The sequence below is a fragment of the Triticum urartu genome, chromosome 1A, assembly GCF_056163025.1.
Source record: "Triticum urartu cultivar PI428250 chromosome 1A, HENAU_Tu73, whole genome shotgun sequence".
Lineage (NCBI taxonomy): Eukaryota > Viridiplantae > Streptophyta > Magnoliopsida > Poales > Poaceae > Triticum > Triticum urartu.
Window position 1 is genome coordinate 490,396,243 of NC_141873.1, and position 72,089 is coordinate 490,468,331.

Sequence of the window (72,089 nt, forward strand, 5' to 3'; positions counted from 1 at the left end):
TTCTTCATAATGATAAGCAGATATATATCCCAAGTGACTCAAAGAATAGAGCTATGCTCCCCGGCAACGGCGCCAGAAAATAGTCTTGATAACCCACAAGTATAGGGGATCACAATAGTTTTTGAGGGTAAAGTATTCAACCCAAATTTATTGATTCGACACAAGGGGAGCCAAAGAATACTCTCAAGTATTAGCAGCTTAGTTGTCAATTCAACCACACCTGGAAACTTAATATCTGCAGCAAAGTGTTTAGTAGCAAAGTAATATGATAGTAGTGATAATGGTAGCAAAAGGTAACAACAGTAAAAGTAATGTCTTTGGTATATTGTAGTGATGATAGCAATAGCAACAGAAAAGTAAATAAGCGAAGAACAATATATGGAAAACTCGTAGGCAATGGATCAGTGATGGAGAATTATGCCGGATGCGGTTCATCATGTAACAGTCATAACCTAGGGTGACACAGAACTAGCTCCAGTTCATTGATATAATGTAGGCATGTATTAAGAATATAGTCATACGTGCTTATGGAAAAGAACTTGCATGACATCTTTTGTCCTACCCTCCCGTGGCAGCGGGGTCCTTACGGAAACTAAGGGATATTAAGGCCTCCTTTTAATAGAGTACCGGAACAAAGCATTAACACATAGTGAATACATGAACTCCTCAAACTACGGTCATCACCGGTAATGTCGGCGTTCTGGGAACAGGGGTCCCCAGACTTGCCTGCCTGCGGCCTGCGGCGTGGCTCAAATGGGGGCCCAGCGCGGCCCATCTTCATCAACACAAGGCTCAAGACCCTCGCGAGGGGCCAAGCCTCGCGGGGCGGACGACACGGCGCATCCTCAGGCGCAGCCTCCTCAGGCTGGCTCGCGAGGAGGCGGAGAGATCAAGGCGGGGTACCTCGCGAGGTGCCCATGACGCAAGCCATTACGACTCAGGGTGCCAGGCGGGCGCCAGCGCGCGCAGCGTCCTCCTTTCCTCTTTGGTGCAAAGGGGGCAAGCGCAGCCGCGGAGTACCGAGGCATCAGGCAAAGGTTGCCATTTCGGTGCAACGAGACCAAGACCAGGAGGACTACGAGGCGGAGGTCACCATGGAGCCCAGCACGGCGTCACCACCGAGCCTTTGGCAGGCGAAGACCAACTTTAGTAGGATAAGTGTACTAGATGTTCCCCTTCGAATTGGCCAATTGTTGGCGCCCTTCCCGCTCAATATTTGGGGAGAGGCCCAGGGCCTTTGCCTATAAATAGGACCAGCCACCCGCATAGCAAAGGGGGTCGGTTCGTTCGGTTCGCAAGCAGAGAGAGTGAGTGAAAGAGAGAGAAGGGTGATTGAACTCCTCCCAGTAGTTCATCGCCCCAGCCAAGAATAGACCCTCGCGAGGCTGTTCTTCCTTGTATTGTTCATCATCACCAGCCCTAGGAGGCAATCCACCAACCACACACTGGAGTAGGGTATTACACCACAATGGTGGCCCGAACCAGTATAAATCTTGTGTCCCTTGTGCAGTTCTTTTAGTAGTTTAGATCCTTTGTGAGACGGGGAGGTAGAAGGCGTGATCTCCGCGCGCACCCCAGTGTTCAAACCTTAAGGGTCTGCCGGAACCCGTGATCTGACATTTGGCGCGCCAGGTAGGGGTGCGCCGGAATCTGTCTTCCACCACTCCGCTCTCCTCCGACCGTCGCATCCGTGTCTGACGCTCGTCGGGCCCGCGCCGAGCGCCGGGCCGCCATCGCTTCTCGCGTCGCCCAGACGGCCCCCGTCGGTGGGCGTCCTCGTCGTTCCCCGTCGCCCGCCGTCAACGCCGCCACCGGCCCGGCGGGGGGCGAGCAGCAAGCGTCGTCTCAGCATCCATCCGTGCGGCAAGACGGCCGCACCGCTACTCCATCGCTCACCCCAGCTGGCTCTTCGTCCCGCGCGCTCCGCGCACCCTTGGAGGCTCGAGCTGCGCTCATCGTGGCAAACGAACTCCTGCGCTACCGCCCCATCAACGACATCTACGAGGAGTGGCTCGACCGCGTCGCCGAGCTCGTCCGCGCCGCAGGGGGCTCTCCTGCGCCGTCTGCTCCGCTGCGCCGCACCCCGCCCCGCGCGGGCAATGAAGCTCCGGGGGCGTACCAACCGCCTCCTCTCCAAGAAGACGCCATGGCTCCAAGGCACGTGGCCCCTGGGCAGAACCCGCTCCACCAGGTGCCAGCACAGCAAGAACGGAGCTGCCAAGAAGTCCCACGACCACAAGGGGCTGCCCGGGCGCTTCAGCTCCGGCACGCCGCGACCCTGCTCCAGCTCCGGCACGCCAAGACCCCGCTCTGCTCCTAGCTGCAGCGCGTGGGGACCCTCAAGGCCAAGCTCTCCCTCAACCGAAGCCTCCCGTGGCCACCGCAGGCTGCCGCGCCTACACCACCGAGCTGCGCAGCGTCGCGTGGCCCGGCAAGTTCAAGCCAGACCTGCCTCCTCGCTACGACGGCACAACTGATCCCGCAGAGTTCCTCCAGCTCTATGAGCTGGGCATCGAGGCTACCAGCGGGGATGAAAAGGTCATGGCGAACTGGTTCCCCATGGCGCTGAAGGAAGGAGCTCGCACCTGGCTCCTGAATCTGGCTCCGGGCACGATCTCCTCCTGGGACCAGATGCGCACCCGCTTCATCGCCAACTTCCAAGGTATCCGCGACCGGCCGCCCGCCGTGAGCGACATGCGCCGCATCAAGCAACAACCTGGGGAGACCCTGCAAAAGTACATCCAGCGCTTCAACAGTGCGCGCCTCAAGATCCCCAAGGTGTCCGAGGAAGCCATCATCTCGGCCTTCTCCGATGGCGTGCGCGATGTCAAGATGAAGGAGGAGCTGGCGATGCATGAAGACCTCTGCACCTCCCTGGAGCTGTTCAACTTGGCGACCAAGTGCGCCAGGGCTGAGGAGGGACGTCTCTCGCTCCTCGAGCTGCCTGCCGCGGACCCAGAAGAGAAGAAGCCGAAGGCCAAGGACGTGAAGCGCAAGGGGGCTGCCGTACTCGCAGCAGAACCAGACACCAAGCGGGGCAAGGATCTGCTCGAAACCTCCAGGGGCAGACGGTACTGTGTGTACCACGACCTCCACACCCACAACACCAACGAATGTCAAGAACTCCGCGCCGTGCGAGAAGGAAGGATCGGCCGTCACCCTGACCGTGCTGACCGGGGCTATGGCCGAGGAGGAGGAAGAAACCCAGGACGCTGGGAAGATCGTGGCCCGCGCCAAGCGTGGGGCGACCAACCTCGCGAGGACCGCTGGCGGGACCTGCCTCGCGAGGGGGACTGGAGGGATCAGCCTCGTGAGGATCGCCCTCATGGCAACGCAGGCCTACCCCCGCTGCCGCCTCAGCCAAGGAGGAACAAAGACCGCCATCAAGACGAGGGGGCTGGGGGCTTCCAAGAGCCGTGCGCAATCGCCTGCATCCTGGGCGGAGCTCAAGCCCCAGCCTCTCAACGTATCTTCAAGCAGTTTGCCCGCGAAGTGAATGCAGTTCTCCCCAAGCTCGAAGCAACGCGCCCCCTCAGGTGGTCGGCGTGCGCCATCACGTTCAGCTCAGCAGACCAGCTCAAGTGCGCGGCCACAGCCGGAGTCCTCCCGATGCTTTCCTCCCCAGTCATCAGCAACGTGCTGGTCAGCAGGACCCTCATCGACGGAGGGGCAGGGCTCAACGTCCTGTCCGTGGAAACATTCAACAACCTCCAAGTGCCCTATGACCAGCTTCAGCCAACCAAGCCTTTCTCCGGAGTCACCGACGGTTCCACAGTCCCGATCGGGCAGGTCCGCCTCCCTGTCACCTTCGGGGCCCGCAACAACTACCGCACCGAGCTCATCGACTTCGACGTTGCCCACATCCGCCTGCCGTACAACGCCATCCTCGGGTACCCAGCACTGGCCAAGTTCATGGCCGTGACTCACCACGGCTACAACGTCCTCATGATGCCAGGGAGTGGCGGCGTCATCACGGTGCCCTGTGAAGAGAAGGATGCAGTGTGTTCCCTGGAGCGAGCCTTTCAGGCTGCGTCGCTAGAAGACCCAGATCGCGGAAGCAGGAGGCTTCCTGAGACCACCCCCAAGAAGAAGAAGACGTCGTCAGGCTCAGCCCCTCAGGAGGCAGGCCCCTCAGGGCCCGCATCTGCCCAGAGGGAACCTCCTTCCATCGCATAGGAAAGCGCGCCCGGCGCCCTCCTCAGGCAGGGCTCGGGGGCTCTCACCTGGAGGGCCACCGACCTAGCCAGGGTCACGAGGGAGGCGCTTGGGCACCATGTGGAGACGTGCTTCGAAGCACGTTTCCCTCGAGAAGGAGCCAGGCAAGGAGGGTCAGACCAGCAGGAGTTCGTTAACAAGGCCATTCAAGAACTACAGGAGTCAAGGATCATGAAAGGTTGCCGTCGACCACCGGCTGTGGCTCCACATCCAGGCGAGGATGGTGGGCTGCGCGTCTGCGTCAACGTACCAGGGCTCAATCAGATCGCCATGACGGAGCGCCTCTGGCCCTCGCAAGTGGGGCACTGCGGGGGTCCACCCCACAGCTATGTTCGCATGCCTTGCGGCCTGCCGAGCATGGCTGCGGCGTACCAGCGCCTCATGAGGGGCATCATGGAGGCTCAGGAAGACAGGCATTCCGCGGCCCTGGCGGTGATGAAGACAGCTCACGAGGAGCCACCAGTGCCTCCGAAGCCTCCCGAGGCCCCGGGGCCTGGGGGCTCGTGAGGATCGGCTTCCGCAGCCCATCGAGTCTGCTGCACCAACGCCACTTCGCCGACGACATCCTCAGGTGACATCTTTCAAGCTTCATTCCCAGCTGGGAGCGCCCCCCCAGGGTTGCATCACTCCCAGGCCGCGTCCGTCCGTTCCTGCGGCATGTATCCCCTTTTATTTTTCGGTCGTTAGCTTGCCTTGTTGGGGGCGCCCCTCGGGCTGCATCATCCCCAAGCCGCTCGGGTTAGGCCCAGCGGCGTGTATCTCCCTCGCGCTTATTTCCAACTATGCATTCGCCTATCACGCTTGATTACTTGATGCCTGTCCACGGCATCCCTTCTTCTCCATGTCGACCACTTGCACGTTAAAGGGGGGGGTGCCTGAGCATCGCGACTCAAGGCTCTTACTGGCTCTCCAGCCCTCACCCTCTGGCCTTGTCCACGGCATCGCGACCTGGCATACCAGCGACGGCTGAGACAAGCTCGAGGGCCGGGACCTGAGGACGTAGAGTGCCGGCATCTAACCAAATTTTGCAGGGACACATCTCAAGATACGGCCCAGTGCCAGGCGCAACCCGCCTAGAGGTAGGGCCTCGTGAGTTCCGCGCTGGCTCACGGGTGCCCAGATACACCTCACCTAGCCCTACCGTGCCGGCCACGTGTCAGGGCGGGGCTGTACACGCCCCGGGGGCTCCTCCCGGAGGGGAGCCCCCTCCCACGTACCAGTGGAAGCACCATGCTCCGCGCTGGCTGACGACACTGCCGAGGAGCGGCTATGCCCGTACACATACGGAAGCGCTATGCTCCGCGCTGGTGATAAACAACTGAGGGTGGCCTCCGGGCCGCGTTAACCTCTGGGAGCCCAGAGCTCAGTGGCTGGCCTCATCGCAACGCCTCCCCTCAGGAGCGCCGCACGAGGGGGCTAGGCACGGGGGCTATGACTGGGTCACGCCCAGCCGTATGCCGCCCAGCCAGGCCCCTCGGGCCTGGTTCGTCGCGCGTCTCTCCCCGAGTGGAGCCAAGGTATGAAGGCCATTTGAGCGTCAAGGGGGACCCCTGAGCATCGCGACTCAGGGGCCTAACTGGTCCCGTAGCCCCTCACTCCTTAGTTCCGAAAGGCTATGCTGGGTGAGGTACGCGCGGGGCCGGGCTCTGCAGACGTAGAATGGTAGCCCCGCTTACATCTCGCCTCAGCACCCGCTGTTTGCGCGTCAAGGGGGACTCCTGAGCATCGCGACTCAGGAGCCTAACTGGCTCCGTAGTCCCTCACTCCTTAGTTCCGAAAGGCTGTGCTGGGTGAGGTACGCGCGGAGTCGGGCTCTGCAGACGTAGAACGGAAGATACACCTACATCACGCCTCCCTACTTGTTGTTCGCGTGCCAAGGGGGACTCCTCAGCATCGCGACTCAGGAGCCTAACTTGTCACGTAGCCCCTCACTCCTTTGGTCCCATCCTGGTTTCCGGTCGGGGCTAATGCTGGGTTAGGCACGCGCGGGGCCGGGCTCTGCCGGCGTAGAACACAAGCAAGTAGGGAAGAAAAGCATAAAATTCAAGGAATTTAAAAGCAAATATTACAACCCATACTGTCGTCTTAGTACCAAACGCAAGTTTAAATGCCTCCCCGAGGCATGATGCATGTGCAGGAATTGAAAGAAGAACAGGGATGGAACAGAGTCACTTGTCGGCGGTGAAGCTGTGTGGAGTGGCTTCGCCTCGTGGAGCAGCAGGGCTGGCAGCGCCTTGCTTTGGCCTGGTGCTGAAGGCCCGGAACTTCCCCAGCAGCGCCTCCGCGCGCCCCTTCACGGCTTCGACAGCGGCGGCAGCACCCTCGCCGCTCACCGGTTCCAGCAGGCCGTCGAGGTCGGCACTGGGATCGCGAAGGTAGATGTGGGCGAAGACCCGCGTCAGCGCAGCAGAAGACAGGACGCGCGCCTCGGCCTCGGCCATGGGGCCGATGCCAAGGGCGACATCCCCAAGGGCCTTAACCAGGAAGGGAAGCAGCTTGGCGGGGCCGTCCCCGTCACTGGCTAGCGGGCTGTCCAGGCAGCTCTCGTAAAGCGTCTTCAGCAAAGCGCGGGCATCTTTCTCCATGTCCGCGAAGGCCACGTGATCCTCGGCGAGGACCCGAGCCTTGGCGTCCAGCTCGGCCTTCGTCACCTCCAGCTCCTTCTTCAACGCGCCTAAGCGGTCGCGGCGCTTCTGGAGCTTGGCCTCCTGGTCCTCGAGCGCCACCTCGCGCGCCTTCGCCCCCTTCTCCTGCTCTTGGCGAAGGCGGACCTCCTCTGCAAGTTGGCCTCGCAGGCCTTGCGGCTCGTCCTCCAGCGCCTTGCAACGACCGCGGACTTCAACCACCTCTCCCAGGGCCGCGTCTCGGGCAGCCTTCGCCTCGAGGGTGGCCTCCCTCTCTCCGTCACAGGCCGTTAGGCCTGAACCAACGCCGCCCGAATCGAAGCATCAGAGAGAATCCACCCCGAAGCCAGTTCCAGGCGCCCGGCCACCAGGCGAGGGTCGGCGCCGAGAAGATCCTGCCGCAGCCGGTCCAGTTCAGCAACGGCACGCTCCAGGATGGAAGAAGAAGGCGGAGAAACATCGGTGCGCTCCAAGACAACAAGAGGAGTTGGGGAAGCAACGGTCGGTGGAACGGGAGGAGAAAGTAGCGGCGGTGAGGCCGCAGTGTCCCAAGGCGGAGTCCGCTGCGCCTCCACAGCCGTAGCAGCGGCGCCAGACGAGGGCACCTCGGGAGTCACTCGAGCCATGGGGGCTGGGCTCGCCCCAGCCAGCTCAGCCAAGCCTCACAAGGACGAGCGGGCAGGAGAAGCCCGCGTGTCACGATCTCCCTCCCCTGCAGGCGGATGGGGCCTCGAGGGCTCCCTTTGGCTTCTTCGCCATGGGCGCCAGCCTATTCAAGAGAAGCAATCATCAAGCCTCATTGGCGGAACGAGAAACAAAAGATCGAGGATCAAGCACTTACGGGTCGTCGCCAGAAAGCTCTAGCTGCCTCCGGCCATACTTGAAGCCTGAGAGCCGGCTGGAGAGGTCGACCTCAGAAGCAGAAGGCGCGTCCACGGTTCGCCCCGGAGTCAGGATGGACCCGCGGGGGATCGACCCGGTCCTGCCCCTCTTCGGGATCGAGGGCGAGCTCCCGCTACCCAGCACGTCATCGTCGTCATCATCATCATCGCTCAGCGAAAGGCGAAGAGTACGGGATTTGCGCTGGGGAGGGAGAGCCCTGGACTCTCCGTCAGTTGCCTCGGAGTCCGGGCCTCCCTCCCGCTCCTCTTCGCCCTCCTCTCCGCTGGAGTCGCCGGAAGACACATCCATCGGTCCCTCGGGAGCCACCACGGGCACGAGCCCATCCCCGTTAAAAACGGGCATGAACTTCACCACCTGCTCCCAGTCGTCGCGAAGGAACAAGGGCTTGGGAGCGCCCTCCAACCTTGCCACCTCGCCCCCGACCAGAGATTGGAGGACCGCGGCCAAATCTTCGCCGCTCAAGGCCGCGGGGCTCGGATGAGGCCTCCACATCGGAGGTGAGTACCGCCGGAGTGGGGCCAGCTGGTGCTCCAGGAACTCCTTCAGCAGCGACGCACCGGTCAACTTCGCCGCCGCCATGCTGGCCGGCCTCAAGTCCGCGTCCATCTTCTCCAGCACCAGTTTTGCGCGAGGGTCCGTGAGCTCCGCTCAGCACCAGTCGCTGGAGCTCGCGGGCTGCTCCGCGGGCAAGATCAGCCGAGGGTGGATGCACTCGGCATCTACCAAGACCCACTTGCTCCTGAAACCCTCAATCCTCTTCCCGGGATTCGAGATGGCAATGGTGCCGCCATACGCGACGAAGCCCGCACACGCGGAAGGAGAGCCGCGAGTGACCCGGAGGGAGAAGTAGTGGCGCAGCAAGGCCACCGAAGGCTGCACCCCTACGTGGGCCTCGCAGTAGTAAGCGAAGATCGCCAGAAGAAGAACGGAGTTGGGGTGGAGATGCAGAGCCTGCAAGTTGTAATGGCGGAGGACAGACAAGAAGAACTCGGAGAAGGGAGGCACTAGGCCCGCAGCATTGGAGCTTACAAAGAGAGGATAAAAGGTGCTCCCTCGGCCCTCAGGGGTGGCGGAGCCGGCCTTGAACACCTTCGCCCCGTTGATGCCCTGCGCCGCCGCCATCTGGCGCAGCCGGGCAAGGCCAGCCTTGGACACATTCGGCAAGTCCAGAGCAGGAGAATACCAAGCTTCGGCCGGAGGCTGGCGAGGCGCCATGGCTTCCTAGGGCGCGCAGCCGGAGTAGATCTGGAAGTTTGGAGGAAGAAAGGGGAGGCGCAAGAAAGGGGATCTAAGCAGCAACCAGAGAAAACAAAAGGCAAAGTCTGGGCAGATGCCGCTCCTTTATCAACCTGCGCGGTTGCTGAAGCACCTGCGTCCAATCAACCGCCACGCGGCGCCCAAGGCCGCAGGCTGTTAGGGCCCGCGACGCTTCGCCCTTGCCCTTTCGCCTCTCGGCACGGCCAAGTCCATGCGCGCCTTGGGCCCGGGGGCTACTGTCGGCGTTCTGGGAACGGGGGTCCCCAGACTTGCCTGCCTGCGGCCTGCGGCGTGGCTCAAATGGGGGCCCAGCGCGGCCCATCTTCATCAACACAAGGCTCAAGACCCTCGCGAGGGGCCAAGCCTCGCGGGGCGGACGACACGGCGCATCCTCAAGCGCAGCCTCCTCAGGCTGGCTCGCGAGGAGGCAGAGAGATCAAGGCGGGGTACCTCGCGAGGTGCCCATGACGCAAGCCATGACGACTCAGGGTGCCAGGCGGGCGCCAGCATGTGCAGCGTCCTTCTTTCCTCTTTGGTGCAAAGGGGGCAAGCGCAGCCACGGAGTACCGAGGCATCAGGCAAAGGTTGCCATTTCGGTGCAACGAGACCAAGACCAGGAGGACTACAAGACGGAGGTCACCATGGAGCCCAGCACGGCGTCACCACCGAGCCTTTGGCAGGCAAAGACCAACTTTAGTCAGGATAAGTGTACTAGATGTTCCCCTTTGAATTGGCCAATTGTTGGCGCCCTTCCCGCTCAATATTTGGGGAGAGGCCCAGGGCCTTTGCCTATAAATAGGACCAGCCACCCGCATAGCAAAGGGGGTCGATTCGTTCGGTTCGCAAGCAGAGAGAGTGAGTGAAAGAGAGAGAAGGGTGATTGAACTCCTCCCAGCAGTTCATCGCCCCAGCCAAGAACAGACCCTCGCGAGGCTGTTCTTCCTTGTATTGTTCATCATCACCAGCCCCAGGAGGCAATCCACCAACCACACACTGGAGTAGGGTATTACACCACAATGGTGGCCCGAACCAGTATAAATCTTGTGTCCCTTGTGCAGTTCTTTTAGTAGTTTAGATCCTTTGTGAGACAGGGAGGTAGAAGGCGTGATCTCCGCGCGCACCCCAGTGTTCGAACCTTAAGGGTCTCCCGGAACCCGTGATCCGACAGGTAAGTATCCCGATTATTGTCACTTCAGGGTTACCGGATCATAACACATAATAGGTGACTATAGACTTGCAAGATAGGATCAAGAACACTCATATATTGATGAAAACATAATAGGTTCAGATCTGAAATCATGGCACTCAGGCCCTAGTGACAAGCATTAAGCATAGCAAAGTCATAGCAACATCAATCTCAGACACATAGTGGACACTAGGGATCAAACCCTAACAAAACTAACTCGATTACATGATAGATCCCATCCAACCCATCACCGTCCAGCAAGCCTACGATGGAATTACTCACGCACGGCGGTGAGCATCATGAAATTGGTGATGGAGGATGGTTGATGATGATGATGGCGACGGATTCCCCTCTCCGGAGCCCCGAACGGACTCCAGATCAGCCCCCCGAGAGGTTTTAGGGCTTGGCGGTGGCTCCGTATCTTAAAACGCGATGATTTCTTCTCTCTGATTTTTTTCTCATCGAAACTCTATATATGGAGTTGGAGTTGGAGTCGGAGAGGCAACAGGGGGCCCATGAGGTAGGGGGCGCGCCCTAGGTGGGTAGGAGCGCCCCCCACCCTCATGGCAAGGTGGTGGGCCCCTTGGCCTTCATCTTTGGCAGGTATTTTCTTATTTTCTAAAAAGTGGCTCCGTGAAGTTTCAGGTCATTCTGAGAACGTTTGCTCCTGCACATAAATAACACCATGGTAATTCTACTGAAAACAGCGTCAATCCAGGTTAGTTCCATTCAAATCATGCAAGTTAGAGTCCAAAACAGGGGCAAAAGTGTTTGGAAAAGTAGATACATTGGAGACGTATCACCTCGCACGGCTATAAAATCTAAGGCGTTGGTGGATTTCATCAATGATTGGACAGAGCTGCAGATGCCTGAGGAAAAGCTGGATAACACATATTGGACGATTCACTTTGATGGGTCCAGGCAATTGGAGGGCTCGGGGGCTGGATTTATTCTTGCTTCCCCTCGAAGTGATAAATTTTATTATGTTCTCCATTTGATGTTTCCTTGTACTAACAATGCAGCTGAGTATGAAGCTTTGCTCCATGGCCTTCGGATGGCTCAGGAGATGAATTTAAGCCGGGTTAAATGCTTCGGTGATTCAGACTTGGTGGCTCAGCAAGTCTTTGGTACTTGGGATTCTAAGGATCCACTCATGGCGGCTTATCGACGAGAGGTGGATATCATCGCTGGTCACTTTAAGGGTTATCAAGTGGATCACATTGATCGAAGGAAAAATGAAGCGGCGGATGCTTTAAGCCGGTTAGGTTCTCAACGTAAACCGGTGCCGCCTAATGTATTTCTTGACGTCTTGCATAACCCGTCGGTCAAGTTACCTACGGAGGAGGATTTAGCTATTCCTGACCCTGAAGCTCAGTTGGTGGCGGCTCTGCACGTGATCCCGGATTGGACAATTCCTTATTTGGCTTACATGAACCGATGCGAGTTACCCGAGGATGAAACTTTAGCCAGGCAGATAGCTCGGCGGTCTAAGTTAATGATAATTGTTAATGGAGAATTACATCACCGGAGTGTTACAAAGGCGTTTCAATGTTGTGTTTCTCCAGAAGAGGGTTGTGAGATCTTACGAGAGATCCATGAAGGAGATTTTGGTCATCATGCCGGTTCAAAATCCCTTGTGGCTAAAGCTTTCCGTCATGGGTTCTATTGGTTAACAACTCATGCTGATGCGGAGGACCTTGTTAGTAGGTGTGATGGATGTCAGAAATTTGCAAGACAAGCTCATGTGCCGGCTCAAGAATTGAGGATGGTTCCAATTACTTGGCCGTTTGCAGTCTAGGGGCTTGATATGGTTGGAACTTTCAAAAGATCCAAGGATAAGAAGACCCACCTATTGGTGGCGGTTGGCAAGTTCACTAAATGGGTAGAGGCAGAGCCGGTTAGTAAGTGTGATGCATCAACGACGATTCAATTCATGAAGAAGGTGATCTTCCATTTTGGCTTTCCACACAACATTATAACAGATAATGGCACTAATCTTTCTAAAGGTGCTATGGAGGAATTTTGTCAGCGAGAGCATATCCGGCTCGATGTATCATCAGTGGCTCACCCTCAATCCAATGGTCAAGCTGAGAGAGCAAATCAGGAGATCTTGAAGGGTATCAAGCCCCGGCTTATGGTCCCCTTGCAGAGGACGCCGGGTTGTTGGGTAGAGGAGTTACCTTTCGTGTTATGGAGCATCAACACCATCCCAAACAGATCTACAGGCTACACACCTTTTTTCATGGTTTATGGAGCAGAGGCAATTCTTCCTAGTGACATCTGTCATGACTCGCCTCGTGTGGCGGCTTTATGTTGAAACTGACAATGAAAAAGCACTTCAAAATGCGCTGGATTTGTTGGATGAGGAGCGTGATATAGCAGCAGCTCGTTCGACGATTTATCATCAAGACTTGCGCCGTTATCACAGCTGCCCATTGTGACTAGTCTTATACCGTCGCGCTGAAGTTTCTCGGCACTGTTTGGTTTGGTTGACACATCTCTTTTTTTCTCGAAAGTACGCTTAGGTGTACCATATTTTCATAAAAAGAAGAATTTTAATTACAAAAGAGCTACAACTTGCTATGAACAACAAGTGTAACACAACTTCACACCCAAGCTAATCCGAAGATAGCCATCACAGACAACACAAAATACAAAGTAGAAGTGTCTATCCAAAGCTAAGCAACAACACCGTGTCTCGACCGACGTCGGTCACCTTCGAAGACAACTCCAACTGAACATCCCTCGTCAACGCATCATCCATCCTTGATGCCTAAAAGAAGGTGGTGGGGAGATGGAGGAACTTGTTCCGTCCAAGGAAAGCACGGTCTTGGGCTCACCGACAACGACGTACATTGCTCTCCTTAAGCTCATCCTTGGACAACGACGAGCACCGGAGGAGCGCCTCATAGAACCTCGGGTAGTGTCTCCTAACATGATGCTCCCAACGGAGGAACGACGTCGAAGATGCCACCATCACGCCGATCCGACTCCGGACCAAGTCTTTCGCCCAGAGACAACTGCCAACCCCAAGGGAAAGCGAGGAAGATGCCGACACACTCCGTGACGCCTCCAAGGAGGAAAACAACACCCATGGGCAACATCGCCACCTGCACCCACAAGAGGACTTTCGTCCGCATAGTCGCACAACTCCATCCCTGCCATAGGATTGGCACAACCTTGTCCAAATTGGCTCACACCACCGCCATCGCATCACCTCATTGTTGTAGCCATGAAGTCGTGGTCCACCAACACCCGCATGGCCGAGAGCACACCGTCTTCCACCTCCTGCACGTAGCAAGACCACCGCCTCGGCCCACCATCCACCTCCTGCATAGCAGAGGGTCCTCCACCCTCGCCCGTAGCTGCTGACGCAAGCACTCCAGCTTCGAGCGGCCAGTCATGGCACTTCTGCACGACCGGCCCGCAAAGCCCAGATCGGGCCCGGATCAGCACGTGCCGCCGCCACCAGATCTCCTCGAGGGCCCTCTACTGTGCAGCGCCGACCTACTCCAGGACCTCCACAGCCCCGCCGGGGCCTCCGTTGTGCACCACAACTCCTCCCCCACGCCTTGGTACCTCTTGAGCACCGCGTTGGATTTCCTTGAAGAGGAAAGGATGATGCAGCAAAGTAGCGTAAGTATTTCCCTCAGTTTTTGAGAACCAAGGTATCAATCCAGTAGGAGGCTGCACGCAAGTCCCTAGTACCTGCACAAAACAAATAACTCCTCGCAACCAACGCGATAAGGGGTTGTCAATCCCTTCACGGTCACTTACGAGAGTGAGATCTGATAGATATGATAGGATAATATTTTTGGTATTTTTATGATAAAGATGCAAAGTAAAATAAAAGCAAAGTAAAAAAGCAAAGGAAATAACTAAGTATTGGAAGATTAATATGATGAAGATAGACCCCGGGGCCATAGGTTTCACTAGTGGCTTCTCTCAAGAGCATAAGTATTATACGGTGGGTGAACGAATTACTGTTGATCAATTGACAGAATTGAGCATAGTTATGAGAATATCTAGGTATGATCATGTATATAGGCATCACGTCCAAGACAAGTAGACCGACTCCTGCCTGCATCTACTACTATTACTCCACTCATCGACCGCTATCCAACATGCATCTAGAGTATTAAGTTCATGAAAACAGAGTAACGCCTTAAGCAAGATGACATGATGTAGAGGGATAAATTCATGCAATATGATAAAAAAACCATCTTGTTATCCTCGATGGCAACAATACAATACGTGCCTTGCTGCCCCTACTGTCACTGGGAAAGGACACCACAAGATGAACCCAAAGCTAAGCACTTCTTCCATTGCAAGAAAGATCAATCTAGTAGGCCAAACCAAACTGATAATTCGAAGAGACTTGCAAAGATAACCAATCATACATAAAAGAATTCAGAAGATTCAAATATTGTTCATTGATAATCTTGATCATAAACCCACAATTTATTGGTCTCAACAAACACACCGCAAAAAGAAGATTACATCGAATAGATGTCCACAAGAGAGGGGGAGAACATTGTATTGAGATCCAAAAAGAGAGAAGAAGCCATCTAGCTAATAACTATGGACCCGAAGATCTGAGGTAAACTACTCACACTTCATCGGAGAGGCTATAGTGTTGATGTAGAAGCCCTCCGTGATGGATGCCCCCTCCGGCGGAGCTCCGGAACAGGCCCCAAGATGGGATCTCGTGGATATAGAAAGTTACGACGGTGGAATTAGGGTTTTGGCTCCGTATCTGATCGTTTGGGGGTACGTAGGTATATATAGGAGGAAGGAGTACGTCGGTGGAGCAACAGGGGGCCCACGAGGGTGGAGGGCACGCCTGGGGGGGTAGGCGCGCCCCCTACCTCGTGGCTTCCTCCTTTATTTCTTGACGTAGGGTCCAAGTCTCCTGGATCATGTTCGGTGAGAAAATCATGTTCCCGAAGGTTTTATTCCGTTTGGACTCCGTTTGATATTCCTTTTCTTCGAAACCCTAAAATAGGCAAAAAAAACATCAATTCTGGGCTGGGCCTCCGGTTAATAAGTTAGTCCCAAAAATAATATAAAAGTGGATGATAAAGCCCAATAATGTCCAAAATAGTATATAATATAGCATGGAGCAATCAAAAATTATAGATACGTTGGAGACGTATCAAGCATCCCCAAGATTAATTCCTGCTCGTCCTCGAGTAGGTAAATGATAAAAACTGAATTTTTGATGTGGAATGCTACTCGGCATAATTTCAATGTAATTATTCTTAATTGTGGCATGAATATTCAGATCCGAAAGATTCAAGATAAAAGTTCATATTGACATAAAAATAATAATACTTCAAGCATACTAACTAAGCAATCATGTCTTCTCAAAATAACATGGCCAAAGAAAGTTCATCCCTACAAAATCGTATAGTTTAGCCATGCTCCATTTTCGTCACACAAAAATTCTCTCATGATGCACAACCCCGATGACAAGCCAAGGAATTGTTTCATACTTTAGTAATCTCAAACCTACAAACTTTCACGCAATATATGAGCGCGAGCCATGGAGATAGCACTATGGGTGGAATAGAATATGATGATGGGGGTTATGTGGAGAAGACAAAAAAGGAGAAAGTCTCACATCAATGAGGCTAATCAATGGGCTATGGAGATGCCCATCGATTGATGTTAATGCAAGGAGTAGGGATTGCCATGCAACGGATGCACTAGAGATATAAATGTAAAGCTCAACAAAAGAAACTAAGTGGTTGTGCATCCAACTTGCTTGCTCATGAAGACCTAGGGCACTTGAGGAGGCCCATTGTTGGAATATACAAGCCAAGTTCTATAATGAAAATTCCCACTAATATATGAAAGTGACAAAACAAAAGACTATCTATCATGAAGATTATGGTGCTACTTTGAAGCACAAGTGTGGCAAAGGATAGTAGCATTGTCCCTTCTCTCTTTTTCTCTCATCATTTTTTTGGGCCTTCTCTTCTTTTTTTATGGCCTTTCTTTTTTTTTAATTCCTCACTTGGGACAATGCTCTAGAAAATGATGATCATCACACTTCTATTTATTTACAACTCAATGATTACAACTCGATACTAGAACAAAGTATGACTCTATATGAATGCCTCCGGCGGTGTACCGGGATTGCGATGAATCAAGAGTGACATGTATGAAAAATTATGAATGGTGGCTTTGCCACAAATACTATGTCAACTGATCATGCTAAGCAATATGACAATGATGAATGTGTCATGATAAACGGAATGGTGGAAAGTTGCATGGCAATATATCTCAGAATGGCTATGGAAATGCCATAATAGGTAGGTATGGTGGCTGTTTTGAGGAAGATATAAGGAGGTTTATGTGTGAAAAAGTGTATCATATAACGGGGTTTGGATGCACCGGCGAAGTTTGCACCAACTCTCAATGTGAGAAACAACTCTCAATGTGAGAAAGGGCAATGCACGGTACCGAAGAGGCTAGCAATGATGGAAGGGTGAGAGTGCGTATAATCCATGGACTCAACATTAGTCATAAAGAACTCACATACTTATTGCAAAAATCTACAAGTCATCAAAAACCAAGCACTACGCGCATGCTCCTAGGGGGATAGATTGGTAGGAAAAGACCATCGCTCGTCCCCGACCGCCACTCATAAGGAGGACAATCAAAGAACACCTCATGTTTCAAATTTGTTACATAAAGTTTACCATACGTGCATGCTACGGGACTTGCAAACTTCAACACAAGCATTTCTCAAATTCACAACTACTCAACTAGCACGACTTTGATATTATTACCTCCATATCTCAAAACAATCATCAAGCATCAAACTTCTCTTAGTATTCAAAACACTCATAGGAAGATTTTTACTAATCTTGAATACCTAGCATATTAGGATTATTTAGGAAAATTACCATGCTATTTAATACTTAAAAATAATCTAAGTGAAGCATGAGAGATCAATAGTTTCTATAAAACAAACCCACCACCGTGCTCTAAAAGATATAAGTGAAGTACTAGAGCAAAACTAACAAATTCCAAATCATGTATGGCTCTCTCAAAAGGTGTGTACAGCCAGGATGATTGTGGTAAACTAACAAGCAAAGACTCAAATCATACAAGACACTCCAAGCAAAACACATATCATGTGGTGAATAAAAATATAGCTCCAAGTAAAGTTACCGATAGAAGTAGACGAAAGAGGGGATGCCTTCCGGGGCATCCCCAAGCTTTGGCTTTTAGGTGTCCTTAGATTATCTTGGGGGTGCCATGGGCATCCCCAAGCTTATGCTCTTTCCACTCCTTGTTCCATAATCCATCGAATCTTTACCCAAAACTTGAAAACATCACAACACAAAACTTAAAGTAGGAAATCTTGTGAGCTCCGTTAGCGAAACAAAACAAAATACCACTTCAAGGTACTGTAATTAACTCATTCTTTATTTATATTGGTGTTAAACCTACTGTATTCCAACTTCTCTATGGTTTATAAACTATTTTACTAGCCATAGATTCATCAAAATAAGCAAACAACACACGAAAAACAGAATCTGTCAAAAAACAGAATAGTCTGTAGTAATCTGTAGCTGGCGCAAGATCTGGAAGCCCAAAAATTATAAAATAAATTTCTGGACGTGAGAAATTTATCTATTAATCATCTTCAAAAAGAATTAACTAAATAACACTTTCCAAATAAAAATGGCAGCAGTTCTCGTGAGCGCTAAAGTTTCTGTTTTTTACAGCAAGATATCAAGACTTTCCCCAAGTCTTCCCAACGGTTCTACTTGGCACAAACACTAATTAAACACAAAACAGAGGCTAGGTTATTTATTAAAAAACAGGAGCAAAAAGCAAGGAATAAAAATAAAATTGAGTTGCCTCCCAACAAGCGCTATTGTTTAACGCCCCTAGCTAGGCATAAAAAGCAAGGATAGATCTAGGTATTGCCATCTTTGGTAGGCAATCCGTAAGTGGCTCTCATAATAGATTCATAAGGTAATTTAATTTTCTTTCTAGGAAAGTGTTCCATGCCTTTCCTTAACGGAAATTTGAATCTAATATTTTCTTCCTTCATATCAATAATTGCACCAATCATTCTAAGGAAAGGTCTACCAAGGATAATAGGACATGAAGGATTACAATCTATGTTAAGAACAATAAAATATACGGGCACATAATTCCTATTTGCGACAATAAGAACATCATTGATTCTTACCATTGGTTTCTTAATAGTGGAATCCGCAAGGTGCAAGTTTAAAGAGCAATCATCAAAATCATGGAAATCTAACAAATCACACAAAGTGTTTGGAATTGTGGAAACACTAGCACCCAGATCATATAAAGCATAGAACTCATGATCTTTAATCTTAATTTTAATAGTTGGTTCCCACTCATCATAAACTTTTCTAGGGATAGAAACTTCCAACTCAAGTTTTTCTTCATAAGATTGCATCAAGGCATCAACGATATGTTTAGTAAACGCTTTATTTTGACTATAAGCATGAGGAGAATTTAGCACGGATTGCAACAATGAAATACAATCAATCAAAGAGCAATTTTCATAATTAAATTCCTTGAAATCCAAAATAGTGGGTTTAGCAACATCTAGGGTTTTAATTTCTTCAATCCCACTTTCATCAATTTTAGCATCAAGACCTAAAAACTCCGAATTCTTGGAACGCCTTCTAGGTAAAGGTGGATCATATTCAGCCCCATCATTATTAAGATTCATATTGCAAAACAAAGATTTAATAGGGGACACATCAATAACTTTTAGATCTTCATCTTTATTTTCATAAAAATCCGGTTTAGCGGCCATCCTATAATTAACTAAGGTAGCCTGCTTATCCGAAATTTCAGCAGTCAATTTCTCAAGATGAGCAATTTGGGATCTTAAACCATCAAATTCTTTAGACATATCATCGAGCTCTTTATTCATAAAACTCATAAAACTTTTTTGTTCCTTAAGCTCATTTCTAAAGAAACTATTATGCTCAAATTGCAAGACCATGAAACTCCTAACGTTGTTTTCGATTTCTTCTAACCTTTTAAGTTGAAGATCACCAAATCGGGGAAGAGCCATCGAGACAAGCAGGCAATCCAACACACAAGCAAACAAAAAGCAAGCGGGCAAAAAGAGGCAAATGGAGAAAGAGAGGGAGGATAGAGAGAGAGAGAGAGGGCGAATAAAACGGCAAGGGTGAAGTGGGGGAGAGGAAAACGAGAGGCAAATGGCAAATAATGTAATGCGGGAGATAAGGGTTGTGATGGGTACTTGGTATGTTGACTTTTGCGTAGACTCCCCGGCAACGGCGCCAGAAATGGCTCATTGTCGGGAGTCAAATCTTGACTTGCGCGAACCTCCCCGGCAACGGCGCCAGAACTCCTCGCAACCAATGCGATAAGGAGTTGTCAATCCCTTCACGATCACTTACGAGAGTGAGATCTGATAGATATGATAGGATAATATTTTTGGTATTTTTATGATAAAGATGTAAAGTAAAATAAAAGCAAAGGAAATAACTAAGTATTGGAATATTCATATGATGAAGATAGACCCGGGGGCCATAGGTTTCACTAGTGGCTTCTCTCAAGAGCATAAGTATTTTACGGTGGGTGAACGAATTACTATCGAGCAATTGACAGAATTGAGCATAGTTATGAGAATATCTAGGTATGATCATGTATATAGGCATCACGTCCAAGACAAGTAGACCGACTCCTGCCTGCATCTACTACTATTACTCCACTCATCGATCGCTATCCAACATGCATCTAGAGTATTAAGTTCATGAAAACAGAGTAACACCTTAAGCAAGATGACATGATGTAGAGGGATAAATTCATGCAATATGATAAAAACCCCATCTTGTTATCCTCGATGGCAACAATACAATACGTGCCTTGCTGCCCCTACTGTCACTGGCAAAGGACACCGCAAGATTGAACCCAAAGCTAAGCACTTCTCCCATTGCAAGAAAGATCAATCTAGTAGGCCAAACCAAACTGATAGTTTGAAGAGACTTGCAAAGATAACCAATCATACATAAAAGAATTCAGAGAAGATTCAAATATTGTTCATAGATAATCTTGATCATAAACCCACAATTCATCGGTCTCAACAAACACACCGCAAAAAGAAGATTACATCGAATAGATGTCCACAAGAGAGGGGGAGAACATTGTATTGAGATCCAAAAAGAGAGAAGAAGCCATCTAGCTAATAACTATGGACCCGAAGGTCTGAGGTAAACTACTCACACTTCATCGAAGAGGCTATGGTGTTGATGTAGAAGCCCTCCATGATGGATGCCCCTTCCGGCGGTGCTCCGGAACAGGCCCCAAGATGGGACCTCGTGGATAAAGAAAGTTACGGCGATGGAATTAGGGTTTTGGCTCCATATCTGATTGTTTGGGGGTACGTAGGTATATATAGGAGGAGGGAGTACGTCGGTGGAGCAACAGGGGGCCCACGAGGGTGGAGGGCGCGCCTGGGAGGGTAGGCGCTCCCCCTACCTCGTGGCTTCCTCCTTTATGTCTTGATGTAGGGTCCAAGTCTCCTGGATCATGTTCGGTGAGAAAATCACGTTCCCGAAGGTTTCATTCCGTTTGGATTCCGTTTGATATTCCTCTTCCCCGAAACCCTAAAATAGGCAAAAAATAACAATTCTGGGTTGGGCCTCCGGTTAGTAGGTTAGTCCCAAAAATAATATAAAAGTGGATAATAAAGCCCAATAATGTCCAAAACAGTAGATAATATAGCATGGAGCAATCAAAAATTATAGATACGTTGGAGACGTATCACGCCTCCCGACCAGTACCACCGCACCTCCTCACCGCTCGCTTGTCACCTCGCCTCCGTGCGAAGGGAGCCCGACGGGGCGCTCCCACCCACCCGCCGCCTTCGGCCGGCACCGTCGACGGCAGCGGCCAGGGGAGACCATGATTTAGGGGCTTTTTTATTAGGTGTTGGAGGCTCCAGGGCCGCACGCGCGAGCGACCCGGGAGGGAGCAGGCGGGGGGGGGGGAGGGGGAGATCCACATCTTTTTTTTCAAAACACTAGTAAATGCGTACGTGAATATCAGGCAGTATACTAAGACGCGGAGATTACTTATGATATTATTTGTGTGTTTTTATGTTGCTAGTAAATGTGCCCATGTTTTGTAATGGGAGAGAGAACGTCCACCAAAAATGCCATGAGCATAGCACAACGATATCCTGATGATGCCAGCCGGTTGCAGGTAGGCGCACACCAAAGTCTATGAAATGAGCCCTAGCGCTGGTCATAGTAACACTTAGGTCCTACTCCCTCCGTTCCAAAATAGATGACTCAACTTTGTTGGGGAACGTAGTATTTCAAAAAATTTCCTACGATCACGCAAGATCTATCTAGGAGATGCATAGGAATGACACTTTGTTGGGGAATATTTGTTCTACCTTTAGCTCCTCATTGGGTTCGACACTCTTATTTATCGAAGAAGGCTATAGACGATCCCCTATACTTGTGGGTTATCACGACCTTTTTCTGGCGCTGTTGCCGGGGAGAAATAGTGTGGTGTGAATATTCTCGTGTGTGTTTGTTTGCTTTATCACTAAGTAGTTTTTATTTTTCTGTTCTAAGTTGTTCTCTATCTTTAGTTATGGATATGGAACACGAAACACCAAAAAAATTAGTGTTACGTGCTACTCATGGAGATGGGGAACCTCCTAAAACCCTCGATGCTCGTTATGTGAAAAATATTATGCACTACTTTGATAATCCTGAGAAAACCCCATCCAACTTGATAATGGGAGTAACGTTGGATCAACGTGTATACTTTAAGGATTATCAGTTGACACAAAAGGGAAACTTTTATGGGATCAAATTTATATGTTGCATTGGTATGCTTGGGATTTATGCTTGAGATATGATTTTACTTGTTGCTCTAGGATGAATGCTCCACACCTTTCCTTTTCATGCAAATTTAATGATAATGAAACCTTAGCTTCTTATACTAATGGTATATATGATTACTATGATGTGGAACGAATAGAAGAATTTGTTGCTTTTAAGGGTGCTTATGAAATTGAATCTTTGTTTTTAAAGTATGAAGCTTTTGATGATGATGTTTATAGACCTGAAAATTTTGCAATACTTAAATATTGCTATGATAATTATAAATATAATTACGATATTGATGTTTTTATTGAGAAAGTCTCCACTCTCCAAGAATAGACTAATATTTTGCAACAGTCTATGGAAGAAGGAATTGATGAAACTGTGAGCTCATTTGATGAAAAAGATGATGAGGAAAGCGAAGAACAAAAGGAGGAAGAGAAGATTAGCTACCCATGCCCACCTTCTAATAAGAGTAACTCTTCAACTCATACATTGTTTAATGCCCGTTCGTTCTTACCGAAGGATAAATGCTATGATCCCGTTGATTCATTTGAAATATCCCTTTTTGATGAACTTGGTGATTGCTATGCTCGTGGACATGATGCCAATTTAAATTATGCTTATGGGGATGAACTTGCTATAGTTCCTTATGTTAAGAATGACATTGTTGCTATTGCACCCACGCATGATAGTCCTATTATCTTTTTGAACTCTCCAACTACACTACATCGGAGAAGTTTGCACTTATTAAGGATTGCATTGATGGGTTGCATTCTACCATTACAAATGATGATTTTGATGAATATAATATGCATGTGCTTGCTGCTCCTACTTGCAGTTATTATGAGAGAGGAACTATATCTCCACCTCTCTATGTTTCCAACACGATAGAATTGCAAGAAACTGCTTATGCTATGTATTGGCCTTTACTTGATGTGCATGAATTGTTCTTATATGACATGCCGATGCATAGGAAGAGAGTTAGACTTCGTCATTGCATGATATATGTTTCTTTGTGCTCACTACTAAATGCCAAATCATTGCTAATTAAAATTGGCTTTGATATACCTTGGGATCCGGGTGGATCCACTACTTGAGCACTTTATGCCTAGCTTAATGGCTTTAAACAAAGCGCTGCCAGGGAGACAACCCGGAAGTTTTAGAGAGTCATTTATTTCTGTTGAGTGCTTTCATAAAGTTTAAAAATAAAAATATAGAGGGGAACTTAAAACTTCACAAAAAGAAAAGTGAAAGTGATAGGGACGAGCATTGTGAAAGTGGGAGCTAGCCTTGAACTTTGTTCATGACTTTGTGAATCTTAATTACAGAAACTTTTCAACAAAAATAATTATCCCCTTGTACAAATCCTTTGTATTGTAAAATTTTTGTGCCAACATTTGCCTTTATGATGAGTAGACTGTTTGTTGGTATGTGCGGTGCAAAACAAAAACTTTGGATGTAGCGCGCGATTTTACATTTTTTACTAGAACATCGAAAGCTTCTGAAACTTTTTGCACAGTCTTGCTATACAAATTGTTTATTTTTTCATATTTTTTCAGAATTTTTGGAGTACCAGAAGTATGGTGAATGTTTAGATTACCACAGACTGTCCTATTTAAGATAGATTCTGTTTTTGATGCATTGTTTCGCTTGTTTTGATGAAACTATCGATTCTATCAGTGGATTAAGCCTAGAAAAAGTTATATTACAGTAGCTAAAATTAAAAACAAAATATGATTGGTTTGCAACAGTACTTAGAGTAGTGATTTGCTTTATTATACTAACGGATCTTACCGAGCTTTCTGTTGAGTATTGTGTGGATGAAGTGATCAAACATCGAGGAGGTCTCGATATGAGGAGAAGGAGGAGAGGCAAGAGCTCAAGCTTGGGGATGACTAAGGCACCCCAAGTAAATATTCAAGGAGACTCGAGCGTCTAAGCTTGGGGATGCCCCAGAAGGCATCCCATCTTTCTTCAACAAGTATTGGTATGTTTTCGTTCTCGTTTCGTTCATGTGACATGTGCAATCTTGGAGCGCCTCTTGTGTTTATTTTTCACTTTTATTTTATGCACCATGCTGGTATGAGATAGTCCATGGTTGATTTATAGAATGCTCATTGCACTTCACTTATATCTTTTGAGTATGGCTTTATAGAATGCTTCGTGTGCTTCACTTATATCATTTGAAGTTTGGATTGCTTGTTTCTCTTCACATAGAAAACCGTTATTTGTAGAATGCTCTTTTGCTTCACTTATATTTGTTAGAGAATGATCTTTTATATAAAGAATTAAACTCTCTTGCTTCACTTATATCTATTTAGAGAGTCAACAGGAATTGGTCAATTGCATGGTTACTCATCAAATCCTACATAAAACTTGTGGATCACTGAATATGATATGTTTAATTCCTTGCAATAGTTTTGCGATATAGAGATGGAATATGTGGGAGGTACTAGTAAACGGTTGTGGTTAGTAAGAATATTGGTGTTAAGGTTTGTGATTCCCGAAGCATGCACGTATAGTCTCTCGTTATGCTATGAAGTTGGAGCATGATTTATTATTGATTGTCTTCCTTATGAGTTGCGGTCGGGGACTAGCGATGGTCTTTTCCTACCAATCTATCCCACTAGGGGCATGTGTACTAGTACTTTGCTTCAAGGGCTAATAAACTTTTGCAATAAGTATATGAGTTCTTTATGACTAATGTGAGTCCATGGATTATACACACTCTTACCTTTCCGCAATTTGCTAGCCCTCTACGTGTTGGGGAACGTAACAGAATTTTAAAATTTTCTACGCATCACCAAGATCAATCTATGGAGTCATCTAGCAACGAGGGAAAGGGGAGTGCATCTACATACCCTTGTAGATCGCGAGCGGAAGCGTTCAAGAGAACGGGGTTGATGGAGTCGTACTCGTCGTGATCCAAATCACCGATGACCAAGTGCCGAACGGACGGCACCTCCGCTTTCAACACACGTACGGTTGGGAAGACGTCTCCTCCTTCTTGATCCAGCAAGGGGAAGGAGAGGTTGATGGAGATCCAGCAGCACGACGGCGTGGTGGTGGAAGCAGTGGTGATCTCGGCAGGGCTTCGCTAAGCTCCAACGAGAGAGAGAGAGAGGTGTTACGAGGGGAGAGGGAGGCGCCAAGGGCTTGGGTGTGGCTGCCCTACCTCCCCCACTATATATAGGGCCCCTAGGGGGGGCGCCGGCCCTAGGAGATGGGATCTCCAAGGGGGGGCGGCGACCAAGGGGGACTTGCCCCCAAGCCAAGTGGGGCGCCCCCCACCGCTAGGGTTTCCAACCCTAGGCGCAGGGGAGGCCCATGGGGGGCGCACCAGCCCACCAGGGGCTGGTTCCCCTCCCACTTCAGCCCATGGGGCCCTCCGGGATAGGTGGCCCCACCCGGTGGACCCCCGGGACCCTTCCGGTGGTCCGGGTACAATACCGATTACCCTCGAAACTTTCCCGATGGCCGAAACTGGACTTCCTATATATAAATCTTCACCTCTGGACCATTCCGGAACTCCTCGTGACATCCGGGATCTCATCTGGGACTCCGAACAACTTTCGGGTTACTGCATACTAATATCTCTACAACCCTAGCGTCACCAAACTGTAAGTGTGTAGACCCTACGGGATCGGGAGACACGCAGACATGACCGAGACGACTCTCCGGTCAATAACCAACAGCGAGATCTGGATACCCATGTTGGCTCCCACATGTTCAACGATGATCTCATCGGATGAACCACGATGTCGAGGATTCAATCAATCCCGTATTCAATTCCCTTTGTCAATCGGTACGTTACTTGCCCGAGATTCGATTGTCGGTATCCCAATACCTCGTTCAATCTCGTTACCGGCAAGTCACTTTAGTCGTACCGTAATGCATGATCCCATGACCAAACACTTGGTCACATTGAGCTCATTGTGATGATGCATTACCGAGTGGGCCTAGCGATACCTCTCTGTCATACGGAGAGACAAATCCCAGTCTCGATCCGTGTCAACCCAACAGATACTTTCGGGGATACCTGTAGTATACCTTTATAGTCACCCAGTTACGTTGTGACGTTTGGTACACCCAAAGCACTCCTACGGCATCCGGGACTTACACGATCTCATGGTCTAAGGAAATGATACTTGACATTGGAAAAGCTCTAGCAAACGAACTACACGATCTTGTGCTATGCTTAGGGTTGGGTCTTGTCCATCACATCATTCTCCTAATGATGTGATCCCGTTATCAACGACATCCAATGTCCATAGTCAGGAAACCATGGCTATCTATTGATCAACGAGCTAGTTAACTAGAGGCTCACCAGGGACATGTTATGGTCTATGTATTCACACATGTAATATGATTTCCGGATAACACAATTATAGCATGAATAACAGACAATTATCATGAACAAGGAAATATAATAATAATTATTTTATTATTCTCTCTAGGGCATATTTCCAACAGTCTCCCACTTGCACTAGAGTCAATAATCTAGTTACATTGTGATGAATCGAACACCCATAGAGTTCTGGTGTTGATCATGTTTTGCTCGCGGAAGAGGTTTAGTCAATGGATCTGCGACATTCAGATCCGTATGGACTTTGCAAATATCTATGTCTCCATCTTGAACATTTTCACGAATGGAGTTGAAGCGATGCTTGATGTGCCTGGTCTTCTTGTGAAACCTGGGCTCCTTGGCAAGGGCAATAGCTCCAGTGTTGTCACAGAAGAGAGTGATCGGCCCTGACGCATTGGGTATGACTCCTAGGTCGGTGATGAACTCCTTCATCCAGATTGCTTCATGCACTGCCTCCGAGGCTGCCATGTACTCCGCTTCACATGTAGATCCCGCCACGACGCTTTGCTTGCAACTACACCAGCTTACTGCCCCACCATTCAAAATATACACGTATCCGGTTTGTGACTTAGAGTCATCTAGATCTGCGTTGAAGCTAGCGTCGACGTAACCCTTTACGACGAGCTTCTCGTCACCTCCATATACGAGAAACATATCCTTAGTCCTTTTCAGGTACTTTAGGATGTTCTTGACCGCTGTCCAGTGTTCCATGCCGGGATTACTTTGGTACCTTCCTACCAAACTTACGGCAAGGTTTACATCAGGTCTGGTACACAGCATGGCATACATGATAGACCCTATGGCTGAGGCATAGGGGACGACACTCATCTTTTCTCTATCTTCTACCGTGGTCAGACATTGAGCTGAGCTCAATTTCACACCTTGCAACACAGGCAAGAACCCCTTCTTGGACTGATCCATATTGAACTTCTTCAATATCTTATCAAGGTATGTGCTTTGTGAAAGACCTATGAGGCGTCTCGATCTATCTCTATAGATCTTGATGCAAAATATGTAAGCAGCTTCTCCAAGGTCCTTCATTGAAAAACACTTATTCAAGTAGGCCTTAATACTGTCCAAAAGTTCTATATCATTTCTCATCAAAAGTATGTCATCCACATATAATATGAGAAATGCTACAGAGCTCCCACTCACTTTCTTGTAAACGCATGCTTCTCCATAAGTCTGCATAAACCCAAATGCTTTGATCATTTCATCAAAGCGAATGTTCCAACTCCGAGATGCTTGCACCAGCCCATAGATGGAGTGCTGGAGCTTACATACCTTGTTAGCATTCTTAGGATCGACAAAACCTTCCGGTTGCATCATATACAATTCTTCCTTAAGAAAGCCGTTAAGGAACGCCATTTTGATGTCCATTTGCCATATCTCATAATCATAGTATGCGGCAATTGCTAACATGATTCAGACGGATTTCAGCTTCGCCACGGGTGAGAAGGTCTCATCGTAGTCAACCCCTTGAACTTGTCGATAACCCTTAGTGACAAGTCGAGCCTTATAGATGGTAACATTACCATCCGCGTCCGTCTTCTTCTTAAAGATCCATTTATTCTCTATCGCTCGCCGATCATCGGGCAAGTCTGTCAAAGTCCATACTTTGTTTTCATGCATGGATCCTATCTCGGATTGCATGGATTCAAGCCATTTGTTGGAATCTGGGCCCGCCATTGCTTCTTCATAGTTCGAAGGTTCACCGTCGTCTAACAACATGATTTCCAGGACAGGGTTGCCGTACCATTCTGGTGTGGAACATGTCCTTGTTAACCTTCGAAGTTCAGTAGCAACTTGATCCGAAGTACCTTGATCATCATCATTAACTTCCTCTCTAGTCGGTGCAGGCACCACAGGAACATCTTCCTGAGTTGCGCTACTTTCCGGTTCAAGAGGCAGTACTTCATCGAGTTCTACTTTCCTCCCACTTACTTCTCTCGAGAGAAACTCTTTCTCCAGAAAGGACCCGTTCTTGGCAACAAAGATCTTGCCTTCGGATCTGAGGTAGAAGGTATACCCAATGGTTTCCTTAGGGTATCCTATGAAAACGCACTTTTCCGACTTGGGTTCGAGCTTTTCAGGTTGAAGTTTCTTGACATAAGCATCGCATCCCCAAACTTTTAGAAACGACAGCTTAGGTTTCTTCCCAAACCATAATTCATACGGTGTCGTCTCAATGGATTTAGACGGTGCCCTATTTAAAGTGAATGTAGCTGTCTCTAGAGCGTATCCCCAAAATGATTGCGGTAAATCAGTGAGTGACATCATAGTTCGCACCATATCCAATAGAGTGCGATTACGACGTTCGGACACACCGTTATGCTGAGGTGTTCCAGGCGACGTGAGTTGTGAAATGATTCCACATTTCCTTAAGTGCGTACCAAATTCGTGACTTAAATATTCTCCCCCACGATCTGATCGTAAGAATTTTATCTTTCGGTCACGTTGATTTTCTACCTCATTCTGAAATTCCTTGAACTTTTCAAAGGTCTCAGACTTGTGTTTCATCAAATAGACATACCCATATCTACTTAAGTCATCGGTGAGAGTGAGAACATAACGATAGCCACCGCGAGCCTCAACGCTCATTGGACCGCACACATCAGTATGTATAATTTCCAATAAGTTGGTTGCTTGCTCCATTGTTCCGGAGAATGGAGTCTTGGTCATTTTACCCATGAGGCATGGTTCGCACGTGTCAAATGATTCGAAATCAAGAGACTCCAAAAGTCCATCTGTATGGAGCTTCTTCATGCGTTTGACACCGATGTGACCAAGGCGGCAGTGCCACAGATATGTGGGACTATCATTATCAATCTTACATCTTTTGGTATTCACACTATGAATATGTGTGACATCACGTTCGAGATTCATTAAGAATAAACCATTGACCAGCGGGGCATGACCATAAAACATATCTCTCATATAAATAGAACAACCATTATTCTCGGATTTAAATGAGTAGCCATCTCGTATTAAACGAGATCCAGATACAATGTTCATGCTCAAAGCTGGCACTAAATAACAATTATTGAGGTTTAAAACTAATCCCGTAGGTAAATGTAGAGGTAGCGTGCCGACGGCGATCACATCGACCTTGGAACCATTCCCGACGTGCATCGTCACCTCGTCCTTCACTAGTCTCCGCTTATTCCGCAGCTCCTGTTTTGAGTTACTAATATGAGCAACCGCACCGGTATCAAATACCCAGGAGCTACTACGAGTACTGGTAAGGTACACATCAATTACATGTATATCACATATACCTTTAGTGTTGCCGGCCTTCTTGTCCGCTAAGTATTTGGGGCAGTTTCGCTTCCAGTGTCCCTTTCCCTTGCAATAAAAGCACTCAGTCTCAGGTTTGGGTCCATTCTTTGACTTCTTCCCGGCAACTCCCTTGCCGGGCGCGGCAACTCCCTTGCCGTCCTTCTTGAAGTTCTTCTTACCCTTGCCTTTCTTGAAACTAGTGGTTTTATTGACCATCAACACTTGATGATCCTTTTTGATTTCCACCTCCGCTGATTTCAGCATTCAAAATACTTCAGGAATAGTTTTCACCATCCCCTGCATATTGTAGTTCATCACAAAGCTCTTGTAGCTAGGTGGGAGCGACTGAAGGATTCTGTCAATGACTGCCTCGTCCGGGAGGTTAATGTCCAGCTGGGACAAGCGATTGTGCAACCCAGACATTTTGAGTATGTGCTCACTGACAGAACTATTTTCCTCCATCTTACAACTGTAGCACTTGTCGGAGACTTCATATCTCTCGACCCGGGCATGAGCTTGGAAAACCATTTTCAGCTCTTCGAACATCTCATATGCTCCGTATCGCTCAAAACGCTTTTGGAGCCCCGGTTCTAAGCTGTAAAGCATGCCTCACTGAACGAGGGAGTAATCATCAGCACATGACTGCCAAGCGTTCATAACGTCTTGGTTCTCTGGGATGGGCGCATCACCTAGCGGTGCTTCTAGGACATATGCTTTCTTGGCAGCTATGAGGATGATCCTCAGGTTCCGGACCCAGTCCGTATAGTTGCTGCCATCATCTTTCAGCTTGGTTTTCTCTAGGAACGTGTTGAAGTTGAGGTTGACATGAGCGTTGGCCATTTGATCTACAAGACATTTTGCAAAGATTTTTAGACTAAGTTCATGATAATTAAGTTCATCTAATCAAATTATTTAATGAACTCCCACTCAGATTAGACATCCCTCTAGTCATCTAAGTGATACATGATCCGACTCAACTAGATCGTGTCCGATCATCACGTGAGATGGACTAGTCATCATCGGTGAACATCTCCATGTTGATCGTATCTTCCATACGACTCATGTTCGACCTTTCGGTCTCTTGTGTTCCAATTCCATGTCTGTACATGCTAGGCTCGTCAATTCAACCTAAGTGTTTTGCATGTGTAAATCTGGCTTACACCCGTTGTATGTGAACGTTATAATCTATCACACCCAATCATCACGTGGTGCTTCGAGACAACGAACTTTTGCAACGGCGCACAGTTAGGGGGAACACTTCCTTGAAATTATTGTGAGGGATCATCTTATTTACTACCATCGTTCTAAGCAAATAAGAAGCAAAAACATGATAAACATCACATGCAATCAAATAGTGACATGACATGGCCAATATCATTTGCTCCTTTTGATCTCCATCTTCGGGGCGCCATGATCATCATCGTCACCGGCATGACACCATGATCTCCATCATCATGATCTCCATCATCGTGACTTCATGAAGTTGTCTCATCATCTATTACTTCTACTACTATGGCTAACGGTTTAGCAATAAAGTAAAGTAATTACATGACGTTTATGTTGACACGCAGGTCATAAATAAATTAAGACAACTCCTATGGCTCCTGCCGGTTGTCATACTCATCGACATGCAAGTCGTGATTCCTATTACAAGAACATGATCAATCTCATACATCACATATATCATTCATCACATCCTTTTGGCCATATCACATCACATGGCACATGCTGCAAAAACAAGTTAGACGTCCTCTAATTGTTGTTGCAAGTTTTTACGTGGCTGCTATAGGTTTCTAGCAAGAACGTTTCTTACCTAAGCCAAAACCACAATGTGATATGCCAATTTCTATTTACCCTACATAAGGACCCTTTTCATCGAATCCGATCCGACTAAAGTGGGAGAGACAGACACCCGCTAGCCACATTATGCAACTAGTGCATGTCAGTCGGTGGAACCAGTCTCACGTAAGCGTACGTGTAAGGTCGGTCCGGGCCGCTTCATCCCATGATGCTGTCGAATCAAGATAAGACTAGTAATGGCAAGTAAATTGACAAAATCAATGCCCACAACAACTTGTGTTCTACCCGTGCATAGAAACTACGCATAGACCTAGCTCATGATGCCACTGTTGGGGAACGTAGCAGAATTTTAAAATTTTCTACGCATCACCAAGATCAATCTATGGAGTCATATAGCAATGAGGGAGAGGGGCGTGCATCTACATACCCTTGTAGATAGCGAGCGAAAGCGTTCAAGAGAACGGGGGTGATGGAGTCGTACTCGTCCTGATCCAAATCACCGATGACCAAGTGCCGAACGGACGACACCTTCGCGTTCAACACATGTACGGTTGGGAAGACGTCTCCTCCTTCTTGATCAAGCAAGGGGAAGGAGAGGTTGATGGAGATCCAGCAGCATGACGGCGTGGTGGTGGAAGCAGTGGTGATCTCGGCAGGGCTTCGCCAAGCTCCAACGAGAGAGAGAGAGGTGTTACGAGGGGAGAGGGAGGCGCCAAGGGCTTGGGTGCGGCTGCCCTCCCCCCCACTATATATAGGGCCCCTAGGGGGCGCCGACCCTAGGAGATGGGATCTCCAAGGGGGGGCGGCGGCCAAGGGGGACTTGCCCCCAAGCCAAGTGGGGTGCCCCCCACCCCTAGGGTTTCCAACCCTAGGCGCAGGGGGAGGCCCATGGGGGGCGCGGGCTGGTTCCCCTCCCACTTCAGCCCATGGAGCCCTCCGGGATAGGTGGCCCCACCCGGTGGACCCCCGGGACCCTTCCGGTGGTCCCGGTACAATACCGATTACCCCCGAAACTTTCCCGATGGCCGAAACTGGACTTCCTATATATTAATCTTCACCTTCGGACCATTCTGGAACTCCTCGTGACATCCGGTATCTCATCCGGGACTCCGAACAACTTTCGAGTTACCGCATACTAATATCTCTACAACCCTAGCGTCACCAAACCTTAAGTGTGTAGACCCTACGGGTTCGGGAGACACGTAGACATGACCGAGACGACTCTCCGGTCAATAACCAACAGCGGGATCTGGATACCCATGTTGGCTCCCACATGTTCCACGATGATCTCATCGGATGAACCACGATGTCGAGGATTCAATCAATCCCGTATTCAATTCCCTTTGTCAGTCGGTACGTTACTTGCCCGAGATTCGATCGTCGGTATCCCAATACCTCGTTCAATCTTGTTACCGGCAAGTCACTTCACTCATACCGTAATGCATGATCCCGTGACCAAACACTTGGTCACATTGAGCTCATTGTGATGATGCATTAGCGAGTGGGCCCAGAGATACCTCTCCGTCATACGGAGTGACAAATCCCAGTCTCGATCCGTGTCAACCCAATAGATACTTTCGGGGATACCTTTAGTATACCTTTATAGTCACCCAGTTACGTTGTGACGTTTGGTACACCCAAAGCACTCCTACGGCATCCGGGAGTTACACGATCTCATGGTCTAAGGAAATGATACTTGACACTGGAAAAGCTCTAGCAAACGAACTACACGATCTTGTGCTATGCTTAGGATTGGGTCTTGTCCATCACATCATTCTCCTAATGATGTGATCCCATTATCAATGACATCCAATGTCCATAGTCAGGAAACCATGACTATTTGTTGATCAACGAGCTAGTTAACTAGAGGCTCACCAGGGACATGTTATGGTCTATGTATTCACACATGTATTATGATTTCCGGATAACACAATTATAGCATGAATAAGAGACAATTATAATGAACAAGGAAATATAATAATAATCATTTTATTATTGCCTCTAGGGCATATTTCCAACACTACGGTATCGTGCATTGCCCTTTCTCACCTCGAGATGTGGTGCCGGTGCATCCACACCCCGTGGTATGATACGCTCTATCACACATAAGCCTTATTATATCTTCCTCAAAACAGCCACCATACCTACCTATTATGGCCTTTCCATAGCAATTCCGAGATATATTGACATGCAACTTCCACCGCTTCCGTTTGATGACTTGAGCATTCATTGTCATATTGCTTTGCATGATCATATAGCTGACATAGTAGTTGTGGCTTAGCCACCGTTCACCATTTTTATACATGTTACGCTAGATCATTGCACATCCTGGTACATGCCAGAGGCATTCATATAGAGTCATACTTTGTCATAGGTATCAAGTTGCAATTTTTATTTCTTTTGAGTTATAAGTAAATAGAAGTGTGATGATCATCATTATTCATTTTTAAAGCAGTGCCCCAGTGAGAAAAGGATGATGGAGACTATGATTCCCCCACAAGTTGAGATGAGACTCCGGACAATGAGAGAAAAAAAAGAAAAAGAAAAAAAGAAAAAGAAAAAAAAGAAAAAAATAAAGAGAGAAGGGGCATTGTTGGTATCCTTTACCACACTTGTGCTTCAAAGTAGCACCATGTTTTTCATATGGAGAGTCTCCTATGTTGTCATTTTCATATACTAGTGGGAATTTTTCATTATAGGATTAGATGCACACCCACTTTGTTTCATATTGAGCTTTCATACACTTATAGCTCTTAGTGTATTCGTTGCATGGCAATCCCTACTCCTCACATTCATATCAGTTGATGGGCATCTCCATAGCCCGTTGATTAGCCGCGTTGATGTGAGACTCTCTTACTTTTTTGTCTTATATATATTTACCCCTATCATCATACTCTATTCCACCCGTAGTGCTATATCCATGGCTTGCGCTCATGTATTGCATGAGAGTTGAAAAAGTTGAAGCGCGTTAAAAAGTATGAACTAATTGCTCGGCTTGTCATCGGGGTTGTGCATGATAAATACTTTGTGTTAAGAAGACACAACATGACAAGACTATATTATTTTTTAGGGATAGCTTTCTTCAGCGTTGATATTTTGAAAGACATGATTGTTTGTTGGGATGCCTGAGTATTGATGTCTTTATGTCAAATTATAGACTATTGCTTTGAATCACTTATGTCTTAATATTCATGCCATGATTAGATATATGATCAAGTTTATGCTAGGTAGCATTCCACATCAAAAAATATCTTTTTTATCATTTACCTGCTCGAGGACGAGCAGGAATTAAGCTTGGGATGCTGATACATCTCCGTTGTATCTATAATTTTTTATTGTTTCATGCCAATATTATACAACTTCTATAGATTTTTGGCAACTTTTTATATGATTTATTGGACTAACCTATTGATCCAGTGCCCAGTGCCAGTTCCTATTTTTTGTATCGCAGAATATCCATATCAAACGAAGTTCAAATGCAATAAAATTTCACGGAGAATTATTTTGGAATATATGTGATTTTTGGGAGTTGGAATCACCGCAAACGGAGGCCCACATAGCCCACAAGACACCAGGGCGCGCCAGTGGCCCCTGGCGCGTGGTGGTGGGTTGTGCCCTCCTCGAACGTCGGTTGGAGCTCTACTTCGGGCGCAAGAAAGCTTATATCCGAAAAAAAACGTGTTAAAATCTCAGCGTAATCGGAGTTACGGATCTCCCAGAATATAAGAAACAGTTTTTGGCCAGATCTGAAAATACGCGAAAGAGAAGAGAACACACACACACACACACACACACAGAGAGAGAGAGAGAGAGAGAGAGAGATCCAATCTCGGAGGGGATCCCGCCCCTCCGCCGCCATGGAGACCATGGACCAAAGGGGGAATCTCCTCCCATCTAGGGGGAGGCCAAGGAAGAAGAAGGAGGGGGGGCTCTCTCCCTCTCTCCCGGTGGCGCCGGAACGCCACCAGGGCAAGGATCGGGACGGCGATCTACATCAACAATCTTGCTACTGTCAACACCAACTTTCTCTCCCTCTATGCAATGTGTAAGACCTCTTCTCCCTGTTGTAATCTCTACTTAAACATCGTGCTCAACTCCATATATTATTTCCTAATGATATTTGTCTATCCTATGATGTTTTAGTAGATTCATTTTGTCCTGTGGGTTAATCCTGATCTTGGTTGGTATGATTGTATATTTTATTTATGGTGCTATCCTACGGTGCCCTCCGTGTCTCGCAAACGTCAGGGGGCCCTGTTGTAGGGTGTTGCAATATGTTCATGGTTTGCTTATTGTCAGTGTTGCGGGGGTGACAGCAGCCTAAACGTGGATAAGTGGGTTATGGCGTATGGGAGTAAAGAGGACTTGATACTTAATGCTATGGTTGGATTTCACGACCTTAATGATCTTTAGTAGTTGCGGTCTAGATTTCAAATCATAAGTGCATATGATCCAAGTAGAGAAAGTATGTTAGCTCATGCTTCTTCCTAATATAATAATTACCGGTACTTGTTATCGATTGCCTAGAAACAAATAACTTTCTTGTTGACACAAACCCTTTTTCTGAACACTAACTTTTATTATCTTGCAAAGTACTTCTAGTTTTATTCTTGCAAAGTAGTTTTAGCATCACACCTACAAAATAGTTTCATACTTGTTCTACGTAAAGTAAACGTCAAGTGTGCGTAGAGTTGTATCGGTGGTCGATAGAACTTGAGGGAGTATTTGTTCTACCTTTAGCTCCTTGTTGGGTTCGACACTCTTATTTATCGAAGAAGGCTATAAACGACCCCCTATACTTGTGGGTTATCAGTAGGTTGCACCCCTTGGGCTTGTGGGTCCCACATCCATCTTCCGGTCCTCTCCGGATGCTTCTAGGTTTCTTGTTTTCCATTAAAAATTGTCGTAAATTTTCATCATGTTCGGACATTCCTAGATATGGATTTCCCGCGAAACCAAAAACATGCAAAACAACAGGAACTGATACTGCGCACTAGATCAATAAGTTAGTCCGTAAAATAACATAAAAGTTCACCAAAACAATATATAAATAATGCAAATATAGCATGAATACTTCATAAATTATAGATACGTTAGAGACGTATCACACGCCCAGTAACTTGTTGCATCGGTGGTGGTTTTCAAAGGCCTCGTCGACCCGACGGGCCTTGAAGCTTGGGCGTGCAATGAAGCGTTGGCTCTCGCAACTCACATCCACATCGACTCCATATGCATCGGTTCAAACTGCCCGGAAGTTCTTGCGAATATTGATATCGAAGCTCCCTATCATTATGCTGCTATCCTTCAAGAGGTAAACTATCGCTGCGTCTATTTTCGAGCGGTCAAGATCATCCACAAGAAGCAGGAACAAGGTGTCTTCTTCTATTACTTCTGGGTGCCATGTGTGCTTTCTATTTTGCTCGACATCATTTGTATCCCCATGATTTTTGAGCTTTAAAAATGATGCATTTCCTAAAAAAGCCATTTCATATTTAGCGTTCATAGTGTCACTTTTAGCTCTATTGGTACAGGGCGCAAACCCTTCAATCCTAATGCTACATGCAGGACATAAGAATTTCATATCTCGAAGCTTCACAGCCTGATTTTGGGAAACTACTAGAAGGTCCTCGTAATATTTTTTGTCTTTTCGTTTTCTGGAGCGAGTTTTCTTCGGGTTTTTTCCCTTTTCCAAATGTGTGAAAATTTTCAAATTCTTAAACCCTTCACAAAAATCGTTAACTATTCCTCAAATTTGTGGACAATATCCAAATTTGTATTTTTTTAATTCATTAACATAAAAAAAATCCAAAGTCAAACTTTTACCTCGAATTTGTGAACTTTTTTAAACTCGTGAATATTTTTCCCATAATTTGTAAACTTTCTTCTTATGCTTCAACTTTTATAAGTTCACAAACATATTTTAAATTTAAGAAGCTTTTTAAAATTCACCAAGTTTTTTCAAAATCAGAGTTTTTTTTTCATTTTTCTGAACTTTTCCCATATTTGCGATTTTTTTCACAAATTCATTATTTTCTTCCTAAAGTCAATGGTCAATCGGTCATGCTGTGCTCTCGTCTTGGGTCGGCCCAGGCGCATGAGTGTCACTTGGTTTCATGGCGTAGAAGGCGTCGTATAGGAGTTCTTGATATAGGTTTTCTAATTAGTAGTAATACCATCACTTTTAGCTCTATTGGTAAAGGGCGCACACCAGTCGACCATAATGGGTCGGCCCATCTAAGGCAATTTTTCGAGGGAAGCTCGCCGAAGCTTCCTAACCCAGGTTTGGGGAGTTTTCAGAGGCTTTTGGTCCATTTTCTCAAATTTGTGAACCTTTATTAAGTTCAAAATACTTTTTATTAAATTTGTTAATCTCTTCTCAATTAGGCGATATTTTTTCAAATTCGTAACCTTTTTCTCAACCTTGCGATTTGTTTTTCAAATTAGTGAACCTTTTCAAATGCGCGAGCCTTTTCAATTTCGCAAACTATTTTAAATTTTTTTTTCAATTCCTGAGATTTTTACAAAATCCATGATTTTTAATTGTGTAGATATTTTTTTCCCAATTTGGGTTATTTCTTTTAGAATCGTATTTTTCCTGAAAGTCAGTGGTCAACCCATCGACCAGTCAAACCGTGGAACGATTGAGCGCCCACAAAGGGCCGTGACTATACTTTGTTTAGTGCGAGACCGTATGAGCACTCGCCTGCACGAATGGGTCGGCCAGCGCGCGGGTCGTTAAGCACTCATTTTTCTTCCATTGTTTTACATTGTTGTTTTGGTTTCTTTAACTTCCGTTTATATTAAAAATATTTTGAATATATACATTACCAAAAACACTATTCATGCATTTGAATTTTTTTAAATGTGTATAAATTTCTTTTCTGATCTATAAAAAAATAGACAACCTTTATGAAAATAATTAGATATCAAAACATGTATATGACAAAAATGTTAATCATGTATTTAAAAAATGTTAAACGTGTATAACAAAATGATCCTGATGTATACAAAAGGTGTACAAGGTGTACACAAAAAGTAGACATTAAACATATGTTTAAAAACATGCTAATCATATATTGGGAAAATGTTAAACGTGTATAAATAATTGTGTATGTTTATATGAAAAATATATGATGTGTATGAAAAAATAGACATCAAAACATGTATTTTAAAAAATTTAATAATCTATTGTAAAAAGTTAAACGTGTAAAAGCTTTTTATGTATATAAAAATGTACAATATGCATAAAAAAGATAGACAACAAAAGATGCATTTTACAAAATGTTAATGATGTATTTGAAAAATGTTAACCTTTTTGTACTAAAATGTTTCTGATGTATACAAAAAATGTTCAAGGTGCATGAAAAAAGCATAAATGAATAAATATGTTTATCTTATATTTTAAAAAGTAAAGATGTATAAATAATTTTTATATGTACGTATAAAATGTACAATATGTATGAGAAAGGTAGACATCAAAACATGTACTTAGAAAATGTAATCATTTATTGGGAAAATGTTAAAGATATGTAATAAATATGTATAATGTGTATGAAAATGATAGTCATCGAAGCATGTATTTTTTAAAAATATCCGCCTTGTATTTAAAAGATCTTAAATGTGTATGAAAAATATATGCAATGTATAGAAAAATGTAGTATTCTATGGAAAGAAAACTCGAAGAAAACCAAAAAAACAAAGAAGAAGAAAAAGATATAGACTTAATAACCATTGAAAAGCAAGCAAGAAAGAAAAAAACCAGAAGAAACCCGAGAAAAACAAAAAAAACCAAAGTATAACAACGAAAAGCAAACAAGCATTGAAAAACAAAGGAGAAAGAAGTATATAACCAAAAAAAAAGCCAAAGAAATCCGAAGCGAACAACCAGCGAAGCAAGCACGATCGAGCGAACGAATGGGCTGGACTAGTAATGTGGCGCGCTCGTGCTGCGTCGATCCAGGATGACCAGGTGCGTGTGCGCCGTTTCGTTCCATGGCGCAGAAGGCTCTCGGTGCTGTGAGCAAAGCTGATGCACGCTGCGGTCCATTCGAACAGAAGAGCCGATCACCGCTGAGCTGTGCACCTGCCGCGACGGCCGCCGCTCCCTTTCCCGTCGCCCGCTCTAGAGTCCACACCGACCAACGGTCACCGCGCTCCCGGCCCTGATGTTGCTTTTCCTGCCGCGGACGGGTACACGCACACGGCATACACGCGTGAGAGCTGAAGGCGCGACGAGAGACCCGTCATGTGGGCGCCGTTAAATTCCCATGATCCAACCCTACCCCTCGAAGTCGAACCCACCCATCTCTCGGCTCGCCGTGCCCTCCGCCGATGCGCCGAGTGCCGTGCCGTGCCGCCCGTAGGAGCCATGATTGGCCGACACCGTGCCTGGAGCGTTTGCCGTACCCCGCGACGAAACATCGGGCAATCATATAGGAGCCAGATGAATAGATGATGCTCTCCCTTTCACGCCACAACTGTGATGAGCATGCGCTAGCCGCATGGGTATATCGTGCATGTCGCGTGCGCAAACACACCAACGAGTCTCCCACCGGTAAACATTGGCACGCAAGCTGCACGCGAAGCCCGTGCCATTGATTGAGAATTAAAAAGATTTGATTGAAACGCACGCACGTACAGAGTCCAACCAAGTAGGAGTATAATTGTATTATGATTCTCGTCTGGTTCGTCCAGGATTGGAGTAGCCAAGAGAGGAAAATGAGCAGCAAATCTTCTGAAAGTTGTACTGATGCCGAAGCTAAATTATAATTATAGTACCAATTGTGTAACCGGCTTTGAAGTTTGAACTACTTTGACTAGTAGTAACTAAATAGAGTATATCGAGCTGGTCTCTTTGACCTGAGCAGCTGGCGTCGATGAGGAGTAGCTGTCCTACTGCTGCCAGTAGTAAAGAGTTTCAGTTACCCGACTACTGACTGGATCTCAATCAGGCGGCCGCCGGGAAGAGGCAGTCCGGGCACCGGACTAGGCCGCTCGCGTTGCAGGCGGCGCAGGTGAGGGCGCCGTCCTCGTCGTCGCTCTGCTTCTTGCGGCTCCCGTCGTCGCTGTGCTTCTTCCGGCTCCCGTCGCAGCTGCCGCAGGGCACGTGGCGCTCGTCGCCGCAGCGGCCGCAGGGGGGATGGGCCGGGGCGGAGGATATCGTCGGGGCCGCGACGATGCGGTTGAGCTCGCCGCACTCGTGGAGGCGCTGGACCTCCTCGACGCCCCCGAGGTGGCGGCCGTCCACGAAGACCTGCGGGAGGGCCAGGCCCAGGCGGGGCGGCAGGAGCGCGGCGAACTCCGCCACGAAGGCGTTGTCCACGGCCAGGTCGCGCTCGTCGACGGTGGCGCCGATCCCCCGCAGGATGAAGCGCACGGTGTAGCAGTCCTCGTAGGTGCGGCGGACGACGCGGAGGGAGGTGGAGTAGAGCACCACGTGCACCTCTGGCTCCCGGGCGGTGGCGTGCGCCGAGGCCGACTTGAGGGCGCGGAGGAGGCGGAGGGCGGAGGCCGCGACGCGGAGGCGGTGGAAGACGCGCGGCGGGCGGGGGTGCTCCGGGCGGACCAGCGACGGGATGTCCTTGAGGGAGGGGGAGTGGGAGGCGATGGAGAAGCGCCGGGTGGTGGCGGCAGCGGCGACGAGCGCGGTGGACGGGGAGGATTTGGACCTGGAAGCGCGCGTCTTCACCCAAGAAGGCCACATAGCCATGATGGGGGCTGCGAGGACGGAGGGGACGGAAGCGGTGGGGTTTTGTCTGCGCTTTGCCTTGTGGCCGGCGGCCGGCCTCGTTCGTTTGGGGTGGGTTTTATGGGGCGTGATTTGAAAACCCAGCCCATCTGAACATGTCACTTTTTTTAGGGATTTTCCAAGAATTTTAGGGAACACCACCTGACAAACTTTCAATTTTTTTGTTGCATGTACCATAACAAAAGAATTAGATAAGATGCACAATTTTTTCTTGACAAGTATACATTCTATATTTTATATGTATTTTGGACCGTAACACAAAATAGGCGGTCGTGCTTAGATTTTGTGAGATCGCGATGACACGCCAAGCATCCCCGCTTCGATAACCCGGGAAACGCATTAAACTTGAGTGAGCTATATCCAAATAATTTTGAATCTAGTGTTGGAAGGAGACCTTGAAATCTCCGCCACCATTAAAATGTACCCACTATCTATGTGAATGGAGCGTTAATGCGGTGACCACATTTGGATGCGCATAAAGACTTTCGAATTTCGATATTACACGGAGGGTAAAATAGTCAAGAGTCATTACCTTCCTTAGCTGGAAAAATTAAATTTTATTCCAATTATTGGTTTAAAATAGTCAAGAGTTATTACTACATGATTATCGTGTTCGCTTCGGAAGCCTTACCATGGACACGTCGTCATCAAAGGAAAATAAACCTTTGATTGAATTGTGACGACCCTTTTTCAGTTTGTTGTGGCCTATTCAGCGTGTCTTTTGTGGGCTTTTTCTGTCTTGGGCTTGGACTTCAATCCCGTGGACTTTGGATTGGTTTCTCATTTCTTTGTTTGGTAATTGTGCCTTTGAGTCGTGTAAATAAACCCAGTGTTCAGTTTACTGACCATCATTTTGCCGAGACTCTTCTTTTTTCATCTCTAGGTTGCAATGGAAGCAAGGGAATTGGGCAATTTTTGTGTGGAGGTTTCACTTCAATCGGCCATGTGACCAAAGGAAGGTTTTGTTGCATCTACTTCCCTATTTTCTTGATCTGTGAATTGAGTTTTCCTTAGTTATCGCTTGTTTTTTGTTTGTATGGACATGTTCACATTTTTTATTCAAGGTAGTAAAGTCATGGTATTATTTTAGCTTTTTTTATTTGTCGTTGTTGGAAAATTAACCAATGTGCCGCCCCCCCAAAAAAAAAGTCTGTGAAGGAATGTCTTTTAGGAAGATTCCCACAACGGTTTCAAAGAATCTATGGTAGGTTAAACTTCTTCATTGTATGCTTATATTTGATCAACGTTTAGTCGTTTTGAACTGTGTTAGTTTGGTACATTGACCTTATGTGTGGACAATTTTTAGCATGATATTAGCATCACTGAATATAACATTTTGTTCAGGCCATGCATGGTTTACCTTTTGTTGTGGTTATCCTTTTCATGAACGTTTTAGGGAATTAATTATCATTTCATGATTGATCAGGTACCTTATATTGATTATTTTATTATTTCCATCATCTTTGCCTTTCTTTTCACGTGTAACATTTTGATGGAAGTTAATAATGCATTTGTTGTAATTGCAGTTAGGATGATTAAGTTATTTTATTTATTTTTCCCAAGTATTCCTACAGCAAAGAGAACACTTTATTAACTTGACCATGAGGCGTGAAACCATTCTTATTCGCACTAGGCATGGTATGTACTTTCAGTCATATGGAGAATGCCGGAATAGCTATCAAGATAACAAAAATCTAAATGCTTAGATGGATATTCTAACATTAGATCAAGAAATTTAAATTAATAATATCTTTATTTATTTTTCTTTAACTATTCCACATTCTATATCATTTCATGGTCATTTGAGAGACCAATTTATTATTCTCACTAGGAACAACACATAAACATGCATTTTAGGAACGCAATGAACATGATTTTGTTGGAAATATGCCGTAGAGGGCATAATAATTGTATTATTTATTTCCACATTTATAATTAGATGTTTACACTCTATGCTAAACTGATATGGTTCTTAAATATGTGATTCAAAGGAAAACCCATAAGCACGTGTAGAGTTATAAACGATAAAACCTGATTTCTGGTCTCGCCTCCAGGACTAGCTCAAGTGTTGCATGCTGGTTATGTTTTCCAGATCATAGGCATAACTTAAGTGTAACAAGGATGCCGACAACCTTGATAGTGTGATGCTAGAAGAACGATCATATTAAATTAACCCAACTTGTTTGTTATACTTAGACATGTTATCATCGCAAGTCTATAATAATAACACAGAGAGTTAATGTATGCCTAGTTCCTTAGACCATGAAAGTATTGAGTCACTTCATACTGGATGATGCAGTTTGTGGTTGCTTTAGTCTCATCTGTAACACCGTGATAATAATGACAACTTAAAGGTTTATCGGAAAGTATGACAAGGGGCTAGATAGCCAAGAGTGGGATTTGCTCCTCCGACGATGGAAAGATATTCTTAGGGCCCTCTCGGTATGATGACATCTATCATCGTCTGGCCAGATACAAGTTACTGGCTCACAGGGATGCTGAATCATGACAACGAGAAAGAATAACAAAACTGGTAATGAGGAGACCGGTATAATGAGCATGTGTATGAATCACGGGGATACAACACAGACAAAGATCTTTTCTTGTACACATTTGGTGGATTAGGCTTGGGTTTTATAATGTATCGTGAAGCAAAGGTGAAAGGACATGCGGTGCCCCCATGTGTGGTTTTAATAATTGATGACATTCTCTATGGACTAATGGTTATATTGAGTTATATTGGAAGGATTTGTCCATAGGCATTTCTTGAAGTCCATGTGTTGGTTTCAAGGAGTTTATGAGTTGACCAAGGTGCTATTAAGGAATTATCAAAAGATTGGTCATGTGAGTGTTGAGCTTATTGCAAGCATGTCTTGAAGAAGAATATTGTGTGATCATTCATGTTTACCTTCAAGACATCATCCAAATGAAGAGAGTTGGAAAGATTCAAGTTTGATCAAGACTAAGTCAAGAGTGAACCAAGTTGATCAACTCACAAAGCATAGATGAAGCACCAAGAGGGATAAGTGATCCCATGGTATGGTAAGCGCTTTGTGTACTAACCCATGGTCTATGTGAGAGTTCTGTGTGGGGTTAGCTATGTGTCCATGGGCTTGTGTCAATAGGAAGATATCACTCACCCCATTGAGAGGATGACATCAAGTGGTGATCGTCATCAAGATTTCTGTGTGCAAGTTCAAGTGGAGAATCACGAAGAGATCAAGTGCTTGAAGCTTGCCGTCTATTATGGTGTCAATGGACTTGTGAATATGTGCCAAACAGTGGCTCACCCATAGTGGATTATGGGGGAGAAATTAACTAGTCTTCACTGAGCCAACACAATCAAGAAAGGTGGTCCAACTTGAGGGAGTCAAGATCGTCATCATCTAGCTCAAGTGGACTATGTGCAAGGCAAAGATTTGCCCTTGATAGGATTTCTATTTTACCGGTCTCATGGTGGTAATTGGGAGACCTGGTTATAGGATCGATTGTCGTACTATCAAAGGGGGCTCTCGATAAGTAGCTTGATCGTATCGTTCGTAGAGAGCTCAAATCATTGCATCCTTGCATCATCTTTATTGGTTCTTGTTTGTTTTCTCCTTGTGAGGTTTGGAGCTTATGGTCATCTTATTGACAAGCTCGTGTTCATCGAAAACGGAGTTCGCATATTTCTTCTATTGCATTTTCGATGTTGGAGGTTTTACCAGTCTTTTTCGAGGAAGGGTTCTTGCCATTTTCTTATGGGCCCTTTATAATTTCCTTATTATTGTTATTTCTATCAAGATTGTGTTAGCCCTTGTCGCTAGCTTTCCAAAAAATTTGGTTTCGTCGAATTCGGAGCTCGTATGCGAAAGTTGTGGTTGTTTTGATCTTACATGTTTTACCTAGAGAGGTTGTACCGCGCCTTAAAGAGGTTGTACCGGTTGACCGGTACAATTGGTGTTTGGAGTGGTTGTACTGCTCTAGAATTGGTCTGAAGGTTGTACCGGCCCTGTACCGCTCTACCACCGGTCTGGGTTCTGTTGTGGAGCGGGTGTACCGGTTAGTTCAGTTTAACCGGTACTACCGGTTCCCCGGGCTGTTGTACCGCTTAGGGCTTTTTCCTATAGGTTGGTTTTTCCTCTGCTTTGACCAGCTGTACTGGTTCATGCACTGGCTGTACCGGTCCTAAAGTTTTCTGCACATAACGGGCAGATTTGTGGGGACCTATAAAAGGGGGTCTTCTTCCCCTTTGGACCCCATCCTTAGAGCTCGTGTTCTTCCCCCATTGTTGACCTTCTTTGATGTTGCTTTCTCTCAATCTCTCCAATGATTATTTCTAGTTCTTGAGGGAAAAGAGAGAGGAGATGTAGATCTACGTTTCCACCAATCACTTTTTCCTCTAGGTGAGGGGAACCCATTGGATCTAGATCTTGGAGTTCTTCGTGTTCTCTTCTTTGTTCTTCCTCTCATTTTCCTCCCTAGCATTAGTTGCTTTGGTGGGATTTGGGAAAGAAGTACTTGGGCACTCCGTATGCCCTTGCCATTGCATTTGGTGCATCGGTTTGAGTTCTCCACGGTGATACGTGGAAGTTACAAGTTGAGAAGCTTATTACTCTTGGGTGCTTGGTACCCTTGAGCTCGTTCCTCTTGGGTGCTTGGGCACCCTAGATGGTTGGTGGTGTTCAGAGCTCAATCATTGTGGTTAAAGCTCCGGGCAAGCATTGGGGTCTCCAATTAGGTTGTGGAGATTGCCCTGAGCATTTTGATGGGTTTCGGTGACCGCCCCCAAGGGTTGCCATTTGTACAGGTTCGATGACCGCCCCAAGGGTTGCCATTTGTACGGGTTCGATGACCGCCCTCAAAGTTCCCTTAGTGGAATCACGACATCTTGCATTGTGCGAGTGCGTGAGGAGATTATGGTGGCCCTAGTGGCTTCTTGGGGAGTATTGTGCCTCCACACCGCTCCAAACGGAGATTAGCACCTGCAAGGGTGTGAACTTTGGGATACATCGCCATCTCCGCCTGCCTAGGTTATCTCTTACCCGAGCCCTTTACTTATGCACTTTGCTTTGTGATAGCCATATTGTTTGTTGTCATATATCTTGCTATCACCTAGTTGTTTATCTTGCTTAGCATAAGTTGTTGGTGCACTTAGGTGAGCCTAGTTGTTTTAGGTTTTGTGTTTGACAAATTAACCGCTAGGTTTATTCCGCATTTGTTCAAGCCTAAACTGTAATTATTTTAAAGTGCCTATTCACCCCCTCTAGGCGACATCCATGATCTTTCAATTGGTATCAGAGCCTCATCTATCTTTATTAGGCTTTATCGCCTAGAGAGTAAAGATGTCGACTAGGGGATTAGTATTCTCTGACACTCTTAGTTTCGATGGCACAAATTTTGCTGTTTGGGTAATTCACATGCTTAATCTCTTTAGGGTCATGGACCCAAATTTAGAGCGAATTGTAGATATGGGTTTTTCTCCTCCAAGGGATCCCAAAAGATTATCTTTAGATGATGAGAAAAACTCTTATCTCAATGCTCAAGCTTCTAATGTGCTTTTCGATGCTTTGAGCAATGTAGTTATATTTCAACTCATGCCGTTCTGGGATGCTCATGAGTTGTGGACAAAGCTTCAAGATAAATATGGTGTGTCCAAGATTTGTGGGGATGATTGTTCTCCCTCCACCTCCGGCCGTGTTGCCTTCTCAACTTCTTCTACTTCACCTACATGTGGGTTGCCACAAGGTAATGTTATGGTGAGTATTGTTGGTTATTGCAATTATGATAGTGTTCTTATCGTTGATGACTCTTCATCACTATCTTGTTGCAATGCCCCATCTTTGGACTTTAATACTTCGTGCACCTTACATGTTTCACATACTTGTGTTGATAGTCCGTGCATATCATGTAGAAATTGCTTGACTAAATCTCATAATGATATGCTTGCTATATCTTGTTGCCATGATAAAAATGCATGTACTTCCTTGAGTTGTTGTTCTAACAATGTAGAGGAAACCCAACACTCCATGGAACAAGATGTGGTCTCAAATGGTGCTTAAGGGATCCTACATCATCATCTATTGCTGTATGCCTTATGGCTAAGGCTTCAAAGGTATCTCCTACTTTGTACCCCAATATGTCTCTTGATGATGATGTTAATGCTAATGATGATGAGGATAATGATAATGATGAAGAGAATGATAATGTTGCCTCCTTAAAAATTAAGGGGAAATGCTTTTTAAAGCTCTTCATAAAAATAAAATTGCTTGTTCCAACTTCATGGAAATCATGTCCATTTCCATTGAGGGCAAGAAATATATTGAGGAGTTGGAATCTCATATCTAGGAGCATGAGGTCACCATTGAAAAAATGGAAGGTCATGAGCATGATTACGCTAATGAGGTTGCGGACCTCTCTCAAGCTCTTGAACTTGAACAAACCACCAAGGAATCTCTTGAGGAGACTTTTTCTCTAGAATTATCTAGAGTGAAGGAATCTCATGATAGAGCTCTTGTGGTGGCCAATGAGTTTGAAACTAAAAATGAGAAGCTTGAAGTTGCGCATGCTAAACTTCTTGAGGACTTTGGCCACCTTGAAAATGGCTCAAGGTTCATTAAGAGTGAGCTCATCAAACTCACCGTGTCTCATGCACAACTTAAAGCTTCATATTCAAAAGAGCTTGCCAAGTTGCCTTCTCCTCTTGCTATTATTGATGATGCTTTGCGCTACTAACTCTATTACTTGTGAAGCATCCATTTTGAAGGAGAATGTTGAGCTTCGGGCTCAACTTGTGTTGCTATCTAGCAATTATGGGAAATTGGAAGAAAGCCATGAAAAGCTCTCAAGCTCTCGTGATGATCTTCTAGTATCCCATAATGTACTAAAGATAGCTCATGAGGCCATGATTGCTAAGGTAACATCTAGTGAGCCTCATGTGGATACTAGCACTACTTTTAGTCAAAATGCTATATTGCCTTGTGCTAGTCCTCGTGATTCATCCATGCATAACATTGGTACATCTTGTGATGAATTTATTTCCTTGCCTTGTTGCTCTAACGACGAAGCTTATACTTCCTCTAGTGCTTGTGTTGAGACTAACCATGTAGAGGAAATCAAAGAGCTCAAGGCCCAAGTCACTTCTTTGAAGAAATACTTGGACAAGTGTCATGAAGGTAAATCCACACTCAACAATATCCTGAGTGTGCAAAAATCCCCCAATGACAAAGGTGGACTTGGATTCAACTCCAATAAGAAGAAGAAGTCCAAGATGAACAAGAATAAGGGCCAAGAACAAGTCAAGAATTCGGCCAAGATTGTTTGCTTCAAGTGAAAAATTAAAGGGCATCATGTTAGATCTTGCCCATTGAAGAAGAAGGCCATTAGTGACAAGCAACAATGGAAGCGTCCACAAGTTCAATCTCATGCTCAACCACAAGTTGAAGAAAGGCCTCTTCCCAAGAATACTCAAGCTAATGCTTCTCAAGTTGAGAAATCAAGTGAGAAGAAAGTGAAGAGTAGACGTTGCTACTTATGTCGTGAGAAAGGTCACCTCGCTTCTTCATGCACTAGCGGTAACTCCTCCAACCCAAGTTTGTTGGTACTCAAATTGGTGTCAAGCAAAGAACCATTTGGGTAACCAAGCCTATTGTGACTAACCTCTTAGGACCCAACTTGGTTGGGGACCAACTAGCTCAAACTTGATCAATAGGTGTCTACGGAGGGCATTGGAGACTTTGCTACATTATGAAGAATTAAGGGGATTTTCATCATTCATATTGTCTCAAGCCAAGTCATTCGGATTATCAAGTTTCTATCTTATATCCAATGTTCCTCCTTGCGGTAACTCGTGCTTAAATTGTTTACATTGAAAGTTACTTGCCCCTTTGCATGTTTGGTTTTGTTCCTTGCATGTGTTTGTATATGTTGTGCTTCCAACTTGATTATCTTGAGCAGTCAAGTATGTGTGTGTTGGTTTGCACATCATGTACGTGTGTGTCGTGCGTTGAGCCTTTATGCTTCTTGTTTGTATCCTAGTTGGCTCCTGTGAGAGATTAACGGAACATACCATTTTGGGGGAGTGATGGGCTTTGTGCACCTCATAATCCTATAAATGTGTGTACATGAGGAATACCATCTAGTATTGATATTACAAGATTATCTAGTCGCTACGTGGTATATCTCTCATGAGAAATTCAAATTCTAAAAATTCCATTTATTATCTCTTGTTGGATCCTCTTATTGCCTCTTGTTAAGTTTTCGTTGGTATCACATTATGGGGGAGTAATATGCTATGTGCATATTACAAGCCTAGAAAATGTGTACATTTGAGATATTGTCACTTAGAGTTGATATTATTAATTATCTTGTTCCTAGGTGACATGTTAGCTCTACAAGTTGCAATTTGCTTGTGTTTATTGTGAAGATGATGTTGGATATCCTTGTTATCTACCACCGGAAATTATTTCCAAATACTTCTTGTCTTTTGACAATTGTTACTCACTTATGTGTGGTAGGATTTAGTGATCATCTTTACATTGGCTTTTACTTTTATTTGCATTATCTCTTGCCATGGATTGTGTCAACTCCCGTTGTATTCTATATCACTTGTGGATCTTGTTAATTTCTTGATCTTGTCTAGTGTTTTCTAGATATAGTGAAAGTGGTGATCCCACCTTGTGCATTTTGTATTAAAATGCAAATTCTCTATAATGCACTACTCCTGGGGGCGCTATCATATTTTCTATAGAACACTCATCTTGTGATCCTTATCAAGTGTGTTGGTGGAAGGCAAGCTGTTTCTTTTATGTACTTTTTGCCATCATGAAACTTTGTAGAGAGCTTGGTTTGTTTGGAACCAACCTATCTTTTGGGGGTTTGACATCTTTTTTGCGTGTTTAATGGATATCTCATTCCTAGATGTATCTTCTAATGATATCTTCCAAGTGATGATTTCTCCATTTGGTATTCTATTTTCACTTGGTATTTCTTTTTCATTTGGTTTCGGTCCTTGAAAGTCTTGAGCATGCATATTCCCTTCATGTATTTTCTTTGGCATTCTTTCTTTCTTTGACCCATTGTATAGGGGAAACTCCACCAAGTCTCAAATTGGATGAGATGTGCATGAAATTCTATTTCATATCTGTGTGCACATATTCATGTGGAGTTTATCCTATGTATTGGTGTTTCTAACTCTTTTGTCCCAATGTGTTTGGGTACCATTTTGTTTGTGTTGTTGCTCTAGGAACAATTGGAGATGCATTGGATGCTCGGCTCACTCACAAGAAAGGTGGTGTCACCATGTGCTTATTGGAGTCAAGTTAGGATGATCAATGAACTACTATCTACCTTTGATTGGTATCTACTACATCCTTCCATTGATATCCCGGTAACAAGTATCATCATCTTCTTCATGCACACATTTCTTGCATCAACCTTGTGTAGGTTGCATCATGGCATGTAATTCATTCTTTCTTGTGACACATGTTTCCTTTCTCAAAGCATCCCAACAATGATCTCTTGTTGCTAGTTGTGATGTCTTTGATGTTCGTGTGTGGAATTCTTTGATATACAAGAAGGAAATATTTAGCCTTGTGCTATGCTTTTCAAGCAAAGGTCTTGTTAGTATATTTTATGACTTCCATTTGGGTATCCTATTCTTCCCTTGAGTAACCATTTCTTGTGTGCATCCTTCTTTGTGGATTGATATCATTTCATCTACCTAGAATCTTATACACTTGAGAGAAGTTACATCTTTAGTGGATATCCTTATTCTTCCATGTCCACCTTTCTTTCCTTTGTATTTCCTAGGTGTCTCCGTGAAAAGATTTGTCTTGAGTGCGGATCTTATATCTTTGCATCTTGTTGTACTCTTGTGTGGTGAAGATTATTTTCCTCATGCTTGTCTTTATGAGGCTTTTGCCATCTTAATTGGTATCCCTCATCTTGATGAGGCTTTCATCTTCTATCTTCACCATGGGTTGTCGCAAGCCTTGTTGTTAATTCACATTTTAGTGAGCTTGTGAACCCATTTGCTTGTTGGGTGTGTGTGGAGAGGACATGTCATGCGTCGTGTATCTCATTTATCCAAGACTATGTTGATGCTTTATGCTCATCCTTATATTAGTCTTCTCAAGTGCTTTGTCATGACTCACACACATCATTTTGGTTGAGACTATTCTTAAGTTGCCTCTTTTACATGTTTCTCAACCATTTGTTTGTTGCAAGTGCTAGGCTTTGTTTCCTATATGCTCACTTGCACTTGTTGTGAGTTTCTATTGATTTTGGGGGAGCTATGATCCAATTTTGTGTACTGTGTACCCAAATACAAAAATTCTTATGTTTGCACAAATCATGGGGAGCTTCTCTAGTTTCTTTAGAACACTCCTTTGCTCATATCGTAATATCCTTTATTCGTGTGGCTCATAGGATATTTGTTCTAGTTGGTTCAATTGATATCCTTTGATTGCTTGCTTCAATTGGTATCTTTTGATTGCATGGTTGCTTGTTTCTCTCTTTTCTATGTCTTTGTGGCATATCATTCTTTTGCAATCTTTGGGCCTCAATATAGTCTGTCTTCCTCCAAGTATTTACCGTTGGATATGTGTATTGCATTCCACTCTATTGTTTAGAAATACACAATTTATGGAGGAACACTTATTATATTGGCCTTTTAAGCTTTTTGCCCATTTTGGCAATCGATGCCAATGGGGGAGAAGTTTTAGAGAGTTTTGTGCATAAGTTTAGAGAGTTATTTCTTCTTGCTTTGGTTTTGTTCCTAAGCATTTGCATCTCATACACATGCATTATTGGTTGTTGCATTGCATGGTGATGCACAATTCCTTATATAAACTCTCTTGAAAATGATTGTCATCAATTACCAAAATGAGGGAGATTGAAAGGACATGCGGTGCCCCCATGTGTGGTTTTGGTAATTGATTACATTCTCTATGGACTAATGGTTGCATTGAGTTATATTGGAAGGATTTGTCCATAGGCTTTTCTTGAAGTCCATGCATGTGTTGGTTTCAAGGAGTTTATGAGTTGACCAAGGTGCTATTAAGGAATTATCCAAAGATTGGTCATGTGAGTGTTGAGCTTATTGCAAGCATGTCTTGAATAAGAATATTGTGTGATCATTCATGTTTACCTACAAGACATCATCCAAATGAAGAGAGTTGGAAAGATTCAAGGTTGATCAAGACTAAGTCAATAGTGAATCAACTTGATCAACTCACAAAGCGTAGAAGAAGTACCGAGAGGGATCAAGTGATCCCATGGTATGGTAAGCATTGTACATTGCGCTTTGCATACTAACCCATGGTCTATGTGAGAGTTCTATGTGGGGTTAGGTACATATCGATGGGCTTGTGTCAAGAGGAAGATATCGCTCACCCCATGGAGAGGATGACATCAAGTGGTGATCGTCATCAAGATTGCCATGTGCAAATTCAAGTGGAGCATCACGAAGAGATCAAGTTCTTGAAGCTTGCCATCAATTGTGGTGTCAATGGACTTGTGAAGATGTGCCAATGAGTGGCTCACCCATAGTGGATCAACTAGTCTTCACCGAGCCAACACAAGCAAGAAAGGTGGTCCAACTTGAGGGATTCAAGATCGTCATCATCTAGCTCAAGTGGATTATGTGCAAGGCAAAGATTTGTCCTTGATAGGTTTTCTATTTTACCGGTCTCATGGTGGTAGTTGGGAGACCTGGTTATAGGATCGATTGCTGTACTATCAAGGGGGGCTCTCGATAAGTAGCTTGATCGTATCGTTTGTAGAGAGTGCAAATCATTGCATCCTTGCATCATCTTTATTGGTTCTTGTTTGGTTTTCTCCTTGTGAGGTTTGGAGCTTATGGTCATCTTCTTGACAAGCTCGAGTTCATCAAAAACGGAGTTCGCATGCTTCTTCTATTGCGTTTTCAATGTTGGAGGTTTTACCAGTCTTTTTCGAGGAAGGATTCTCCCCATTTTCTTATGGGCCCTTTCTAATTTCCTTCTTATTGTTATTTCTATCAAGATTTTGTTAGCCCTTGTCGCTAGCTTTCCAACAAACTTGGTTTCGTCAAATTCAGAGCTCGTATGCGAAAGTTGTGGTTGTTTTGATCTTACCTGTTTTACCTAGAGAGGTTGTACCCCCCCTTAGAGAGGTTGTACCAGTTGACCGGTACAACCGGCGTTTGGAGCGGTTGTACTGCTCCAGAATTGGTCCGAAGGTTTTACCGGCCCTATACCACTCTACCACCGGTCTGTGTTCTGTTGCGGAGCGGTTCTTGTGCGGTTGTACCGGTTAGTTCAGTTTAACCGGTACTACCGGTTCCCCGGGCTGTTGTACCGCTTAGGATTTTTTCCTACAGGTTAGTTTTTCCTCTGTTTTGACCGGTTGTACCGGTTCGTGCACTGGTTGTACCGGTCCTACAGTTTTCTACACATAACTGGCAGATTAGTGGGGACCTATAAAAGGGGGTCTTCTTCCCCTTTGGACCCCATCCTTATAGTTCGTGTTTTCCCCCATTGTTGAACTTCTTTGAGGTTGCTTTCTCTCAATCCCTCCAATGATTCTTGCTAGTTCTTGAGGGAAAAGAGAGAGGAGATCTAGACCTATGTTTCCACCAATCATTTTCTCCTTTAGGTGAGGGGAACCCATTGGATCTAGATCTTGGAGTTCTTCATGTTCTCTTCTTCGTTCTTGCTCCCATTTTCCTCCCTAGCATTAGTTGCTTTGGTGGTATTTGGGAGAGAAGTACTTGGGCACTTGATAACCCACAAGTATAGGGGATCGCAACAGCTTTCGAGGGTAGAGTATTCAACCCAAATTTATTGATTCGACACAATGGGAGCCAAAGAATATTCTCAAGTATTAGCAGCTGAGTTGTCAATTCAGCCACACCTAGAAACTTAGTATCTGCAGCAAAGTGTTTATTAGCAAAGTAATATGATAGTGGTGGTAGCAGCAACAAAAGTAAAGATAGCAAAAGTAATGTTTTTGGTATTTTGTAGTGATTGTAACAGTAGTAGCGGTAAAGTAAATAAGCGAGAACCAGTATATGGAAAACTCGTAGGCACCGGATCAGTGATGGATAATTATGCCGGATGCGGTTCATCATGTAACAGTCATAACATAGGGTGACACAGAACTAGCTCCAATTCATCAATGTAATGTAGGCATGTATTCCGTATATAGTCATACGTGCTTATGGAAAAGAACTTGCATGACATCTTTTGTCCTACCCTCCCGTGACAGCGGGGTCCTATTGGAAACTAAGGGATATTAAGGCCTCCTTTTAATAGAGAATCGGAACAAAGCATTAGCACATAGTGAATACATGAACTCCTCAAACTATGGTCATCACCGGGAGTGCTCTCGATTATTGTCACTTCGGGGTTGCCGAATCATAACACATAGTAGGTGACTATAGACTTGCAAGATAGGATCAAGAACTTTCATATATTCATGAAAACATAAAAGGTTCAGATCTGAAATCATGGCACTCGGGCCCTAGTGACAAACATTAAGCATAGCAAAGTCATAGCAACATCAATCTCAGAACATAATGGATACTAGGGATCAAACCCTAACAAAACTAACTCGATTACATGATAAATCTCATCCAACCCATCACCGTCCAGCAAGCCTACGAAGGAATTACTCATGCATGATGGTGAGCATCATGAAATTGGTGATGGAGGATGGTTGATGATGATGACGGCGACGAATCCCCCTCTTCGGAGCCCCGAACGGACTCTAGATCAGCCCTCCTGAGAGGTTTTAGGGCTTGGCGGCGGCTCCGTATCGTAAAATGCGATGATTTCTTCTCTCTTATTTTTTCTCTCCGAAAGCAAATATATAGAGTTGGAGTTGGCGTCGGAGGGTTTCCAGGGGGCCCACGAGGTAGGGGGCGCGCCCCCCACCCTCGTGAGAAGGGTGTGGGCCCCCTAGTCTTCATCTTTGGCGAGGATTTTTTATTGTTTTTTCTAAGATGTTCCGTGGAGTTTCAGGTCATTCCGAGAATATTTGTTTTCTGCACATAAAACAACACCATGGCAATTCTGCTGAAAACAACGTCAGTCCAGGTTAGTTCCATTCAAATCATACAAGTTAGAGTCCAAGGAAAGGGCAAAAGTGTTTGAAAAAGTAGATACGATGAAGACGTATCAGCACTCTGTGTGCCCTTGCCATTGCATTTGGTGCATCGGTTTGAGTTCTCCACGGTGATACGTGGAAGTTACAAGTTGAGAAGCTTATTACTCTTGGGTGCTTGGTACCCTTGAGCTTGTTCCTCTTGGGTGCTGGGGCACCCTAGATGGTTGGTGGTGTTCGGAGCTCAATCCGGGTTAGTTCGGGTTATCTTGCTTAGCATAAGTTGTTGGTGCACTTAGGTGAGCCTAGTTGTTTTAGATTTTGTGCTTGACAAATTAACTGCTAGGTTTATTCTGCATTTATTCAAGCCTAAACCGTAATTATTTTAAAGTGCCTATTCACCCCTCTCTAGGCGACATCCACGGTCTTTCAAAAGGGAACAACGTATAATAACCAAAGGTTCACTTGATATCATTCGTATGGATATAGGGGTCAACATGGATGTGCACGGTTCCGCTATTGATCATTGATCAGAAGGAAGTTTTTCTCATGTTTGTATTCCACCGAACCTACAGGGTCACCCGCTTGAGGGAATTATGATATGTTGAGTTCTAGTCGAGTGAGGAATATGAATATTGGAAGAATATTTTTGAGAATAAAAGAAATAGTTTCAGAGAAACTGGAAGCGTTTCGGGGAATACATGGTAACACCAGATAATGTTATATAGGTGGAAATTTTTTCGTGGACCTAATATAAATAATAAAATGGGTCTAATAATGATCTGGGGGGGCGTAGGATTTATTTAGTGTTGATGGGCTAAAGAAAATATTAACTAGTCCTAATAAGGGAGAGTTGATGGGCCTATGGGTCCAATAGGGAGGAGGTGCCCCTTTTCTTGTTGGACAAGTTTTTTTTTGGGGGGGGGGGTCGGTGTCAAAATCGGCGGATCTCGGGTAGGGTGTCCCAAACTGTGCGCCTAAGGATCGATGGTAACAAGAGACAAGGGACGTGATGTTTTACCCAGGATTTGGGCCCTCTTGATGGAGGTAATACCCTACGTCTTGCTTGATTAACTTTGATGAGTATAGGGGTTACAAGAGTTGATCTACCACGAGATCGTAATTGCTAAACCCTAATTGTCTAGCCTGTATGATTATGATCGCCTCTATGGACCTAACCCTCCGGTTTATATAGACACCGGAGGGGGCTAGGGTTATACAGAGCCGGTTTACAGAGAAAGGAATATTCACATCTGCACGCTAAGCTTGCCTTCCACGCCAAGGAGAGCCCCATCCGGACACGGGAGGAAGTCTTCTGTCTTGTACCTCCATGGCCCATTAGTCCGGCCCATGTCACATAGCCCAGACGCCCGAGGACCCCTTAATCCAGGACTCCCTCAATAGCCCTTGAACCAGGCTTCAATGATGATGTGTCCGGCGCGCAGATTGTCTTGGGCATTGCAAGGCGTGTTCCTCCTCCGAATACTTCAAAGTAGTCCTTGAACAGAGAACGTGTCCGGCTCTGCGAAGCAGACACCACATACAACCACAACAGGATATAATATTTAACAAGTCCCATCTACTGACGACTTTTGAGGCGAGACGTTACGTCCCCTGCCTGGTTATTATTTAGAACCATCTTTCAACCTCTCGCTCCATGTTACGAGACACGGTCTTTATTGACACATCTTGTCAAAACAGAGATCATGCCAAAGGATGGATTATCATGGAGGGGACTAATAAGACATCGCCGGTGCCAGGAAACGGGATGAGGCGAAGACATGCACGCCGGCGGATCTTACCCAGGTTCGGGGCTCTCCTAGGAGATAACACCCCTAGTCTTACTCTGCGGGGTCTTCGCATGATCACTAACTCAACAAGAGTGGCTACAAGACTGCTCCTTGAGCTGTTTCTCTAGAGGAGGAGGAAGAACAAGGCTAGCCCTAGCTCCCTCTCTATGTGTGTGTTTATCAAAGAATCTGAACCCTTTCCATGGGTGCCCTGGGGGATTTATATAGGCCTACCCCCCAAGGGTACAATGGTAATCTGGCTGGGTGTAGGCCTAGGCCGTCAGTGTCTCTTGTGGCCGGTTTCTCCGCTAGCAGCTGGGGCCCGCCGATTGGTGGGCCCCGCCGGCTCTCTTGTACTCGGCCGACAGGCCGCGCCCGCCGCTTGCGGGCCTTGCCGGCGGCTCGTTACTGTAGTCGTGCTTCTAATGATGCTTGCTTCGTCAGGGAAGGCGTGGCTACAGTCCTGCCGCCTGGCGGTCGCTTACTGTAGCCATTCCCTATTTCTCCCGGCTAATGGTGCACAAACTCTTAAGAAGGGGAGGGCCGCCTGCTGGAAACTGGCCTCTCCCCTAGCCAGCTAGCTGAGCTTGCCGCCTTCTGGCTTTCCATAGGCTGGTAGGACCCGCCGCCTGCGGGCCGTACCAACAGCCCATCGTGGGAGCTGGACCCCTTCGTTCTTGGGTGATGTCATGGGCGGAAGGGCTACAGTGTCGCGCTGTGCTGGAGATCACCAGCCGGTACGGCACACTGTAGCCACGACCTGCCCTGGATTTGAGGGTGGTAGGCTTCTCTGTGGTCACGCCTCGTCTCATCGCATTCATGGTGGCTCAGACTTTGAGGGCGTTTGGGGTCGCCTGCTAGGAGTCGGCCCCTCTCGCAGCCGGCCGCTTGGACCAGCCGGCCACAAGAAGGCAGCGATCAATCTTGGAGGCTTGAGGGGCGCAGCCGGCCCCGATGTCTTGAAATGCCATGGGGCGGATGAGGCTACCCATGGCCAATAACTCTGACAGTAATCCCCGAAGCCGGCGGGTCGCCGCGGCTATCATGGGGGAGGTACCCCGGCAGGTTCCTACTCCGTAAAGTCTTAGTTGCTTTCACTGTCCGTCTTCTGGAGCGCCGATTGCCAGGAGCCGCCTTGGGCCTAGCAGGCCGACTGGTGGAACTTGAATAGTCGTGGCGGGAGGCACGCGGCGCGCTAGTTAGGCGCCTAGGCTAGTCGCCCGCCGCATGCACGCCACACGGCATTAGCCGGACGGGCCGGCTTGTCAGCCCACACGCGATGGGATGCATGAGAAGGCCGGGCCCGCCACTACCGGGCCTCGGCACGTGTGCGGATCTGCTACGGCCGAGGTGGGCGGTTGGGATCTCACGCGCTTTACCATGCGCCATTACGGTGCAATAAGTGCGGAGCTGTGGGGTCATGGGCGTAGTAAATCCCACAATCCCACGCCCTGCCCCCTCGGCTTCGCAGCCAGAGGGCTATAAGTAGGGGGAGAGGGGAGGGGTAGAGGCACGCGCGCCCTCCCCTCACTCTTTCTTCCTTCTCGCCGCTGCCGCACTCCACGCTCGCCGAAGTGCTGCCGCGATCTGCTGCCGTCGTCGAGCTTCTCTCTCTCAAGCTCTTTCTTCTCTCCACCGTGGGTCCGCACGCTCGTCGTTGCCCCTTTGCCTTCGTCAAGATCGAGTCATCATGGAGCATTCCGGCGACTGGGACGGCTCCAACATCCATGACGACCACCTCGCGTTCCTTCGCAACACGCAGCGGCTGCCCGGCGCAGATCGCGTTAGGGTGCGCGTGCCGCCCGCCAAGGAAATCTTGCCGGCGCCGGAGGAAGGCGAGCGGGTCATCTTTCGCTCGCACTTCCTCTGCGGCTTTGTCCTGCCGGCGAGCGACTTCCTCCAAGCCTTCTTGGCCTTCTACCAACTCCAGCCGCACCACCTCACACCAAACACGGTGGTGCTGCTGTCGGCCTTCGTCACCCTGTGCGAAGGGTATCTTGGCGTCCTCCCCACCATCGAGCTCTGGGGAGCTTTCTTCTACACCAAGCTCGGCACCTCCGCCAAGGAGGAGGTGGCCCAGTGTGGAGCGTTCATCGTGTTGCGGCGTCCGGGTCCTGGAAACGCCTTCCCTGCCATCAAGCTGATCCAGTCGGTGAAGCTGTGGCAGAAGTCGTACTTCTATGTGAAGAACGTCGACCCGGCGCATGACTTCATCAACATGCCGCCTTATGTGGCAGGTGCGCCTGCCGTGCCCCACGTTAACTGGGGCTTCAAGCCGAAGCCGCCGTCGAAAGACGCCTCCGCCGCCATCGCCCGCCTTAAGGTGATGAAGGAGTCGGAGGGCCTCAAGGCGTCTGACATGCTGGTCGCCTTTGTGGTGCGCCGGATTCTGCCACTCCAATGCCGGCCGCACATGATGAGCCAGATGAGCGGGCACCGCGACCCGTGCCGGACATGCACCAAGGAGATGCCGACTGCAAAGGTGGCTCTCATGTTGAACGAGATCGTGGACCTCAAGCTTGACGAGGGAAGGTGGCGATTCAGCAAGCGGCTGTACTCCTGCGCCAACCCCCCGCCTATGGTAAGCTCTTGATTCTTCTTTCTTCCTTCTGCTGGGCTCTGATTTGCCAACTGACCGGACCGGCTGTGATGCAGATCCTCCCCCCCCCCAGCCGGATGCCGACATCGTCTACTAGCCGGACCAGGACACAAGCGATGTGGCGGACCCCGACTTGGGGGGGCGCCCTGGAGGACGACGCCATAGGCGGTGGAGGAGCAGGCGGCTCTGTAGGAAGAGGCGGCATGGAGGACTGGCCAGATGACAATGAGGAGGAGGAGGTGCCTCGCCGTCGGCCGCCTTCCCATAAGGCGGGGCCGAGTTCCTCAGCCGCACCATCAGCACCAGGCGGCGGGCCTAAACATCAAGGTGCACTGCTTTTCGGCAGCCACCCCAAGAAGCTCAGACACTCGGCCGCCACAGCCAAGGACACGGCCGCTGCGACCAAGCGGCGCGAGGCCGCCGTGAAAGCGGCCAGGTTCCAGAAGGCCCCCAAGCAGCCTCCAATGGTGTCGGCATAAGTCCTTAACCCTCCTTGTGTCTTATTTTATTTTTTATTTTGCCAATTCCTTCTGAATCCCCTTTTTATTTTTTCTTTCGAGCGGGGCCCCACTCTCTCTTGAGCGGTCGACCTCAACCTCCATCGTTAGGACGGCGGAGGTCTCCACCAATACCCGCCGCATAGACCCGGCCGCCGACCTCCGGGAGGCACGGGAACGGAACGCACGGGAGGTGTGGGAGGAGAAGGAAGCCGCCGCCAAGAAGGTGGAGGCTGACAAGGAGGCCGCCGCCAGGGCGGCGTAGGCGGACGCAGATGCGGCGGCTAAGGCCCAAGCCGATGCTGCGGCAGAGAAGCGGGCAGCGGACGCCGCGCATCATCAGACCCCCCAACTTATCACCCCCTATGCTCCGCGCCGCCAGCACCAGAGAGTCCGGCGCCGGCTGGAGGAGCCGGCGACGAGCAGCCAACCATGGAGAGGGATGGCGGCGACGCCATCCTGCCGGAGATAGAGGCGCCTCCGCAACCGCCGAATGCAGACGCGCGGGCGGCCCAGCGGGCTGCCCCATTGGAACCACCAGCCGGAGGCGAGTTGGTGGTGGGATCGGCTCCCACGGCACGCACTCCAGTGCGTCGTCGTGCGGAGAAAGCGGCGACAGCGCCGAGGCCGATGGAGATTGGGAGTGCCAGCTCGTCGGCTCCCGAAGCCGAAGCCACCAGCGCCGCGCCGACAGAGTGGGTGCGCGGAGGTAGGACGAGCGCCTTGATCAAGGCAGCGCAGGACGTCCAGGCCAACTTCTGGGCCGAAGCCGCCGCCCTCTTGCAATGCATGAAGGTGTTTGTGAAGACGCGGGCCGCTGTTCGGGTACGCGATTTGCTTCCTATTTTTTGCTTTCTGTAGTCTTCGGCGGGGGCGCGCCAGCGCACCCACTGGGTGTAGTCCCCGAGTTCCGGGCCGGCTGCTGAGCAGGCAGCCTGGAACTTCATAGTGGGTTCTCAGCTTCTGAATGACTTCCTTTTTTCCCCTGTTGCAGGACTATCACAACATCCGCGTGACCAGCTTCAATGCTCATGTCCAAGAGCTGGACCGATGGACCATCGACTTGGCGGAAAGCCGAAGTAAGCACTCCATCTTCTTCTCTCTGCGGGGGCGCGTCAGCGCACCCGTAGGATGTAGTCCCCGACATGCGGGCCGACTGCTGAGTAGTCCGGCTGGATCTTCCCGGCAACTACTTCTCTCTTTTTTTCTTGATTGTTGATATTTTTCCTCTCTTGCTTTTTCAGAGACCAACGCCACCTTGCAGCAGCAACTGGGCGAAGCCAACACCGCACTGCGCGCCAAGGAGGACGAATGCAATAGGGCGGTCCAGGAGCGTGACCGCCTGATCAAGCAGTTGGCGGACCAGACGGCACTTCACAAGACAGCCTTGAAGCAGGCGGAGGACAATGAGGCCCATCTCCTGGCCGAGTTTGAGACCAAACACTCGGGTTGGACCGAGAAGGAGGCGGCGCTGGCTGCCGATTATGGCCAGATTGAAGACATAGTCGACGGTGAGCTTTCTTCTCTTCTTTCGACTGTTGGCAGTTAAGTGAGCTGGACTCTTGCTTCTGACTTCTGATTTGTTGTTTTGCTTGTGCAGACTTCTTCCTCGGCCATTCCGTCGCTGCCAACGAGGCCATTGAGGCTCGTCGCGAGGAGCGATGGGCGGGTGGCACGAAGATTGCCGCCGATGTCCCTTGGACCCTTGCCGAGCAGCTCCTCAGCATTCAGCCTCGCCTCTAGCCGGCCCATCGAATGCTCCGCCGGCTGCAACGCGCTGGGGCTCAGGCGATCGCCGCCCTCTGGCCAGATAGGCAAGCCCCATGCACCCCCAGTTGGACTGCCGACTAGCTGGAAGTGGCTGCCGGCCGTCTTGAGGCGTGGAAGGGCTCCGCGGCCCGAGCAGGAGCACGGCGGGCCTTGGAGTTCGCCAAGGCATGGTATCCTGGGCTAGATCTAGCCCAGTTGGCCACGTTTCGGCTGGTAGCCACCTTCGAGCTGACGGTGGTGGAGTGCGCCCTCACCATTCGTGCGTCAGCGATCGGCGAGTACACCAACACCGGTGACTTCGTCCCTGAGTTGAACGAGAACAGCGCTGAAGCGGCGCCGGAATGGTTCGGTCTGAACCTGGATGACGGCGAAGACTCGGTGGAGGAAATCGCCTCCAGCGACAAGGGGGAAGACAAGGAAGGTGAGGATGATCAAGATGACGCGCCGAAGGTCGGAGCGGACGGCCAACCTCAAGTCGACCGCGCCTTCAGCACAGAGCCGCGTGCCCGAACGCCGACTGCTACCGAAAGTGGCAAAGCCGAGACCCGCCATCCGGCCACTCCACCAGCCGGCGCCCCTGACTCCACCAACCTGCCGGACTCGTCCGCTGCTCCCTTGGTCTAGGCCGCCAATTTATCATAGCTCCTCCTGGTTAGTAGTCTCTTCCACAAACTTGTGTTAAATTTGCACAATTCCACCCATGGGGTGTATTCAAACTATGTTGAATGTTGGCCGAGGGCCTTTTGGTATGTAAATTATCTTCCACACAAGCTGTGCTCTGGCCGAATTCCGACTTTTCTTGCTTTTCTTGTTCCTTGGTTTTTTCCTTTGCCGCCCTCCCTTGGTACCTGCTTGCTAGCCGAACAGCCGCTCCTGCGAACTGCAGCCTGGTCAAGTATTTCACCATTGTGGGAGGACAAGTATTTGACCGATTGGAATGTTGCAAGCTAAGTAAGAAGCCGACCGACAGACTACTTAATAGTCGGTCGATGAGGTGGAGGGCCGGCTTGTCCTATGTCAATGTTTTTGGTCCTTAGCCATTTTTCATGTGAGCACTATTTCTTGCCTTTACCTCTTGCCCAGCAAACAGCCGCCCTGCGAGCTATGCCTTATGGCAAGAGGGGGCGTAGGTGCCGACACACTACTTGTCTGACTGTAGGAAGCACCAACATAGTACAAGGCGGCAAGCCCGGCCCCTCGGGCCGACTGGTCGAACCCGGTTTCAGGCGGGAAAATGGAATAACACATTTTGTAGGCATAATACTTATCATATAGATAAAGGAAAGGGTAGTCCCCGAGTGCTCCTCGAGGGACTCGAAGCCTTCGTACTTAATACAAAAGATAGCGTGGCACATACTGCATTCAACTGTAAAATCTTCGAAGAAGGTTTGCATTCCATGGGCGCTCTGTTTCCTTGCCGGAATCGTCCCTCTTGCGCGCCCTGGGCTTCCGAGCATCGATCAGGTAGTGGGAGTCGTTGCCCAAGGCTTTGCTGATGATGAAAGGGCCCTCCCAAGGAGCCGAAAGCTTGTGCTGGCCGGCTGTTTGCTGGATCAGCGGGAGCACAAGGTATCCCTCTTGGAAGGATCTCGGCTTGACCTTCCGACTATGGTAGCAGCGTAGACCTTGCTGGTAGATGGCGGACCGGCTGAGTGCCAACAGTCGACCCTCTTCCAACAGGTCAACGCCGTCTTCTCGTGCTTCTTTGGCCTCTGCCTCGGTGTACATGGTGACGCGAGGTGAGTCGAACTTGGTGTCAGTTGGGATGACCGCCTCGGCACCATATACGAGGAAGAAGCGGGTGAAGCCAGTTGACTTGTTTGGAGTGGTGCGCAGACTCCAGAGGACGGTCGACAGCTCGTCGATCCAGCAGCCGGCCGAATGCTCCAAAGGCTCGACCAGCCGGGGCTTGATTCCGGTCAAGATGAGGTCGTTTGCTCGTTCAACTTGGCTATTTGACTGTGGGTGGGCAACGGACGCTAAGTCCAGTCGGATGCCCTGTGTCGCACATAAATGAGCCAAGGCGCCCTTGGCAAAATTTGTGCCATTATCGGTGATGATGTTGTGAGGTATGCCGTACCGAGTGGTGATATCTACGATGAAAGTCACAGCAGTCGGACCATTCAACTTCTTTATTGGCTTTGCCTCTATCCACTTGGTGAATTTATCCACGGAAACAAGCAGATGAGTCATGCCGCCACGTGATGTCCTGAATGGTCCCACCATGTCCAGTCCCCAGACGGCAAAGGGCCAAGCAAAGGGAATAGTCTTGAGTGCAGAAGCCGACAGATGTTGCTTGTAACTGAACTTCTGGCATCCCTTACATTTCTTGACCAAGTCTTTGGCATCTTCTAAAGCAGTCGGCCAGAAGAAACCATGGCGAAAGGTTTTGGCCACAAGTGATCTTGAGGCCGCGTGGTGGCCACACTCGCCTTGGTGGATATCTTTGAGGATTTCTTGGCCCTCTTCCGTCTCTATGCAGCGCTGGTAGACACCAGTGACACTACGCCTTACGAGTTCCCTGTTGATGATGGTGTATGCTGCTGCCCGATGTTGCACCTGTTGGGCCGAGATCTCATCGGTTGGCAGCTCCTTGTTCACCAGAAAGTTGAGGATGGGCTGAGCCCATGATGGTGCTGAGACTTCCTCCACTGTGAATATTGCCACATGCACTGGGGCGGCTGGGTTGGGAGGTGGCGGGCTGGAGTCGGCCACTGCTTGCTGTGTTGCTGAAGTCCCCGAGCCGACTGCTGAAGTCCCGGGCCGACTGCCGAAGTCCCCGGGCCGGGTGCGACTGCTGCAGTCCTCGGGCCGCCTGACAAAGTCCCCGGGTCGGCTGTTGAAATTTTGCAGCCGGATCCAACTGTTTCAGGAGGAGCCGGCACGAAGATAGAATCTGATTCTAGCGAAGGCTTCATGGACGTCTTGAGGAGTCGCTGGAGGGATACGCCGGCTGGTATGGCTTGCCGGGTGGAGCCAATCCGCGCCAGAGCATTTGCTTGCTCGTTATCGCTTCGTGGCACATGGAGGAATTCACACCCTTCAAAATATCCGTTGAGTTGCTGGAAGAGGAAGCGGTACCTTGCCATGTTTGCATCCTTGGCATCCCAGTCACTAGACGACTGCTGGACCACCAAGTCGGAGTCACCGTAACACAGAATCTGGCGAATGCCGAGTTCTTTGCCAAGCCGGAGTCCATATATTAGTGCCTCATACTCGGCCACATTGTTGGAGGCGGCAAAATGGATTTGCAATGTGTATCTGAGCTTGTCGCCTTTGGGAGAGGTGAGGATGATGCCAGCTCCCAAACCGGTGCGCATCTTTGAACCGTCAAAGTGCATCCGCCAATGGGTGGAGTCCGGTGCTGGCAGAAGGTACTGGGTCTCGGCCTAGTCGACAAGGAAGTCGGCCAGTGCTTGGGACTTGATGGTGGTGCAAGGCTGGTAGAAGATGGTGTGGGGGGCCAACTCTATGGCCCATTTTGCCACTCGGCCTGAAGCATCTCGTCTACCTATGATCTCGGCAAGTGGAGCAGTGCAGACAACCGTGATAGGGGGCTATTGAAAATATGGCTTTAATTTTTTGGCGTAAAGAGTACGCCGTAGCACATCTTCTGGTAGTGGGGGTAGTTTTGCTTGGAAGCCTACATTACTTCACTCAAATAATATACCGGTCTCTGGACCGACAGAACCTTGCCGTCTTCCTTGCGTTCGACTACGATGACTGTGCTGACCACTCGGCTGGTGGCGGCGATGTAGAGGAGCATGGGCTCCTTAGTAGTCGGCGTGGTCAGCATCTTCTTGAGTTGGAGAAAGGCCTCATCCGCCTTGTCGTTCCACTCGAAATGAGTGGTTTTCTTCATGAGCTGGTATAGGGGAAGGGCCTTCTCGCCCAGCCAACTAAGGAAGCGGCTGATGGATGCCAGGCAGCCGGTGAACTTTTGGATATCTCGCAGTTGGGTGGGTACTTCCATCCTCTCGATGGCCTTGATCTTAGCAGGGTTGCACTCAATGCCGCGTTCTGAGACCAGAAAGCCAAGGAGTTGGCCGGCTAGTACTCCGAACATGCATTTCTCTGGGTTGAGCTTGATCTGAAACCAATGCAGATTTTCAAAGGTCTCCTTGAGATCTTCCAATAGGGTACCGCGCTTCTTCGTCTTCACCATAGTATCGTCCACATAGACGTGTGCGTTCCTGCCGAGTTGCTTGAGGAGGCACTTCTTCATGAAACGCTGAAAGGTGGTGCCACCATTCCTCAAGCTGAACGTCATCGTCAGGTAACAGAAGGCTCCGAATGGTGTGATGAAGGCGGTCTTCAGGCGGTCTGCCGGGTTCAGCTTGATTTGATGATAACATGAGTAGGCATCCAAGAAGCTCAACAGCTCGCATCCGGCTGTGGAGTCTATCACTTGGTCAATTTGTGGCAAGGCAAACGGATCCTTGGGGTAGGCTTTATTGAGACTGGTGTAATCAATACACATACGCCACTTGTTGCTCTTCTTTAGCACAAGGACTGGGTTGGCAAGCCATTCTGGGAAGAAAACTTCCATGATGAAGCCGGCTGCCAACAGGCGGGCGGTCTCTTCTCCAACAATTATCCTCTTCTCCTCTGACAGTCAGCGAAGGGGTTGTCTGACTGGTTTGGCATCTGCTCTTACATGTAGCTTGTGCTCGGCAAAATCCGTCGAAAAACCCGGCATGTCTTTAGGGGACCATGCAAATATGTCCCGATTCTCACGGAGGAAATCGACGAGCTCGCTTTCCTATTTGATGTCAAGGTTTGCACCTATGACAGCGTACCTCTCCGGGCGCTCAGGGTCCAATGGGATCTTCTTTGTTTCTTTGGCCAGCTTGAAGGAGCCCTGGGTCTCCGACTCTTGGGCTTCTGGGGACATGTCCGGCTGCTTGCCGGCCATGGCCACCACCTGGTCATGAAATTATTTGCTAATAAAAGTGTTTCTTCTAATCCTAATGATATGCCTTTGTCTACTTTAATTGAGAATAATAATGAATCTATGGATGTGAATTTTGTTGGCAGGAATAATTTTGGTAACAACGCGTATAGAGGTAACTTTAATCCTAGGCCATATCCTAGTAATTCCTCTAATGATTATGGTAATTCCTACAACAATTCTATGGAAATTTTAATAAGATACCCTCTTATTTTGAATCTAATATTAAAGAATTTATTACTTCGCAAAATAATTTCAATGTTTTGATTGAAGAAAAATTGCTTAAGATTGATGAATTGGCTAGGAACGTTGATAGAATTTCTCTTGATGTTGATTCTTTGAAACTTAGATCTATTCCACCTAAGCATGATATCAATGAGTCTCTCAAAGCCATGAGAATTTCCATTGATGAGTGCAAAGAAAGAACCGCTAGGATGCGTGCTAAGAAAGATTGTTTTATAAAAGCGTGTTCTTCTAGTTTCCATGATAATAAAGATGAAGATCTAAAAGTTATTGATGTGTCCCCTATTAAATCCTTGTTTTGCAATATGAATCTTGATAATGATTGGACTGAATATAATATAACTTTACCTAGAAGGCGTTCCAAAAAATTCGGAGTCTTTAGATCTTGATGCTAAAATTGTTAAAGGTGGGATTGAAGAGGTCAAAACTTTAAATATCAATGAACCCACTATTTTGGATTTCAAGGAATTTAATTATGATATTTGCTCTTTGATAGATTGTATTTCCTTGTTACAATCCGTGCTAAATTCTCCTCATGCTTATAGTCAAAATAAAGCCTTTACCAAACATATTGTTGATGCTTTGATGCAATCTTATGAAGAAAAACTTGACTTGGAAGTTTATATCCCTAGAAAACTTTATGATGAGTGGGAACCTACTATTAAAATTAAAATTAAAGATCATGAATGCTATGATTTGTGTGATTTGGGTGCTAGTGTTTCCATGATTCCAAAAACTTTGTGTGATTTGCTAGGTTTCCATGATTTTGATGATTGCTCTTTAAACTTGCATCTTGCGGATTCAACTATTAAGAAACCTATGGGAAGAATTAATGATGTTCTTATTGTTGGAAATAGGAATTATGTGCCCGTAGATTTTATTGTTCTTGGTATAGATTGCAATCCTTCATGTCCTATTATTCTTGGTAGACCTTTCCTTAGAACGATTGGTGCAATTATTGATATGAAGGAAGGGAATATTAGATTCCAATTTCCGTTAAGGAAAGGCATGGAACACTTACCTAGAAAGAAAATTAAATTACCATATGAATCTATTATGAGAGCCACTTATGGATTGCATACCAAAGATGGCAACACCTAGATCTATCTTCGCTTTTATGCCTAGCTAGGGGCGTTAAACGATAGCGCTTGTTGGGAGGAAACCCAATTTTATTTTTATTCCTTGCTATTTTCTCCTGTTAAGTAATAAATAATTTATCTAGCCTCTGTTTTGGTTGTGTTTTCTGTGTTTAATTAGTGTTTGTGCCAAGTAGAACCGTTGGGAAGACTTGGGGAAAGTCTTTTTAATCCTGCTGTAAAAAACAGAAACTTTAGCAATCACAAGAATTGCTGCCATTTTTATTTGGAAAGTGATATTTAGTTAATTATTTTTGAAGATGATTAATAGATAAATTCCTCACGTCCAGAAATTTATTTTAGAATTTTTGGGGCTCCAGAACTTGCGTTAGCTACAGATTACAACAGATTGTTCTGTTTTTGACAGATTCTATTTTGCATGTGTTGTTTGCTTATTTTGATGAATCTATGGCTAGTAAAATAGTTTATAAACAATAGAGAAGTTGGAATACAGTAGGTTTAACACCAATATAAATAAAGAATGAGTTCATTACAGTACCTTGAAGTGGTGTTTTGTTTTCTTTCGCTAACGGAGCTCACGAGATTTTCTACTTTAAGTTTTGTATTGTGAAGTTTTCAAGTTTTGGGTGAAATATTTGATGGATTATGGGACAAGGAGTGGCAAGAGCCTAAGCTTGGGTATGCCCATGGCACCCCAAGATAATCTAAGGACACCTAAAAGCCCAAGCTCGGGGCATCCCCTCTTTCGTCTACTTCCACCGGTAACTTTACTTGGAGCTATATTTTTATTCACCACATGATATGTGTTTTTCTTGGAGCGTCTTGTATTATTTGAGTCTTTATTTGTTAGTTTTCCACAATCATCCTTGCTGTAAACACCTTTTGATAGAGATACACATGATTCGGAAATTGTTAGAATACTCTATGTGCTTCACTTATATCTTTTGAGTTATATAGTTTTGCTCTAGTGCTTCACTTATATTTTTTAGAGCACAGTGGTGGATTTGTTTTATAGAAACTATTGTTCTCTCATGATTTACTTAGATTATTTTGCGAGTCCTACAAAACAGCATGGTAATTTGCTTTAATTATGTTAGGCATTCAAGATCAATATTTTTTTCTTATGAGTGTGTTGAATACTATGAGAAGTTTGATACTAGATAATTGTTTTGAGATATGGAGATGGTGATATTAGAGTCATGCTAGTTGAGTAGTTGTGAATTTAAGAAATGCTTGTGTTGAAGTTTGTGATTCCCGTAGCATGCACGTATGGTAAACCGTTATGTGATGAAGTCGGAGCATGATTTATTTATTGATTGTCTTCCTTATGAGTGGCGGTCGGGGACGAGGGATGGTCTTTTCCTACCAATATACCCCCCTAGGAGCATGTGCGTAATACTTTGCTTCGATAACTAATAGATTTTTGCAATAAGTATGTGAGTTCTTTATGACTAATGTTGAGTCCATGGATTATACGCACTCTCACCCTTCCACCATTGCTAACCTCTCTAATACCACGCACCTTTCGCCGGTATCATACACCTACCATATACCTTCCTCAAAACAGCTACCATACCTACCTATCATGGCATTTCCATAGCCATTCCGAGATATATTGCCATGCAACTTTCCACCGTTCCGTTTACTATGACATGCTCCATCATTGTCATATTGCTTTGCATGATCATGTAGTTGACATTGTATTTGTGGCAAAGCCACCGTTCATAATTCTTTCATACATGTCACTCTTGATTCATTTCATATCCCGGTACATCGCCGGAGGCATTCACATAGAGTCATATATTATTCTAAGCATTGAGTTGTAATTGTTGAGTTGTAAGTAAATAAAAGTGTGATGATCATAATTTTAGAGCATTGTCCCAAGTGAGGAAAGGATGATGGAGACTATGATTCCCCCACAAGTCGGGATGAGACTCCGGGCAAAAAAAAGAGGCCATATAAAAAAAGAGAAAAGGCCCAAATAAAAAAATGATAGAAAAAGAGAGAAGGGACAATGCTACTATCCTTTTACCACACTTGTGCTTCAAAGTAGCACCATGATCTTCATGATAGAGAGTCTCCTATGTTATCACTTTCATGTACTAGTGGGAATTTTTCATTATAGAACTTGGCTTGTATATTCCAATGATGGGCTTCCTCAAAATGCCCTAGGTCCTCAAAAGCGAGTTGGATGCACACCCACTTAGTTCTTTTTGTTGAGCTTTTGTATACTTATAGCTCTAGTGCATCCGTTGCATGGCAATCCCTACTCACTCACATTGATATCTATTAATGGGCATTTCCATAGCCCGTTGATACGCCTAGTTGATGTGAGACTATCTTCTCCCTTTTTGTCTTCTCCACAACCACCATTCTATTCCACATATAGTGCTATATCCATGGCTCACACTCATGTATTGCGTGAAGATTGAGAAAGTTTGAGAACACCAAAAGTATGAAACAATTGCTTGGCTTGTCATCGGGGTTGTGCATGATTTAAATACGTTGTGTGGTGAAGATAGAGCATAGCCAGACAATATGATTTTGTAGGGATAACTTTCTTTGGCCATGTTATTTTAAGAAGACATAATTGCTTAGTTAGTATGCTTGAAGTATTACTATTTCTATGTCAATATTGAACTTTTGTCTTGAATCTTTTGGATCTGAATATTCATACCACAATTAAGAGAATTACATTGAAATTCTGCCAAGTAGCATTCCACATCCAAAATTCTGTTTTTATCATTTACCTACTCGAGGACGAGCAGGAATTAAGCTTGGGGATGCTTGATACGTCTCCAACGTATCTATAATTTTTTATTGTTCCATGCTATGTTATATACTGTTTTGGACATTATTGGGCTTTATTATACACTTTTATATTATTTTTGGGACTAACCTACTAACAGGAGGCCCAACCCAGAATTGCTGTTTTTTGCCTATTTTAGGGTTTCGCGGAAAAAGAATATCAAACGGAGTCCAAACGGAATGAAACCTTCGGGAACATGATTTTCAGAACGAACATGATCCAGAGGACTTGAACCCTACGTCAAGACATAAACCAGGAAGACACGAGGTAGGGGGGCGCGCCTACCCCCCCAGGCGCGCCCTCCACCCTCATGGGGCACACGTTGCTCCACCGACGTACTCCTTCCTCCTATATATACCTACGTACCCCCAAACTACCAGATACGGAGCCAAAACCCTAATTCCACCGCCGTAACTTTCTGTATCCACGAGATCCCATCTTGGGGCCTTTTCCGGAGCTCTGCCGGAGGGGGCATCGATCACGGAGGGCTTCTACATCATCACCATAGCTTCTCCGATGAATTGTGAGTAGTTTACTTCAGACCTTCGGGTCCATAGTTATTAGCTAGATGGCTTCTTCTCTCTTTTTGGATCCCAATACAAAGTTCTCCCCCTCTCTTGTGGAGATCTATTCGATGTAATCTTCTTTTGCGGTGTGTTTGTTGAGACCTATGAATTGTGGGTTTATGATCAAGTTTATCTATGAAAAATATTTGAATCTTCTCTGAATTCTTTTATGTATGATTGGTTATCTTTTCAAGTCTCTTCGAATTATCAGTTTGGTTTGGCCTACTAGATTGATCTTGCAATGGGAGAAGTGCTTAGCTTTGGGTTCAGTCTTGCGGTTTCCTTTCCCAGTGACAGTAGGGGAAGCAAGGCACGTATTGTATTGTTTCCATCGAGGATAACAAGATGGGGTTTATTTCATATTGCATGAGTTTATCCCTCTACATCATGTCATCTTGCTTAAAGTGTTACTATGTTCTTTTGAACTTAATACTCTAGATGCATGC

General features: G+C 46.8%; 1 protein-coding gene across 1 annotated transcript; it reads right to left on the reverse strand.

Annotated features, from left to right (window-relative positions):
- Window positions 1–40,228: 40,228 nt before the first annotated feature.
- Window positions 40,229–41,304, reverse strand: LOC125536260 (uncharacterized protein At5g39865-like). The gene has a single exon (XM_048699455.2). The coding sequence runs from the start codon at window positions 41,216–41,218 to the stop codon at window positions 40,457–40,459; it is 762 nt and encodes a 253-aa protein (XP_048555412.2). The 5' UTR covers window positions 41,219–41,304; the 3' UTR covers window positions 40,229–40,456.
- Window positions 41,305–72,089: the final 30,785 nt, after the last annotated feature.

Excerpts from the sequence above, each read along its gene's own strand:
- LOC125536260 (XM_048699455.2), bottom strand. The coding sequence starts at position 41,218 with ATGGCTATGTGGCCTTCTTGGGTGAAGACGCGCGCTTCCAGGTCCAAA.